This window comes from Larimichthys crocea, chromosome VIII, assembly GCF_000972845.2.
Source record: "Larimichthys crocea isolate SSNF chromosome VIII, L_crocea_2.0, whole genome shotgun sequence".
Lineage (NCBI taxonomy): Eukaryota > Metazoa > Chordata > Actinopteri > Sciaenidae > Larimichthys > Larimichthys crocea.
Genome location: NC_040018.1, coordinates 12,388,712 through 12,460,800, shown reverse-complemented (window position 1 = coordinate 12,460,800; position 72,089 = coordinate 12,388,712). Strand labels below are relative to the sequence as shown.

Sequence of the window (72,089 nt, the reverse complement as noted above, 5' to 3'; positions counted from 1 at the left end):
GTAGTAATCTGAAATCTAAAATTACACACACGCTCCTGTGCCATTTTTGACAAAATTACTGTCAAGAAAGTGGTGGTAATCAAATGGACAATTAGTTTTTAAGTGAGGTCGTAGTGCTCATTCCTCGTTTCCTAACGTCTACTGCCCGACCCTCATCAGTTCACTGCAGCCCCCCATACAAAGCCTCTTATGACCACATTAATGCAACTAATTACCATGTCAATCACAAGTAATGCTTATTAATTGCCCCTCAGAAAGGGGCTATTTCAAACAGTGAGTAGTGCCTTTAAAAGCCTGCTGAAAGGCTGACTGTAGGGTAGGTTATGAGAGAGAGAGCCACGTTTCAGCCCCACCGCTGGCATTAGTCAATCTGCTGTCCAGATGTCTTCCACAGGTGACAGCTGCAATAGCCTAACAAGCAAATTAATCACGGAGCTTTTGTGGCGCTTCATTTTAGGGAAACTCATTTCGTTTCATAAAAGGCTTCATCTCGTGTGAAAAATGACAAATTGCGACCATGGAGTGATGTGGAGGACCAAGCAGCCGGCTCTCATTTCTGTACCATGCCTGCGAGGTACTGAAGAATAGAGAGGCAGAGAGATAGAGCAAAGGGAGAACTGGGCCAGAACCAGCGACGCAGTAATGAAGCCCAGCTCTGCCCCTGTGGGCTCAAGTTCTGACGAGCCTCACAGGTGGCTTTGTCAGATTAAAACTCAGCTTGGTTATAAGGACTAGGCTTTGAATGAGGGGATACATTCTGTGGTCTGTCAGTCATTGTCATGAAACTGCAACATGGAGGACATTTTGAAAAGCTGGCCCAACAACGCTGTGGTGGAGTTTTCTTTGATTTAAACCCAGATGGCTTGTTGTACTTCAGTGTTGGTTTTTGGTTTAGATGTGATGCTTTATCTCACAGTTTAGAGGTGGATTTGGAATTTGGTGTGTGTTTTAACCAATAAAGAAGCAAACGTGTAGCGTGTGTTTACTTTACAGCACTGGTCATTTCAGAGCCAAAAGACGACATATACTTACGTGAAGTGAGAAAGTGGCTTTAGTAATAATGACTCTAGTATGTTTGAAATACTTACTTCATTACTTTATGTTAATCTGAGAGATTACTGCTTCCTTCCCATTTCTTACCAGTAATTAGTGTCAGTTTCTTTTAGTCATGACCACAATCATACCCTAACCTAAACAAAGCTGACAAATGATGCTGATAGGGGCATCAGTTAAGAAGCAAACCAGTAGGCTACGTGCTATTCTGGAGGACGTGGTTCACGGGAAGTAGGCTGTGGGTATGAGGCTGCATAGTCCGACTATTTCGCTTAGAATTCTTCTCCCCTCCTGCTTACCCTCTGACACTATTTTTCAAGGGCACCATTGCGGCATCCACAAAGATGATTGTGATTGGTTTTGAAGAAATACAAACAAGCCAGCCAGAAATACAACAACCCCCCCCAACACGGGAATGATAATGGATTCAGCCAGACCTTTCTCCAGCGCCGACAAGGTGTAGAGTCTGGCTATGCGAGACTAAGAGTGAGGTGGTGTTGAATTGAACCCATTTAGTTGCACAAACACACTGACCCCAGGTGCCAAGTATACTCCACGTTTTTGATCAAAAACTGAACATTGTGTCTATATACAGTATTTATGGACACAATACAGCAGCTGAACTGTGGAAATATTTTTCATGACAGAACATCAAGAAGAATGTCACATCACAACTTAAAGGTATTTCAAACAAAAGTATGGAAAATTGAAAACTTACAATGGCCACACAGAACCAGCAAATTAAACTTTTTGGATTTAAAAGCTTCAGAAAGCCATTAATACAAAAAGGAGATAAATCCTTGAAAGCCGTCCAACAAAAACGGTAATTATCATTGTCAGTAGAAAAGAAAAGAGCACAGGGAGGCAAGAGGATTACACTCCTTCACAGGAAGGAGAAATGTTCTGTTTATTTCTCTTCATTTGTTGAAAGAAATTCTGGGGTGACACATGTCAGCAACACTTTATAATTTAGCATAATTATCGTGTTCATTCTCTTCTACCGGTGCATCTTGTATTCCACCTTCTATTCTTCAAATTCTCACTACAACTCTGATTGCGTAGAAATTCATAGTTCTCCACTTGATTGTTTGACCATAGTACATAAAGGGAGTCATTTGCTTAATGGATTAACAAAAGCAGATTCCTTGACAATACAAAGAACGTGTTGCAGTGTAACTGAAAAGTTTTAATTTCATTTTTTTTTCTTTAACAAACTTTCTCAATCAATTTGTGCCTTGCTATTCAGAGACTTTTAACAACATTTCTTTTTCAGTGTAGTAGGGATGAGCATTTCAGGCAAAAATATTCACTAGGAACTAACATGCATGCACACACAAAGAGGGACAAACAGTGGAAGTGCTTCACCATTAAATGACTGCAGATTATAGACTTGAGATATGATAGCTTTAGCAGTGCCACACCTATCTCCACCCATTTTTCTTTTAGAAACGTTGGAGAACCCAGATCAAATTCTTTAGACTAATTTAGCCTGGGAAATTAGCTGCTGACTAGCATAGTAGTACACATTGCCCTGTTGATGAAGGATGGTAGAGAGAAGCTGTTGTGGCGTTCATAAACAGGAACTTTATTTCTTCACACACGATTTGTGACCATCTAATTTCCTACCAGGCTGCAACCTGAAAGTCTGTCCCATCTGCACTACTGCAGAAAGGTTTCACAAATGAGCCTGTTTGTAACCAGTACACTAGTCGCCCGCTAGAGCAATGGAGTAAGGACAAGATGAAAGATTAATTGACACGAGTGCACATAAACTAGGCAAAGAACATAAATGAAATTTCTACTTTTACCACAGACTTGTTATTAACAATGTAGCATCATCAGTGAAAAATATGTCATCTGGACATGTCGATAGAAAGTTTAATGCATCTTCTCAGATTTAAAGTGTCAAACAGCAGGACATGTACCATCGAGTAACATCACTTACTTACTTTAAAAAAGATGCCTGGACAACCTCAACAATGCAACTTGTGCTCAAAAAGGTTTAGTATGAAAGTGAACATTCAACCAGCAAGACAAATTTACTCAAAGCTAGAGCTTGTATATATTTCTAGGGTGATTCATTTTCAAGGTTGCCACTGTATGTTACATTTCACATGCAATTTAAGCTACTGAGTCACTCATACCTAATAGGGAAATGTACTGTACCAGGACAGAATAAATGTCAAACAAAATGGTGCTGTTTAAATAATGCTACTAAAGAAGTTCAATGAGGCATCAGTCAATCAGTAAATGATAGTTTGATCTTGCCTTACAGAGAAAGCCATTGGGACCCCAGACCCTGACGCTGAGATGCAACACATTTCCAGAGACTGAGATACGGCCAGCCTCTGACACTTCAATGTGGTCCCACTTGCAGATATGCTCTTATCAGGACAGGCTGTAGCATACGTCTTCCAACAGCTAAACAAAGATATAGAAAAGGGGCCTTAAATAGTGTGACAGGTGAAAATCTTAGCACAGGTGACATATGTGTGTTATATATGAAGCGCTGAAGGGCTTTCAAGACTAGACTACTGCAAAAAAAAAATGATAAAAGGAGGTATTTGGTGAGATAGTTAAAGGGATAGTTCGACATTTTTGCTCAGAGTTAGTATGTTTGTTCAATATGAGGCCAGTTAGTAGCTGATTAGCTTAACAGAAAGGCTGAAAACAGGCAGTCTGGTTCTGTAAACAAACCTAATTCCACACATAAAACCAGAATTTGACATTTTCACATTTTGGTTTTTGTACAGATTAAAAAAATACATATAACAGGTAAATTAGTGCACTTTTCAGACAGACTCAGGGTTGGTCTTTCCCCCTGTTTTCAGTCTAACCTAAGCTAATAGGCTGCTGGCAGCAGCCTCATATTGAACTGATATGAGTTTTCACAGCGATGTCAATGTCAAACTGTTCCTTTAATCCTACCTCATGCAAAGTATAAATTATCAATGATAATAATAAATCAGAGATGAACATGGATTTGGATTACATGAAGTTGAAAAATATTGAACTACTCTTTTAAGTTGAAATAGAAGCCAGATTTTCTTGTTGGTGTCTGTGCCTGTGTCTCTCCGTCATGAAGAGAGGATAATGACGTGCATTATCTTACAAAGTGATTTTCCCTGAATTATCTTTTCTTTGTGTTTAGCCGGTTTAATTCTTTCTTGCTCAGTGGCTCCATGGGTGTTGCTGTAGGGTAACTAAACATGGGAACAATCTGAAGTGAACATGTACGTGTGAATGAGGGGGTAAAGTGGGAACAGGAAGTGGACTAGTGTTGACTTGAAGATATGGCAATATACAGAAACACACATACTCACACACACACACACTCGGACACTCAACACCCCCCTCCCCTGAGGGCCTAGAAGCTAATTAGCTCCTAAAGCATTTATTTATCACAGATAAACTGTCCAGCAATCTCACTGGCACATCCCCAATGGAAATAAGAACTACTCATTAGTTTGTTCAATTAAGCTTTCTTTTCCCACTTCAGCCTGCCCTCCCCACAGCACCACAGACGAGAATACACTTTTTGGTTCTCCAAAAGTTGCTCCCGTTAAGCAGACTTTCCATGTACACACTGCAGTGAAGGTGGAAGCCTTTGACATCTCTATCAATTTGTAAATGACCCAAATTAGATTTAGAGCCAGTGTGTGGGAAGTCCTTGAAAGGAGAACTACGATTAGTAATCCTAAAACAAAACAACTAGGAGGGGATTAATTCTCACTTTCCATTTTACTGTAAGACACGGCCGTCTGCTGGTGCTGTTGAATAAACTCATGAGGTGAACTCACTTCACATAGCAAACTTTTCCACACGAAAGCCTATTTGGGATTATTTTGAGCTGAATGAACTGAATTCATATTGTTGACTCTGCTGCATTTCATTTATGCAGCATAACAACAAGCTGGGACCAAGTGGATCCAACTCAGTGTCAATAGCCAATTATTCAGTGTGCTGAAATAGTGCTTTTGAGCTTCCATCTGTACGTATTTGCAAAAACATGTTCTTATTTCAGGTTGGATGGGTTGTGTTTGATCATGAGGCTGAGATATGCAGCTTATACTTTCTGATGCAATATAATCTTTAAATACAACTGAGGAGGATGCCGGGCAGCGCACTTGTATTTAATGTTTAATATAATATTGAATGTATTGTACAGCAGTTTTGGCATTTAAAGTAATGTGCCGGTTTTGCATTTATTTCTCTGTTTCCAAGAACTGTCATCTTTCTTATGCAGCAGGGTTAATTATTCATTTATGTGATCTCACGTTTTGTCCTCCATCATTACAGGTTTTCCTATATTATAAAGTCATTGTGTGAGATACACAGAGAGATTTTATGAAGTACAGTACCTTTTCTTGTTCTGACTCATTTCATTAAATCATTAAAAGCAAATTGCATTTTAAGCACCATTGGTATTTGAATGTCAGAGGCATAATAGATTTGTGGAAGTAACACTGAAGTTGTTAGAGTCCTGTTCTTAAGGTCAAACCCTCATCACAGGTAAAGGTTATGGATATTCCCACCAAGTCCAGTTTTTCCTCATATACCAAAACACTCAGTAGCACAACAGTCATCAACATTGCATGGAGGCAAACTTCTTTTGGCCTGCTGATGAATGCACTGAACTTGGTGAGGGGTTTTTACTTTCCTCAGGCCTGAGTATCTATCCCCTCAAGACAGTATTGCCGAGACACCACAAAGGCAATATTTGGCCCATTCCATCACTCTAATTCACTCCCTGCACATCCATATTTCATTCGGCCTCGGCTTTAATGAAAGTCATGGCAACTTCACCACCACTGGAGTCTCTAAGCGCACACATTGAACAGAAAAAAATCATAAATAAGGACATTGGCCTTCATACAAAACAATATGAGAGGGAATGAGGCCCCAAAGTTGGGTGGGGAAAGGGAGGGTGGGAGGATTCAGCTGCGCTGTAGCTGGGGAGGCCATCTGCCTGGAAGAGCCTGGCTATCTCCCATCCCAAGTCCCCACTTTTCTTCCACCCAACCACCCCCCTCCCTCCCTCCCTCCACTGCACAGAGAAGTGCCTGTTTATCCCAATGCCCTTCAGAAGACATTTGCACAGGTCTCATGTGCAATCCTGTTATCTTCTACTGGCCTGAATATGCTCAGATTTTAAGTAGGGTTTGCTGTGTTAAGTTGGGCGTCTATATCCCCAGGAAGCAAACATGACATCCCCACTAAAAGGCTGCTGGGACACTGGGCCTGGCGCTTGGTGTAGATGTTACCTGCATATACATTGTGTTTACACAGCACCCCTCCTGCTGAATACAATACTAAATACAGTGTCATTTCTGAGTTAGCTCTTTTGGATGTTACTCAAAGATAGAAATAACTGCATACCGTAATCCAGGCATTTGTTTAATTCTTCTAACTTTGACTTGCAACTTCATATATTAATAAAAAAAAAGGAAAACATTCAACAAGATGGAAACATTCCACGTAATCAATGAAACATTTTTGCAAAAACAAAAATAACGAAATATAATACAGTGTCTGTGTACCATTAACACAATAGCTCTGTGAATTTCACATCATACTTTATGGCACTAAGCCTGATCAAGGACTCCATCTGTATTGTCGAATGAGTTCTTGCAATAATCTGCATGGGTACACCCACATGCCCCAGTGCAATACAGCCCTCTTCTGTTGGCTGTGGCATGGATGGTAGACCTGGTTGTCTAGTAATCAGGGGGTTGCTTGTTCCATTCCCAGCTCCCCCACTCCTGTCCAGTCCTGTGGCAAGATACGGAACCCCAAATTGTTCCTGATGGCTGTGCTATGAGCTTAGTATCATGTTATCCTTTGGATAGGAAGAGCTTTATTGCTCCTGATGAGCATTTGGCACATTGTGTAAGTTCACAGCAGCTTCTGCTATCAGTCTGTGTGAAGGCGATAGAGACAATGTTTCATTAAAAGCTGCAAATCATGACATCCCTTGTTCGTGGTAAAGTGTCAACATTGGCTTTCAGTTTTCTAAACAGGGCACTGTGAACTACCTGGATTGATTTACTGGTTTTTGATTTTGGGTCATGGATCAGTTTGCATACAAACTGTTCTGCCAAGGATGGAACATTTTCCATGCAGTCCTTTTTCCTATTGTGCCTGTGAACTGGCTGGTAGTGTCACATCCAGTGATAGCATGAAATACAGACAGATCACAGAGCACCCAATTTGGCATTTTGATATGAACTTTGATGCAGTGTGGTTTCTTGGCTGTTCGTGCTTTCATCACATCTTGGTTCAGTTGGTTTGTCAACCCAACAAATCTGCTCATGTAGATTAGTTGTCACTCTCTGTGTAAATTTAATCAGCGTAATCCCCAAAGGTGGATGCATTTAGAGGTTTTCCAATTGCTCTTATTCAGGCCATTCCATCAATTATAGTGCATGTTCTCTCACTGGATGGACTGATCTGTCTCCTTTGCACCAGCTTGGTAGCTAAGTCAGCTTTGTTGGTAGGTCCGAGCACTGAATCTGTTGTGGTGACAGGGTGACAAGTGACGGGGGACTGCACACAGCTCCTCTTGGAGAAACGTATCCACGTTGACCAAAGAAATATTAATCACCACTCTAGCCAGCACCAACTATGGTTAGCACTGGTTGATTTTTTAAGGCTCAGTATGTATCTATTGGCAGAATATGTCAGAAATGGAATATAATATTGCACAACTATATTTTATTAGTATATAATCACCTGAAAATAAGAATTGGGATTGTTATCTTAGAATGGCCCTTTTATATATACAGAGGGAGCGGAGAGGAGTCTGTCATGTTGACCCGCCCTGTTTTCTACAGTAGTCCAGAATGGATAAACCAAACACATGGGTGATTTGCATTCTTCCCCTCCCCAAGTTTCGCAGGCATTATAATTTCTGCTCCACCCTTGGAAGGAGAGAGGTGAGCAGTATTCAGTTGTTTGCAATCTGAAATTTCATCACTAAATGCCACTAGACCATACTATAGGTTGATAGGTTGTCTAATTATACCCAGGGGCATTACCTTAATTTGGAATATAAATTCAATTTTGGCCCACTGACTGTTGCCTTGATTGTCTCTTGCCCCTTTTTCATTTTATAAAATGATTTTTCTTTCTTCTACAGTAATCCAGCATTCTAAATAGCATGCAACTGCAACAGCACTGTTCAGACTGACAATCCATGAAACTTTTCGAAACTGCAACAACACTGACATTACATCATTTCTGTTTAAATATGATAATTATATAATAATTAAAGAACTTTGCTGAGAGATTAAACCCTCTATAGCCCTCTATCATGCACTCTTCTGACCAAAGTGTCAGTGTACTTTCCTCGTGGGAAACAGGATTGCTAGATAGTCCTTAGTCTACAAACTTAGCTAGATTAAAGGAATGTTTCGACTTTTTTCTTGGGGGGGGGTATGCTCTTGTTCTTCCTTGCAGCAGTTAGAAATAAAACATTTTATACTACACTCATCTTAGTGACTCCATTAAATATGAAGCCAGGAGATAGTTAGCTAAGCTTAGCATAAATACTGGAAGCAGGGGGAAACAGTTGGCCTGTCTCTTTCCAAAGATAACACAATCCACCTTCCAACACCTCTAGAACTCATTATTTTACATGTTTATTTAATTTCAACAACAACACAAAGTGTAAAAATCTCATGCTGTGGTTTACAGGGGTTCATGTCCCGAACTATTTCGTGGCCAGGGAGCAGATGCTAGGCAACCAGAGGAGACTCCAGGAAGTCAATGTTTCCAGCCAAGAAATAGTCCAGCACGTAACCCCCCGTAAAAACCAGAAATGATGAAACAAACGAGATATAATGTGTAAATTAATGAGCATTAGAGGTGCTGGTAGGCAGAGTTTGTTGGTTTCAGAGAGGGCCAGACCAGCTGTATCCCTTGTTTCCAGTCTTTCCAGTCCAACAAGAAAGCAATTAAGCATATTTCCCAAAATCTCAAACCATTCCCTCAATTTGGTTGAGCACAGAATATTTCTTTGACTTTTTAGATACCACCATAGACAGGAGCCCTAACAGTGCGGATATGCATAGAGAACTTTGTAGAGTAGAGAATACTTCTGGACTTACCACAGTAACCTACTACAGGAACAGGTTGAATTAAGTTGAATTAATGAAAGTATCTTAAAAGCACGCACACCTTGCTGGTGTCCACTTCCTGCTGTCTCACTTCTGCTTTCCTGCATGATACCGCTCATTGGATATGCACAATCCCAACTGTGGAGCTTAACTGATTAACACAGACACCAGATTAATGGAAGCTCTAAATTATGCCATCATTGCTTTGTTAATTTTTTTTCTAAATAATCACAGCAAACACACAGGATGGGACGGCAGCTGCTGTATTTTAGTCTTTGTCTCGATAGATAGATAGATAGATAGATAGATAGATAGATAGATAGATAGATAGATAGATAGATAGATAGATAGATAGATAGATAGATAGATAGATAGAGCTAATATGTCTATATAAGTATGTATGATGGAAATAAAGTGCAGCGGAAAGCATTAATGTATCAACAAGGTTTCAAGTCAATGGTCTAAAAACAAATACAGATGAGTCTATTATCCTATTACAGCCACTCAGTACGGTATGATGCAGAGAGAGATAAAGAACAGGCTCAGCCCATCAGAGGACATTAAACAGGGCCAGCTCTCACTCTCTCATCTCTGCTTTCACGGGGAACCGAGCAAAGCAGAGGCTGCTACAGTACAGCAGGCCAGTATCACACAAGGCCTGCAGAATTATACCAACAAACTGCTACCAACTTCATATACTGATGTGTACATAATGTAGTCTGTCTGAGCAAAGATGAATGATTTTCTGGAAATTGAAACGATTGACACATGAACAAAACTTGCCAACTTGTCATTTTTTGTGCATACCATATCACCCAAAGGAGAATTAAAATCATCATTGTTTGTTTTTGTTTAGGTTTGTTCCACATTTTCAAAGCGGTGTACTGTAAAATAGTTTAACAGTTTGATTTTATTATTACTATTGTTTTATTTTATATATATATATATATCATGTCATCCCAATATCCACAAACAGAAGTTGAGGCTGCTCTTTCCTGCAGGTGAAGACTGACATGTAATGACAGAGTGCTTTCATTTGAACTGACTGTGGATGTAAAGAGGATAGTCGCAAATGAAAATGAGGAGAGAAAAATGCACATTGCAAATATCCCCTGAAGCTGCCTCTTTAAAGAAGCAGGCTCAGCATAAGGTATTCACTTTGCAGATAAAGGCGTTCTTTCCACTCATAATCAACATATACAGTAATGCATCATTTTCTACCAGATAGGAAGAGAAGAATTAGCTCAAATTATTTTAAGTTTTTGTTAATTACTTTTGGAGCCTGAAGCTGTTCGCTGCAGCAGCTCAAGCCTCAGAACTGCCGGAAAGTTTACAGCTACTCGTTCACATTAGCTGACTTATAATTCAAGCACTTATCACCCAACTCTAAAGCAGTGCTTTATGAAGCATCCCGGTCTTTATCTGTATGTACACCTCCAATGCGATCACATGGCTAAATGATATTTCTGCTAACACTCATCCCTTAAATTAAAAAAAGCAGTGGGCGTGCATTTCTGTGGGCATAATCTTATACTCCTGATCTCAATGGGGCATTTATAGAGGGTTTTATAACTCTAATTATCTTAGCCCATTACAGTATATCAACTTTTAGTGGTCCATTGTATTCCCAATATGCATCAACTGGACAGATGCCTCTGTGGCATAGAATATTTATCTCAAATTATAAGGCATAGAGGCTAAACTTTAGATGGATGCCGTGCTTTACACCTATTTAATTATGGACAGGCAACGCTGATAGTTTAAGTGCAATAGTACAAATATGGTTGCTATGGAGCAAACTCTTTCTTTGTGCTCAAATCACAGTGAGTCAGAGCAGCATGAGGGTAGCATCGGTGTCAAAAAGTGAGGCCTGAGTTTTATCACTCATCTGTGACTCAGGCGTTACATTTGCATACTAACACAAAGTACAGCAGATTAATGACACTAATAATATTAGAATGGTAATATAAACCCAAAGGGTTTGGTCAAAATATAAGATTACAAGGCTTCAGCTTCCTGTATACTGGTAACACTTTATTTAACCCCTCCACATTTAATATTTATAAGCAGTATATAAACACTTAATTTATGTTTATAACACACTATAGTTATAAGTATATATAATGACAAAAACTGTATCTCCTTTCATAACTAGTGGGGAAAGAGCATGAAGTAACAAGGGGTGCAACTTTTTGTCCACTGGCCAAATGGCTAGTGAATGTTCAAATTTGACCAGCCACTCAGGAGTACACCATTGTTTTTTGGCTATTGAGTGAAGTAAATATACCAGTCACTTGCATAGTTTACCAGCATTAGGCTTCTGCTAAGTTTGTGCCATGGATGTAATAAAGCTGTAATCATGTATAATGAAACGTTTGTTCAGTTTTACACCTGCCTGTGTCCAAACTGCACATGTGTATAAACAGTTAACATGCTTAAAATCACACTTTAAGTAAGACCTGTTTCATGTGTGTAATCCTATATTATTACAGCTACGTTATACAGTGCTAAAAGTTATTCATCAGCAGTATTAGTTTCTTTATATGAGGAGCTGTTATTGTTTTCAAATACTTTATAAGTACCGCTTATGACTAAATTGGAGTGTGTTAATAAACCATTTCTTAAGTCTTTATACACTGCTTATAAATGTCAAATAGGAGTAAATAAAAAATTGCCCTGTATATTAAGGTGCTCATAGGATGGGAACTGATCAGAAATGCTCTTTTGGGGCAATTTTCTGTTGAGTATCCCTTCATACTCGGGCCCCATACCACAGCAGCCGGTAGCCCAGCCCCTGACAAAGCTGTTAATGTTCTGCAAAGAATGTGCAAATTGCAGAAACGAGTCCAAGTGTGGGCAGAAAACACTTCTGGTACTTAGAACCAGTGATGGAACAAATTTGGTCAAATTGGTAAAGTGCCCAAAGGGAGGAGGGAGATGTTCCACGGAAAACCAATTCCAAGCTTGGGTGAGCTCAGGATTGTTTGGAAACTCTCCAATCTGGGGGCCTGCATTGAATTGCGTGTCAGGCAGAGACTGTTAAATAAGATTAGAATAAGGACCAAGAGAGCAGCACAGGTACCTCACAGGATGGCTGTGTAATGTCAAACCACGGTTACTCTTTAACAGCCATACATCAGCTAAGGTAGTATTGGAAAAATGTTACATGAGGTGACATGTAAACTCACTGGACAGTCTCAGAAAACATTAGAGGTTTTCAGTCTATTATGAGCTCTGTTTGGAACAAGTCCCGTTTCCTGCTTTGATTTATTCCTTGTAGCGCCAATTAGGCTTGGCCCACTCCTGGAGTTGAAAAGCTGACGATGGATATGTCATGGGATGGTATGATCAAAGCAGAAAGCCAAAGCGAAACAGAGACAGAAAGGAATCTCATCCAGTTTCATATTTATTAGGCCTTCAAGAGACTTGTATTACAGCTTGTAAACGCAGCCACTTCCAAAAAACGCAGCTTAAATTGTAAAAAAGCAAAATGAATATGAAGACCTGAGGATGAAATGAACAGGCACATTAACATCTTTTGATGAGCACTCCAGCGAGATAATGTGACAGAGAGATCTTGAAGCCTCCAACGCTGACTGATCTTTGGCTCCTTTCCCTTTGGTTCAGTTCATCAAGGGCAGTGAATCATTATGCGAGAAACATTTTAAAGGGGTTATAATTCCTGTTAGTTTCTATGTTTTACACTGAATGGCTTTGGACATAGTAATCACTGGCATAATGGCAAAGTAGGGAGGATTTATCTTGGTCTTTAGCGGCCCAGGACTAGCCTGTCTAATTCGTTCATTTCATTCAGTTTCCCTGGAATTCCTCAAACTATTTGTTTTTCTAACAAAGTTCTGGTGTCAAAATGCCAAAATGAAAAAAGCATTGTTTTCCTAATGTTTTTCTCTAAAAACTTACTGGTCACTAGAGACCCAAGGTATATAGGACTGTTACATTTTTTATTCGCGGTACACCAGATGCAAGTAATAGTGGGTGATCTTGTGCTTTCCTGTTGATGGCACTGTTGCCTCATAGTTACTATGAATAAACACGGAGGTAATGATGAAAAAGTTTGTTTATATTTGTTTACTGTCACAGTAACATGATGCTGCAACACCATGGTATCAGGTATAAAGCGGAGCAGCATTTGAGAAGTTAAGACTGATAAGAGAACCTCATGTAGTACCTCAACTACCTTGACCATACTGCTATAAATGCACAGTTTTCCTGGGCAAATGTTCACCTTGGGAAGCCAGTCGATCTTACAAGCACACACTTTCCTGGTGGAAAACCTTGACCTTCAGTTGTTGTGCCCATGGCTGGAGAAAAAGAAAGAGGTGCTTTGACTTCCAAAAGCTGATGGACACTCTATTTTGTCCAGAAAGAGAGCTGCTTCAGCTTAGGAACTAAAACAAAACAAAAAAAACACTGGAGATGCCATGTCTGTCCATTCATGCTTGACTGCTCACAACCATATGAGTGACTGTGATTTGTAGTCACTGTTTTGACTAATTAAGAAGTTACAGTAGTGTTTATATATGACACAGTCCTCAGAATCTAAAAGCTATCATCTGATCATCTGATTGTCTGATCGTCTGGTGTAGCCAGCAAATATCCAAAAAACGGATAATAGATATCTATGCCAAGACTTTCTCTGCCGTTCTATTAGCAACTTCATATGCAAGAATGATGAAAAAGTCTGCTAATTTCTGAAATATGTATATATTCTATATATGCATATGAATGCATTGGGACTTGGGATAACTTGAGTTTTCCTTTCCAGTGCCAGAAGTTTGGTCCCTTGCCTATATTTTCTGCTTTTTTCTGAGATTATGTAAAGGCCCACTCACATCGAAGGCGTTGCGGCCGCGTTATGGCTGCGCCGCGGTCACCGTAGCAGATAGCCACCAGTCTAGTCAATGAGAGGACTCACACAGGGCACATCTCATAAGCGTCCCAGCAGTGCCTCTCCACGCCACAGCGCGAGCATTCCGTAGCATTTCTATTTTTGACGCAAGCCGCTGCTAAACCTCATAAATTTCAACAGAACACTGCGCACCAGACAGGAAATCCGACACAGAATCAATGTAATAAACTTCCGCCCCCTTTCAAAATAAAACACAATACGCAGGTTATGTCGCTTATCACAACTTCACATCAACGTTACGTCATGGCACCAGGTGATCAAAGATCGATCAAAGGGTCTCAACATGGACGATGAGAGACTAATTGTTGAAGTGGAACAACACACAATAATTTATGACACAACAGATGCTTTTTATAATCTCTCCACGTCGGAGAAGCGAAGTCAGCTGTTTGTTGTTGTTGTTTTCTTTATACACAGTTTATCGCGGGGTCTCGCATACGTCCAGGATTCGTGATCTCGCGTGAATACGGCCGGCTCCCTGCGCTGCCGTAACGCGGCCAACACGCGCCTGGTGTGAGTTTACACAGGGCAAAGGACGCAGCTAAAACGCGGCGCAGCCGTCACGCTGCTGTAACGCCTCCTGTGTGAGTCCCGTGTAAGGTAGAAACATGAAATTTACAAGATACACAGAAATTCTTTTTCCCCGAAATTATTGTAAAAAAAACAATTGGTCTGTTAGTTATTGTTAATATTAGGTTCCAAACAAATGGTTTGATCTGCATTATATAAAGACCTGAGGTCAATGGGAATGTTAAAAAAAACAACTATGCCGTTAATTGTTAAAGGATTAGCTTGGATTTATTGAAGTAGGGTTGTATAAGGAGCTTATACAGTCTAAGTAATACACTGTATATCAGTGTATAACCTACAGACGGTGGTCACCATGCCCCCCGTTTAGGGAAGCCAGCACGGAAGCTACGCTTAAAAAAGGCAAATCTAAAAAAAAAATTATGTCAATCTAAGTGGACACTGTTTTTTTAGAATATTTTCACCACTTCACCATGCTGTCAGGCAGCATTCATTTGGAGTAGTGTTTCTAGTCAACTGAGGAATAGAAGTCCAATGTTCTCCTTGTGGCTCTGTCTTTGGTCTCCACCAACCCCTGAGGGTAATATTTGGTCTGGCTCATGCTCCACTATGTTCATCAGCTAGTCGCTAAATTTGTCTGTCTGCAGTTAAGTGAGCCTAAAAATGTGAACAGATGAGCTTCAGTTAGGTGATAACTCTCTGTGGACCACAAGTGACCCATTTTACATTACACATTGCATTATTATTTATATATAAACATTGATTACTGCAGCTCTAAATTTACAATCCCAAAACATCCTACTGATCCGCTGTTAGTAGCTAATAGTAATAAAATATTAAAGATGCAAAATCACTCTACAGTCAAAGCTGCTGCATAAGCATTTCTGAAAATATGTATAGTGGTCACAGATTTCCTTTTCCTAAATATTTAAACTGTAATAGGTCTAAGCTGGACCTTGCAGTGGACTGTTTCATGGGTAAAGTGGGTAACTTTAGTAAGTGTTCACAGAGGAAATGCAGTTTTGGTTCATGTGAAGTGAATTCATTGTTAAATACAAGGGTGTTTAATTAACAGGCCACCTCGCTTGCTTTCATCCTCAACTTAGTGCTGTTTGACTGAGACAGATGGGGAAGGTAAATCAAGGCAGCTGAGTGGAGAACACTGCTGACAGCACATTAGAGCCTCTCTCAATGAACTGTCACAAGTGCACAGTGAAAGTAAAGTTTGATCATACGTGGCTGCTGTCCTGTCAGACATCCTTAAAAGCAAATGGGGCCTAAGTGCTGCGGAGCTCTGAATGAGCCTGAGATGACAGTTGTCGTCGGTGCAAAGAGAGGGCATCGGCACTCTGTCCTCCCTCCTGCAAAAGGACAATGAGGTGAGGAGGACTCTGGCAGCATTTCTCGCCCTGCGTCCTCACCCTCGCGGTAAAAGCATCTGACAAAGTGTCAGTCTCCCACATCATCATTCGCATCATTAAGAGCCAGGTCTAAACTTTTATGCTGCTTGTGCAAAAAGGTCATGAATCTGTGCAAAACTCTGGTCAAATTTTCTTCAAATTTCAAACTGTCTCCCCCAAATGAACAGCTGTATTAAGAAGCAATTTTACCATCATTTTTGGGAATGTCAACCTTTAACGTTTTACTCAGTTTTAGAGAACCATTAGTCTTGGCTGAGAGTTTTTTTCAGTTTATAATCCACTTTAGATGGCTTTCAACCATTCCTAATCAGAGTGGGAGCAATCACCACCCAAATACATACTGTGCTGCACAGACAGATTAGCCGGTATAAGAAAGAAAAAAAAAGAAAAAAAAACTTATCCAGAAATATAAAGATGTTGCAATAATTTCAATAATTTAGTAATTTAGCTGGTAAAATAGCTTTTTCATCTGCAGCCTCTGTGGCTTGCTAACACTGCCAATGTTAGCAAATAAGGTGAGGAGAGGTTGCTTGTGTTTAACTCGCAAATGGTTAATCATCGAACTGTTTCTGTTCTATGATGCACAGGTTTAATGTTACATAGCATGCATTGCATGTTCATTTGTGTGACTGAAAGTGGTGAACATTTCTTTGTGGCTGTGCATATGTAGATCTAAATGCGATTACTCGATACATCGAACATACTTGTGTCCAAACGTGCAGTTAGGTACTCGTGCTGTTGATTTATTTAAAAGTTAACAGTGTACAATTTGATGACATGAACTTCACAATTAATTTGTCACTTCAACCTTACACCTCACACCCAATCTTTTTTTTTCATCTTTCTGATAGTCATACTGACGACATTATGTCACAATTACTGTCATTGTCGATACTAGGTATGAGTAATGAGTATAATCGCAGTGTTGTATTATAACGATGCAAACTTTCTGCTCATTTGTTGTAATTGCCATATTTCCATGGCTCCTGTTGCAGCTGTCTAGGAAGAGGAGGATCTCCTCCAGTTTCTTCCAGTTTTTCCCTCATGTGTTTAAGTGTTTTTGTGGATTATTGTGCTCTGGTCTATATTGGGAACACTTGCTATTGTGGACTTTTTAAAGCTCATTGAGACATTGTATTGATATTAACACAACACTGATATTGAGTTTCACAAATAGCCATGAGATGACATGACATAGAGTAATGTACTATGTAATGATTTTCAGTAATTACCTTACAGGTACTGATCCGGTGAAAATTGTGTTACACGTAATGCAGTGAATTAAAAGTGAGACACCTGTTTGCAGGCATCAGGCAAATTATAATCAAGGTACCAATGACAGGTCAGGATATGTGTGACTTTTAGAAAGCAGTGGAAAAATAAAACAGTAATAAATAATATGACTGATTTCATCATTGACTAATGAGTCAAGTAATTATTGGCAGATTACTTTTAAGTAAATACCTCAACATTATTTTTAACATGAGCCAAAATGTTCTGATTTAAAACAACAAACCTAAAAGAACCATTCGACTAAATTTGATTTCTTCCCACCATTAGAAAGCCCAAGAGTCTGCCCCACTTTATCAAAATCACACTGTCCCACTTTGACTGGGCCAGAAAGAGTGGGGCAACTTAATATCATATCATACATCATATTGTAGTTGTTTTTAATATATGCGTAACCATTTTATGCACTTCAGTTTGGAGTTTCATTATTCTTGTATTGAACTGTTATCTACCCTTTCATGCAAAAATATACTGGACGAGCTTTTACATGTAACATGCTGGCAATCATGTCAAACTGCCCTGTGTCCAACAATGCAGAGTGGTTATGTTGCCAAAATTAATTGAATCAGATGAATCACTGCAGCCAGCATGTTTTTATTTTTACAGTTCTAATCAGATAGAAAGCTGAAGCTTAATTACGGACTGGTAATGCCTCTTCTCAGAATCAACTAGCAAAACACTACTTTTGCCAAAAAGCATACACACACAGAACTTTAAAAAAAAAAATTTTTTTGTGAATGTTATTATCACTTTGAATTTTCAAAGAGTAGATGAATTATAGATTAAGCTGATTAGATAAGGCTTGATTGCATCTTTTTTTTCATTTGTCTGATTGGAAAGCACCTTAAAGTACAAAAAAAAAAAAAAACTCAATGGGGGGGTCTGTGGGAATGGGTAGAGAAGCCTGTGCGGACATATCTTTAATAAATAACTTACAGCCTGTAAATGGACCTGCATTGTTTACCTCAGCCCAAAACCTGCACTCCAATACTGTGTGCTACTTCACTCTTCCATTAGGGTGTGTGTTGAGGCCTGTGCCCACTGTTTAGCCTGGCGCAGAGGTACTTCCAGCTGTAGGAATTTGGTCTCCCACATATTCTAAAACCCACTTACTTCCCAGTAGGCCAGCATACCTTATCTCTGATGCAGAAGAACACTTTCATAAGTGCCCCTCTGGAGATGGAGAACACACAAACAAAGAAATATTCAGACACAGATTGAAGTTTGTTGTTCTCAACCAGTTTGTTTGGTAGGTGGTAGTGGGCAAATGGGCTGTTTCTTTCCAAATGGAATGTTTTACACACTTAAAAAATTTACAAGGTGGCTGAACAAAACATGTACATTGAATGTAGGATTATCATTATGGCATTAAAAATGTAAACATTTCTAGAGGCCTTTTAGAGTCCCTGTGTGAGTGCATTTCTTCCACACTGAAGCTTTCAGTGTTGACCATTTAGCGCTGAAGTCGTAACTGTCCTCAAGGGAGTTTTTCTTTAACAAAGAGGATAACCTTGTTCAAAAACATCGAACAAATGACAATGGCAGAGCAGAAATGGTCCGTAAGTCCATCTCATTCTAGCTCAATGCTTTTAACGTCACTGTTCCTTAGACAGACATCACCCTGTGCCTAAAAGCGGGTCTGAACCAGGAGAAACAGCCATTAAGGGCAATTCAACTGCATGAAAGTAGTGTCTGACAGGTCCACTCTCAGTGACAGATGCCATTATAACCTGTAAAATGTGATACTGTCACTTTAAGGTTATATCATTTTCCCCTTCAACTCTGCCAGCCCATCTGTTCAATAATAAGGCCACGCTCCTTTGTTTTAGGTCATATATCCAATGTGTTCACCCAACATCCGTTACTTCACCACTGTTTATTATAAATACACACGTTCAATCCCTTTTGAAGTCAGATGTTAAGGAATATTTTTTGGCTGTGTTGGCGAGTATGTTGGCCACTACAAAATGACTCTCTGTGTTACATTATTTTTTCATTTACAGTATAATGTTATTATCCTCTAGCAGCAGAACACAATCTATTTGTTCCTGTTTCTGGGAGCAGCATACTTTCTAAAGCTTTGAATCAGGACTTGCTTTCTTGAGCTCCAACTCCAAACAAGAAGCTATGAAAAAAAAATATACTCAAATTTTCATCCTCACCACAGTTCAGATGACAATTATGACAGCCCAGGTTTAATCATAGAATCGGGTAGTTCATTTTCTCAATGTCAACATGAAACCTTGTCAAAAAATGAATTCTGTCTTTCTCTCGGGAGATAAGCAGGCTCCAGTGCACCGGGCTCATTCAAAGGAAAAAAACTTGCAGGTCACAAGGCAGCGACTTGCATGTTTTCTTATTTTTTTTCACCCTCTCACTCTATCCTCCCCCTCTCCTTTTTTCTGAAAACCACCCAAGAAGAGATTAATCATGAAGGGAAAACTCAACTTCACCCTCTAGCTGCAGGTCACAGTTCTTATTTCGTGTGGAATTGGCTTTCGGAAAGCAGAAGGCCTGCCCGGGGGGCAGGGACCTGATATGAGAGGAATTTGAGAATGAAGCAGAGGGGATTGATTAGCCCACTTCATATCCCACACTCCGTAAGCACAGTCCAGCTGCAATCTAACACACCGCTGAGCTGAATAGACAAGAGAAATTGGATTCCTTCCTAATATTTAACCTTCAAGTCAGCTCTAACAGCTGTTGATGGGTTGCTCTACCAGGTAGTTACAAGAGGACTTTTTACATGTTACATAGAGAGGGAATAGCAAAGTGGGAATATGATGAGTTTTCTGTAGGTTATTCAATTACAATGGTGCAAAGTGCAGCTAGGCCATTGAAGCACATCATCTGCATGCAACTGCACTGGGGGGTGTGTGAGTGTGTGTGGGCTCACACATATACAGCACTCACATACACATACACGTCAGCACATGTGCACACACAGACACACACGTGCACAAACAAGCGCGTGCGCGAATACACACGTAAAAAGCAATTAATGCCATGAAAGTGGGGTGTGCAGCTAATGGATGGATCATATACAGCCATAATGACTTACTTTGATGTTGGTTGTCAAAGTAGACCTATTTTAGACTCAGAGCAAAAGGCGCTCGAAAGTACCCTGTAATGCCTCCATTCTTTTTATCTCTTTTCACGAGCAGATGTTAGAACAAAGAGCGATGGCATCACTTCCTCACCCTTAGATCTCAAGAGTGACTACCATTTAGATTTCTGGTTTTCTTGCTCTCTCCTCGACTCCAGATCAATGTATAAAAATACGAAGGGTCGACTGAGAAATGGTGCATCTCGGTGACTCTGTGGCCATATTAGACACCAATGAATATTTAGTGGTTTCATTTATAGGCCAGTTTGATCATATCCACCCACCATCTCTTGTGCCAGCCTTTGGGAAGTGTTGATAAGAGAGCAGGATGTCATCAGGCTCTTTTCTCAAGTCATTAAGCCATGCAGTTTATTCCAAGCAAAGTGTTTCCCATTTGAATGAGCACATTAGCGAATGTCTTATGATAATTAAGAGCTTGAGTTGCAGAATTGCAGAATCAGATTCATTAGTAGAGTCACACATTTTTTATTAGCACCTTATTCTGTTCCAGGGCTGCAGCAGTGCCTGACGACATGCAGCTTTCCCCCTTCTCCACAATGAGGACTACAGATTTAAGTTGTGAACTTCCATGATTAGAGAGGGCATGTTGTAAAACTTCCCATCATGGATCTGAAATATGTATATTTCAAGTAAATTTAGCTGATTTTTATGTACCCCGTGAGAATTTAGGTCAGTTTGCTAAAGCATATTTCAGGCGCGGGAAAGCAATCCAATAAAGTAGTCTGGTACAAATCTATAGATAAATGATGCTTCACATTCAATTACAGTGAGGATTTTATCTTTACTTTTCAATGATTTTGTCAATTAGTCAACACAGTGTTTCTTAATTCATCAAGGACTCCGGCCTAGTATTAGTCAGTGTGTAAGCATTTATTAGATTAGCAAAGGCAAGGAGAGAGAAAGAGAAAACACATAAGACGACATGGATGTTTTTTCCCCGTTAAAATAAATCCAGTAGTAAATGAACGATCCACATTCTACTGAAGACAGTTTCTGTTATTTGGGAATCTTCTCTGCTCCTTCAAGCAGGTTCACAGCGGCAAACAAAACAAAAGCTTGTAACCGGTCCCTTATTCCTTGAGTTTTGACACATTGACTATCGAGCTCAGACACAGCGCACCAAACCAATCCACTGGGGAGCCCATGCAGGGACCATGAAACTATACTCACAACACAAATTAATTGGGGAAAAATATAACTAATTCTGACATTCCCTGAAGAGGGTCTTTCATCTTATAAATAGTGGCTGCAAACTTGAGTATTTTTGCTTAAGTAACACAACACTGCAGATGATAGGATTCGTTTGGCTCAACCCCAGGGGCCCAGCATGACAAAGAACACTTGTTTAGCAACTGCATAAACGGATCCCAACATGGGCCCGTGACTGTGCCCAACCTCACCTAGAAACCTGCTCCATTTGCATTCTGCCTCTCCAGACGCCAGGCCACAGAGTCTAAGGGGATGCAGTGTCCCAGAGATGGCTTTGGAAGCTCACACATAAATTAGTCTTTATTCCCCCATCTCCCCCACTCTTTTCCCATTGCTGCTCCTCCCCTCGCCCCCTTATTTGTCCCATGGCTTCATCACTTCACAGTTCATGCAAAGGAGAGAGTGAAAAATCCAACTTTAAAGTTTCTCCATCTAATTACAATCTGTATTTACTTTCCTGGGGGTGCTGTGTGAGCCAGCATATCGGCTTTTTAAGTCCTGAAACCAATGTTTAATTCAGCATTGAACAAGTCCTTTGGAATAATAAAACAACAGTGTAAAATAAAGTTCATGCCAAATCCAAACCCACAAAGCTCAATCCTATACTTTATGTTTGACCAAATGTATACATTGAACTATAAACTGTGGTTTCATCAACCCTTTAGATTTAATTAGTTTCACATCACATGCTGGCAGAGGTGCTGTTGTGCATACTTAAGTGCCCCAGACACAAGTATTGTTTTAATTTTCCATGTGAACCCTTTTGCCATTACGCATTTAGTATATACATGCCATAATCATAACACATGACATCAAATGAGAGAATATGTTTTGGTGTTCATCCTTTCTAAAATCATTCTGGTGACTCATAATGACACTTGACATGGGTTTGGTTTGTTTGTTTAATTTGCCCATCTGCAGTTGTATGCTCAACATGCTAAGCAAGCATCTTTTGCATTGGATGTATTCTTATATTAGCAGCAAGTAAGGCGTTAACAGTCCAGAGTCCACAGAGAAGAGAAACACTCCCTCCAATCTGTCCATCTGACAGAAAAAAAGGAAGACAGAAGACCGCTGTGGTGTTGACTCTTTCAAATGCCACCCCCACCCAATCCTGGCCTTTCCAGACAGTCACCATCTTCGTTGGCACACCATTTTCTATTGCTGCAAATGCAATCATTAATTTACCCTACCCAGTGAAACTTCATATACCCATGACACATTTTTTTTTTGTCTAATTAAATATAATTTTGAAGCTCTTTAAATCCAACTTCATCCAAATGCACAATCTAATTTTTCATTTGCTTTTGTACATGATATAAGACATCAAGTCAATAATTTATTAAATTACTTTTCCCATTCATTTTCTTCTATCTATAATTGATCTCTCCAGTTGAAATTCTGTTGTTCCTCTTACTCAGCCAGTCTGTGGAGAGGCTGCGTGACATCACTGTGAACAGGCCTTGTACCTCCCCATATCCTCACTGGAACACACACACACACACACACACACACACACACACACACACACGCTTGGGACATCTGTACATCCGTACAGTGCGTATATAATGCAGCATTTTCTAAACTCTATGAATGTTTACTATTAAAACCTCTTTCAAATGTTATTTTTGGATACTTTATTTTGACTATTATATTATATTATTATATTTTATTAAATTATTTTTTGATTTAGTTACTTATTTAAAACTGGTATCTGAAAACATTTTCATTAATTAAATTGGTAACAAATATGATGGAGTACTGGACACAAACACATTAGCCATGATTGAAGATGATCTGTTGAGAAACAATGGGCTTGTTGCCTTGTGCACCTGTTCTTGGCTTAACTTAGCTTGACTCTCTTATCTTAGTTTTACTGGTAATTGTTAACCTTAACCTGACAATAACAATTTTCATGATATACATAAATTAATCTGTCAGTGTTTTGTGACGCGACGCTACAGGCATGACAGATGAAGCACATCATTGCTACTCCCTCCAGTTTCAGTGGGTGGCAAGTTTTTTTTTATTGTTGTAAAGGAGTTTATCAAAATCAAATGAATGCTCTTCTCTGTAAAATGTAGGTTATTTCAACAGTTCCAATGAAGAACGGGCCAGACAGAGAAGACTGTAGTCTGGTTATTTCCTGGTTCCCCTGAAAACAGAACACCAGACCCATTCTTGATTTGCATCCGTTGAATGCTTGCAAAGCATGTATGCCTTTCTGCTCACTCACACTAAAAAGGTTACTAAAGCTGCCTCAGCCTAGTGGTCCACCACTATAGAGTTGAAAGATGTTTATTTTTATGTTGCAGTGGTGTCCTGAGATGAAGAGTTCCTCTGTGTAGCTTTCTATGGAGCGGCTTACAAATACAGCACGCTGCTTTTCAGCTACTTTCTGGGTGCCAAGGTTTCTGCCAAGGTAGTAGAGTCTTCTTATACATAAATGACCATAAGATTATTTTGGCCTGGTCTCCAGAGTCAGCTATGTTCCACACAGCGTAGTTGATGCTGCACCTCACCAGGTAAGAAAAAGGAGTGCCCATCAAGCAAGTGCTTTATCTGGAGTGGAACTGCTTTCTGCAACAATAAATACCAGATCCAGTCCAGATGCACAACAATGGCAGCTGTGACTCTCATGCATCTTTTACGTTTATTCACATCAGCTCATTCAGTGGTTCTCTTGGGTCTCCTGCCTATGAGGTGCATGCAGATATGTTTTCAGAATCTGGGGTTGAACCAAAAGTGTCACATGTATCACAGCCTGACCATTTCCCCAGCACTCAGCCAAGTCTGGGGTACTGGGAGAGTGTCCACCTATGCATCTGTGTTCACATATGCTCACACATGCTCCTGATGGAAATGGTTTGGATATGCACAACAATTCTTCCATTTAGCCTGAGTTCTTTGAACTCCCTGAAACCAAAGGCTAACTTATGGTACTGATCCAATGGAAGCTTTTACACAGCTTTGTGTTTTGATTCAGCGACAAACACCTTGGCTGGCAGGCACATACTGTGATGCATTAGTGGATTAGGAAAAATTGGAATAACACAAACGTTGCTGGGACAGAAATGTAGACTGCCTTGCAAATATCTGAAAGTCTAAGTCATGTCTGAATTATGAAGGCAAGGTGTGGTGGGTGTCGTGGACTGGACATGCACAAGATGTATATTATTTTTGTGACCCTACAGAAGTGAAGTCCTAACTTGCTAAACCGTGCACTCAGCAATAGCTTACAGCGTTATTCATTGTCTAATTTGTGCTTGCTAATTTTGGATGCTGGACTGTTTTTCTTCCTTTGTACTGCTTAGGGTATTAGGAGTTAGGAGCATTTGGCCTTCCAATCCTCCATGACAACAGGGGCTAGAAATGCACCTGTGTAATGAGTTCATGTTGATTTTATGTCACAGTAAGAGGTGCGAGTGTCATGTTTTACCCCCTTAAGACTATAGAGCGTCTGTTCACTGTGACCGGCAGAGTGCCTTTTTATAATGCCACTGCACAAGCTGCCAATAACATACAATCCCTAATAAAGGGTCAATAATGTGCAGGTCAATAATAAAGGTGGCAAAAAACTATGCTTGTCTTGATTTGGGAGTTAGAACGGTACATACATGCGTCAAGCAAAGCTCGGTGAAAGCACAGGAGAGGTCAGACTGCTCCTGCAGTTGGAAAAAGCTACAAGTAATGTCACTTTGTTGTGCTCATGTTTGACTCTACTTGCTTCCTAAATTTTCTCATCTTTAAAAATACGTTCACTGTCTGGTTGCCGGTGTGGTTTTGGAAGCTGGGTAAGAGAAAGTGGTTGGCTTGGGGTTATTATAGACAAACAAACCAATCAAAATGTAATCTCTATAAACAGATATCTGCATATGAACACAGAAATGGTCAGCAAGGGACCAAGATTTTGGCACTGTAAGTGTTCTGCTTTCAGTCCAAGTAATATTGACCAGTCACGTTTGAGCGGGCTTTGGTTTCAACAGTCCATGTGGAGAGCAAAAGGGGTGAAAGACATTGGCCAAAATGCAGTCTCTGAACCCATTGGCTATCGTATCAAGTTGCTAATTGCACTGCAAAGAAAGTTTAGTCATGATGTCCAATATCTGTTTTCCAGGTTTCCACTGGGTAGACCGGAAGCCCAGAAACATTGGCTGTTGCCCTCAGAGGCTAAATTGTTATCAGATGACAGCCAATGTGTTCCGGGATTGATCAATAAGGAACCATGTGCAACTGGCCACAGATCACAAATTTTAAAAAGGAACATGCTGGGTCCATGTGGCAGCCACAATTATGGAATTGCAAACTTTTCCTGGTCTGCATGAAGGGCTGTGAAGACCAGCAGAAGAACCACACAGAAATGACAAAACAAAACCCTTGTTTGTGATACACGATTAGCAATCTGCGTAATGGTACATTCCCATTTGCTCTACTACAAGTATTCATGGATTGCTTTATGAAAAATCTAAGTTTAATAGCATATTTAAACAGTTTTTCAGTGAATAGTCAAGTGTTCCTCAAGTCCAGAAATAGGCAGAGACAGATATATAAGATAATTATCCTGCGTGTGTTTTCCACCTGAACCCTTCAGTAGTGACGAGTAGAGAACAAGGGTCTGACAACAAGGACAGACAAGGAGCGGCCATGGAAAATTGGTCTATAATTAAATGTTTACATAATTCGATGGTTCATTTTGGTTCATTCTCAAATTCAAGTGCTTCACTGAAACAATTTCCTCTCCCTAATTACAATTTCCTTCCAGACTGACATTTACAATGCAATCTTCAGATCTTTGGAAATGTGTTTTTGATGTATTATTTCTGCCTTCATCACACTAGTTAGTGACAAGAAATTAGTTTATAAAATAAGAGCTCAAATTATCAGGGCCTTTGACCTGCACAGCTGACTCATTATAGCATGTCAAAGACAAGCTGAACATTTTTGACAACCATGTACAGGAGAAGAAGATCAGAGGGAGAAATAGGTTGTTTCAGTTTTCTCAAAATGCCTTTCTGCTGTTGAAATGAACTGCAGGGACATCAAACATTTGTGGCTGTGCAGCTTTCAGAGGGAAGACAGACAAAATTATTTGATGCCATCTGAGGCACACCAGTGCTGAGGATCACAATACAGCTAGTTGACACACTGGTGATTATTCATGGCACTCACGCTTATTATCCTAGAGAGACTGAACAATGGTTTTCTGTTGTGGGAAGTGAATAGTTAGAAGTTCTAACCTCTGCCAAAACAATCGCTCTATGCATTTCTCTCAGCAGTGAAACAACGGAGGGCTGGAGGGATGCAGACATCTCTGTCTCCCTTGGGTGTAATCTTACTTAGATAAATATTTGCCATGCAGTCTGAACATCACACAAAACCATTGTGATGCTCTTGTGAAGCTTGCTGTGATTGCTTTAGTCCACCGCAGGGATGGATTTTAGCCTTCAAGTGACTTTCACTTAAAATGGCTCTCCTTTGCTAAAATATCTACAACCAGACATGATATGCAGCTGAGAGTGGAATGAAAATCAACTTAGAAAATCTTTGAGAAAATAAAGGCAAACCGTCTACAACAATTTCACATACATATTACGATATACTGTAGATACTGTAATTACTCTTGAAAACATTCAAAAACCTTTAAGTCCAAAGCAATGTGAAAAGGATTTTACTTTGTATGTTAGACCTTTTTTTCCTTCAAAGAAACAAGGCAACAAACAGGTCGGTTGAGTATTGGCTGTGACACAAATGATATTGCTTTGTCTTTAAAGAGCTCCAGGAAAGCTGTTTTCTGAATTTCTGCTTACCCCACAGCACACGCTTGCCCATGTAGCTCGTGTTTTACCATCACACACATCCATCACTGAGTCAAGAATCATATCAATACTTGCCCATTTCCCCATTTGGGGAGAGCTGAGTAGATCAATTCATTTAAAAGGAACCACAGCCAGACATCCGTTTTAGAGATTAGAGCATATATTGGCTAGTCATCTGATGGAGGGTTTAAGGTTCATTAAGTCAATGGAATCCTTAATCAATAGGCAAACTTTAAGTCCAGGCTTTTATGGCAGAATTTCTACTGCATATCTGGTAAGGCAGAAAGCATTGAACAGCCTTGCCCTTATTTTCATAATGTTTATATTTTATTCCCTAACTTTTTTGTCCTTGGTTAAAAGCTAGTCTGACACAAGGCCCAAGTAGTTTGTAAAAGGATACTTCAAAAAAATGTATTTAGAAATTTGTGAACTGGAGTTTCCGGAGAAGAGGTTTTATAAATCTGTTCCTAAACCTGCCATGATGAGGCTACGAGACAATAAAAATGGGGGAAAAAAATTGGTTAGCAATAATTCATTGTTCCATTCTCAAAGTCAAACAACTGGTAATCTTAGAAAGTCAAAGACAAAGGACACAAATCAAACGCATGCTGTCATATCCTTACAGTATTGTCCGAATGACAATGGGGGGAAAGCTCACTAGAGTCCTCAATCAGTGGGTTTATGTAAATCCCACGACTCGAGTTTCTGTCTACAGTCCAGCATATCCTTCTCCAGCTAAATCATGGGGCTTACTCTGGCTGTGATTCTTGAGTGTCACTTGTGTCCACCTGAATTATTGTTTGTGTGTAATGCAGAGGAAGAACCAGCATGCAATGAGAAGTGGTTGTGCTCTCTGATTGATTGTTAAGTGTTGTCCAGGAGCCCATTCCCAGACTCCACTTAACGGCCTGTACAGCAGAAAGCAATCAGTGGCTGTTACTAAGGGTCTTGTGGGGACGGGTCCGGTCATGATTGATCTTCAGTGGATCTCTGAAGATGTCTGCGAGAACTCTGGTTTCACCAGAGTTGTGTTCAGGTCAGAGAGAGTGCCCTCGGACTTGAATGTGTGGCATTGCATCAACTGAAAACTTTAGTTGGATCAACAAAAGCTGAAAATGCAGAAAAACCTTTTTACTGTTTTAACTTCATGTGTCTTGGTGTGTCTAATCATGAATATTACTGCCCTGTGAGGCGTCTTAACTGGCATGACAAATGTGTGTATTTGCATGCATCATTCATATGGTATGTTAACTGCAAATTGCTGCATGAAGCAGTGTATTACAGCCAAACAGTAAATCCCAGCGGATATATTGCATGTCTCCTGACACTAGTACCTACGGACACACAAGCACACACATACACACACTCACACACACACCCCCACACACACACAGCCGCCTCTAGTATCAAGCCGTAGAGCTGTCGGGCTCTCCAGTGGTGTGTCAATGTGTTCAGTGACCACAACGCCTGGTGTTAGTCTCATTACAGGGGGATCAAAGGGACATGAGCTTCATAGCAGCGGGGACTCTCTTCAGCCCCCTGAGAAGCAACTCCTCCTCTAATCTCAAAGGTCACATTTAGTCATTCAAATATAAAACAGCATCACGTCCACTGCACCCATGTGACCTGCTGGAGTCTTCTCCAGAGCCGAGGTGCAGAGGCAACAGACAAAAACAAAAAGAGCTCCTTGAAGAGTAGAAAACCGAGTGTATGCATGGAATAGTTTATCCATTAGTGATAATTAGCCTCTAAGGTGCCCAGAATTTTTGTGATGACCCTGTTGATATTTAATCTAGACTAATAGGTAATGTTATTTAAATATTCAATTAAAATTCTGAGGCCCTGTACCACACACAGACAATAATCCTCATTAAGAAGCTGGATGGGGGTTTGTCCTTGCGCGTTGTTGTAATGACTGAAAATAACGGCTATGAATTGTGCAAACAGTTTGGCAACTTTATATTCTGTGTGATCGCTGTTTCAACAATGCTCCAATGTCAGGGGTTGGAGTGAGGTGAGGGAATTTAAGTTTGAGAGAAAACCTAACAACTACATGTCCGTGAGTATCTTTCTATTAAACTGTTCATTTTATCTTCTCATACGTTGTCTTACTTGTGCACCATGGTGTTTTTACGCTCACCTCAGTATAACATGTTATGCGTGTAGATAAATCAATTTTACATGTGTTGTGCTGCTGCAGTCAGAAGGCACAAACACTGCTGCAAACACACAGTGTTCCCAATTAAAATCACACCAGTGATTTTTGTCATGGAATTTAGTTTTCATTCTTTAAATGACACAGTGAGTGGACAATGATGGTGGCAGCTAATAACATTGCAGTGCCAACAGCAGTTCCTCGGGATCTGAGCAGCTGTTCCGCAGTCTATATTGGCCTGTTCTTCAAGTGGAGAAAAAAAAGAGCAACCTAGATGAGAATTTTGTGCTTCAGTGGCTATTGAAAGATGAGGCAATAAACTGCTAAACTTGAGTAATCACACACTCCCTGAGGAATTTCTCAAATGGGGATGGTCAAAAACCTTGAAATTTGAGCCCCTTGCACACGGCCCAGGCTTTAACATTTGATGAGATTCATTATTGTAGGGAGCTGAATACAAGTGTCTTCTGATTACAGGGCCCACCATTAAAAGTTCCCACCAGTGTGAATTTCCATGGTAGAACGTCAATGGGATTAAAATCTCAATTCACTCCAGTCAATTCTCCAGTAACAAGATTTCATTAAAAGCAGGCAAGGAGGAAAATGGACTCGAAAGCACTGAAACAGCTGGACTATAAATTATAAAAATGTGCTTTCTGCTAACTGAACACACCTTCAGCTTGCAGATGCATTATTATTTAATGTTCAGAGGAGCTGGTTTTATGTAAATTGGAGTCTTCTATTCTCTTCAGTCCCCTTCTCAATGCCAGGTATTTCCAAACCAAGCAAAGGGGGAGATTATGCAAACCAATTAACATATGAAAATAACGTATTAATATACTGTCTCTGAACTGTATCCAATCAGTTCCTTTTCACTGGCGTGTGTACAAAACAATTAAAATTAAATTTATACTGCTCTTCCTTAACATATTCTGCAGCAAATGGAGTCAGTGAGCAAATGCTGACAAAAGTTTTACAGGCCTGTGTTCTTCCTTAAAGGCACACTGACTTTAAGAATATTTATAAGAAGCCACGCTAATAAATTCCAGTCTTTGTTTCTCCCTAATGATGTGTGCATCTGAGACAAAGCAGTGAAATCCATAGCGGTGGCCAGGTGCTAATGAATGGCTTACATTATGCTGTCCGCTAATTACTACTGCACCATAAATAAAACACAAGACAATCAATTAGCAGTTGACGTGTGTTTGTTAGTCATGGGCAGCAAGTTCCTCCAGGCCAAGGCTTTGCACAGACCTGCCTCTTCAGGGTGTAATTTTAAAAACGGACAGAATGAGTTCAGATAAATCACATTTTGAATGCACTTGAGGAAACCTTTTTCTACACAGATACACAGATTATAAGCAAATTAATATCCACGCAGTTTCCACCGAGAGGTGAGTAAAGCGTTAAAGTGCACATGAAGCAGAAAGTCCTTTCCACTGAATTAGACAAAAGAAATCCAACAGGCGGCTATCATCTCTGTGCCTTTTAATGGAGCTTTGCAAAAAGGCTTTCTCCTCCACTTCATACAAAGCTCCTCCAGTTTCCCAGACACCAACTGGCTGACGTATCACACTTGATTTGAACCAGAGCAGGGGAAATCAGAGTGCATTAACACTGCATGTAGAAGGCACTAACTGAATGATCCTAGCATTATGCGGCCTCTGGCCTGGCCTATCTGCGTAGTTTGATGCATAATTTGAACATTAATGTAATTTACATTTTAACGCAGTCCCAAAAGTAAACTGATTAGTTGATAGTTATCTACTAATGTGCCAAGAGGACCCACATGTCACTTGCATGCAGGCAGAAGGACGGGATTACACATGACAAGGTTGGCCTTGCAGGAACACAGACAAAGAGACAATGCCTGCCAGAAGGATAGACACCAGAGAGAGAGAGAGAGAGACACACACACACACACACACACACATAATGTAGGCAAACACACACAAAGTCTAACATAGAATCTGGTGAGGTAAATGGTTGCCATTCAGGTTTGCTAGTGTAGCATTTCTGTCCAACAGGATCTATCTTTCTTCTTTATTTTCAAGGACCTTTAAACTGATCACACCAATAAGGAGGAGAGCGTAACTGTAAATCTGGAAGTTAGAGCACCAAATTCTCAGCTGTGTTTGCAGTCCTGAAACCGGTGGGTTACATCTTCAAATTGTGTGTTTTTGCAAAGTTTTGAGAGAAGTTCACTTGCCAGACGACATATTAATCAATCTAAAATTCAAATTTTTTAAAACTTATTAAAAGTATTTCTGGGCCATCAAATGTCTTTTATCTCTGTCCCGGCAGAGTTCCGTCTTTTTCATGGGACAAATTAGTGCCCCTGTAGATGACAGAAGAGCTTTAAAGAAAGTGCAATGGAGTTGCAGTCCCATGATGCAACGCTCCCAGTGGTTACATCTGCTCCATTCTTTCATCTTTCTCCATTGTTAGGTGGGAGCTGTCACATTAGGAGGAGAATCGTGGCTCCTTCCCACCCCCAAGTACCCCTTTTTTCCCATTCCAGCAGTTGGCAGGGTGGCAGGCCCATACAAAGGAGCGTGCACCAGGAGCACAGAGGGGAGCACCGTTAGAGGAAAAACAGTTTGGGAATTAAGGTCATTAATTTTCCACTTTCAAGGGCTGCCACACAGACGGAGATAAAGTCAGCATAAATATTCCGCCGAAGTTTCTCCTGTTTTTCTCCTCTCCCCATTTTCATCGGCAGCCCATTTATCTCCATGCTGTCAATTAGAGGCAAAAGCAAAGAACTAATTAGGAACTGTGCAATTTTAATTAGCTGTTTTGATAATTAAACTAATTGGTTCCCTTGTGTTTCTGCAATGTGTGCTGAGAACTTTTTTGATATCTGGGCAGCAGATTTCCCATCCGCTGGTTAATTAGTCACTTTTGCATTAAAAAGGAGCCTTCCTTAATAGCCTTAATTTGCAGTTGAAAAGAGAATCTACCATCAATAATTTGTGTAATTGGTAACCGTTTGATTGTAATTTAGAGGCACGGCCGGACAGCTCGGCATGTCTAATTCCTAATGACTAGGATTAAAGCTGGATTAACTGTTTGGGAAAGGGATTCACTCTCTCCTCTTCCCTATCCACCAAATGACACCTTGTCTACATTTGATTGGTCATGAAATTCAAATTGACTAGGTGAACAGCAGGGCTTATGCCATTCCTATTACTTTCTATATATGCTGAGCCTGTCAGGTTACATCAAAAACATTCCAATAATTCCCATTTTCCACCCACCGTCTCAGGAGCTCCGCAAGGAAGAGAATAAAAAGTGGTTGCAATTTATTATGTGATGTGTTAAACCTCTGCTATCAAACCCATTTGTGTACAAGTCTGGGGGGAAAACATGGCCGAGATCAGCCACTAGGAGGAGCAGAGCCTTAAATCTCAGAGCAACAAAGTAAACTAGGTCTCACTGTTCAATGAAACTCCACTCGAGTAGCAGGCAATGCTTCACTCTCTGAACATTAAACAAGGTGTAAATCCAGAAGCTGTAACTAAATGTCTGCCTATAATTTACATGTCTACATGACATTACTGTACATTATTTTGCACAACAACAACTTGTGTTTGCTACAGTCGCAGAAGCACCAGGGGAAATCACACTGATACAGGTGACAAGCTCAATGCTAGAGTGCATTTGGATATTGGTAGAAGCCGGGGAACCTGAACTAAAAGCATATCATTCAGCATCTTAACTATCAGCCACCATCTCTATACTTTTACAACACAGAGCCCCGTCAGTAGTCTGATTAAAAAGCACCATTCATCCCACTTAGCCAGAATACAATTAAGGGACATGGCTTTAAAAGCCCAGCCCTGAAGCCTCTCCCCATCCCACATAAAAGGAGCACTCTCCACTGAGCCTTGCCTGTAAATATCATGTTTGATATGAGGTTTTAATCTGCTTAGCCATTCTGAACTATAGAATGGGCTCATCCTCTCTGTGAAACCCCTGTCCAATGGCTGTGTGCCTGAGGACGAATAGGAACACAACACTAGTGTGCTATCTGATTAGGTGGGGTTAATTACAGAGCCCTGTTTTGTAGTGGCTGCATTTGAGAGCCGCCCATAAATAGATGGGCATGGCTAATGCATGCTCAGAAATGAATTTTAATTAACTGTGTATCAGAGAAGCCCACTCAGGGGCTTGTTTCTAGTATGTACTGACCCCGCTGTTGGATGTGGAGAGGGAAAGGGTCTGCACCCAAGACGCTGTGAGAGGGTACATTGTGGCCTACATGAACCATGTATCATAGACACACTAAATGTTGAGTCTGCCTTGATTGAGAGCCGCTGTGCAACCTGTCCATATCTTCACATAATTAATGCAGTTAAAACAGGAGTTGGACTGCTTGTCACTTCAAATGAAGACCAAATATCAGCAACACTTTGCTGAAACATTATTTTGTATAACATGTAGACTCCAAAGCCTGGTGTACGAGTGAGGTTATTGTAGTAACTCCATCCATTACACGTCGCACACCTCTCTGAAGGGTCTTTATATATAGTGTTTTTTTCCTCACATTCAAATGTCAAACAGCGATTTGAAGTCAAGCCTCGATGATACCGAACCATTCTTTCCCCCTTTCCTTTACCAGTTTTCTGTGTGATTGGATTAATTATGTGTCACTCACTTTGCTAGAGGTCAGCAAACATACATTCTCGGTCATAAGTCATCAATCTATGTGACCGTGGAGATGAAAAGTCAAGCATGTCAGCCAGGAAGCTGGACAGAGAGGGATCAGCCCATTGATTTCAGGGCCAACCCAATCTCACCACAGCACGCTACCCTGAGAACTGAAATTACCCCTATGGGCTATGTACAGTGAGCTTTATACCTTAGATTTGTGGTGCATGATCACATTAGCAGGGCCTATAAAAGATATTTCAAATGCAGCATAATTATCAAACAGGAAAGCATGTGTAGTCCATGTACTGTACTGTAAAAACAGAATAGATAAAACCAGCCCAGTGTGGTTTATCATAAAATAAATGCACTTCCATGTTGGATGTGATGATTTTTACTCATTATAACTTGCATATTCTACACAAAGTTTTAACCTCCAGCTCAAAATACAGATATAATTCTTTGCAGAAGAAGTCTAACACAGATATCAAAGAACCCTTGATCTGGAATAGTCATTTTTACAATGATTTATTATTGCACTTTTTTGACTATAGAGCAGCTAATGATAATGATGTGCTTAGAGTAGGGTTATCATATCTGGTGCAAAATGTAACAGAAGGCAAGGACAGACTGAGCAGGCTCACACCACAGACAGCCTGCTGGCTGCTGACGAACCAGCATTATTGTAGCTATACTCCACTCCACTCTCCTAAATGGCTAATCTTTGTTGGATCTCACACTTAATTGGTTAACAGTCTCCGCAGGGCAAGTGAAAGTGGTGCTATTTAAGGCTCCACCATGAAACAGCAACACTTTCATCTTGGCAATAACAGGCAACAATTATATTACCAGATTCGAAACTGAACCTTCTATCTACCCACTAATCAAAAACGCAGCCCATCTGTTGTGCCGTCTCTTTTGAAACGACTGTTTATCTGCAGCCTGTATGATAACTGTGTCTGGACACTAATTAAGTGCTAAATAGAGCACAATTAGATGTTATTTCTATTAAATTCTGCAGGAGAAGAGAAAAAAAAAGTACGCAGAAGAAAAACAATAAGCGCGTTTTATGTTTACTCCAACTGTACCGGGCACCGATGGAGCACCATCACTCTCTCTCAATGTCTCTCTTTCTCTCTCTCTCTCTCTCTCTCTCTCTCTCTGACACACGCGCACCCGCGTCCGTGCGCACGTGCATCAATACAACCTTAGGTGCATGCGCGCGCTCTCTCCTGCTCTCTCTCTTACGCACATTCAGACTGGCAGGCAGACCACTCACACACACACACACACTCACACACACACACACTACACACACACGCGCGCGCGCACACACACACTTTCCCTTAGCTGTGCTTTTGTGTTTTGTCAGAATTAATGAGAAAAGTTCCCTTGCCCTAGGGGTAATTAGTGTCCTTGGAGTTAAATAAGCTAATACTTAGACACCTCTGGCACAAGCAATTATGTTTGTGTATTGAATAATTGATTCAAAGAGGGGGGAAGGGCTGCTAATCAGATCTGAGCATAATGAATTGATTTAATTAACAAGGGAATCCGAGGGTCTCTGGAAACTGCGCGCATTTATTCAGTAGCAGCCGAGGCGAGCGCGGCACACAAACTGGGAGAGAGGCGGCGTGAGTTTGCTTTTAGCAGTTGTCAGATTTGCAATTGGATTTGTTTGAATATAGTTGCTGTTTCGGAGCAAATGAGAACGAGAAAGAGAGAATATTAAGAGCGAGGAAGAGCTCAGCCGTTCAGTCTGAGCGCCTGATCCGTCCGCGTGTGCACACTTACAGATAGGCGACACTAGATTTATATCGCTTTTCATTGTTTTGCCTGTTTTTTTCTGATTATTCGCATGGAATTTATCAAGAGCAACCAACGCTGTTTGATCGCGATTTATTTGCATTACAGTTCAGTCCGGATAGGGGGATCTCGCCGCGTATATCACCGTATTTCGTGTATGAATTATTATTGATAGGAGGGAGAAGAGGGAGGAAGGGGAAGAGAAAAAAAAACGTGCAGACGGCAATTCATCTTTCCAGGGTTTTGATTTATCGAGGCGTAGTCTAGTCAACCGCGCGTTTCAAAGCCATTTCCAGGAGAAGCTCTGAGCGGACCGAGCGGTGCAGCCTGCTGGAGCCGAGGACGGATCGCCCGGGGAAGGACTCCTCGTTCCTCAGGACGATGGTGTTGGACAAGGAAGAGGGTGAGTAGCCTAACATCTTGCTCTCACCCGTAGGATGCTATAAAAAAAAAAAAAAAAAAAAAAACTACTGACATTTTACACGTTAAGTGTTTCCCGTCGACCCCCCCGGACCCTGCGCGCCCGCATCCTCCGCTTTTTTCTTTTTTTTCCCCTACAACCCCATTTAGTCGCGACAGGGTCCGTGTTTTTTCCGCGGAGAAAACCTGAATACTGTGTCTGCTTTTCTTGTATCGTGAAGTTGACGTGCCACTTTTACCACAAAATCGCCCCTCAAAGTGCAGTTTAGTGTGGCATGTTTTTATTTTGGAACCGGGTTCGTCTGTGGCGTTTTATTTATTTTTTATTTTTTTTCATGCGTAACCCGGAGTTTGAGGATACTCCACAGACGCTGCAGTGCATGTGGCTCCTCTTTTCTTTCCTTCCTCCTCTAAGTGCTTTTTTGCGTCTGTGAAGTTAGCGAGGCAGCCTTTGACATCACCACGGGATGGGAGATGACAGCAGAGTGCTTTTAACTTGATTGCAAATTATGGATAGCGCCGTGCGCCGTTCACTCACTTTCCATCCAAATAGGCCTACTTGCATTACTTATCTATTTCACTGTATTTAGGTTAATGGGTGAGGCAATCTAATTAATTTTAATTTAAATCAAACTCGCCTCTAATGACGTCCCATTTTGGATTAAACTGATGTAGAGATATGCAGTGCATCTATCACTTTCAGCTCTAAATGGTTGCTCAGTGTGTGTGTGTGTGTGTGTGCATTTTAATACATTTATACAGCATGACAATAATATTCAAATCATATACTAAAGCACTGAAGGCTCTGTGTGGTCTGAAATCAAGTTTCTCCCGAGTGTTTCTGTTTTCTGACACTTCTTTATGAGTATTTTTTTTTTCTTGAAAATATATATACCACCTGCTGACGTGCACGGTGACAACCTCCTTTAATCTAACACACATTTGTGTGTGTGTGTGAGTGTGTGTACAGTATGTAGTAGTTTGCAAATTGCACCCGGGTTCCACCTCCTCCAAAAGTAATGGATGCATTTGTAACCCATTATTTATGTTTGAAAATGGATATTTCATATCTCTTAGCAGAGCATCCTTTCACTTACACGTCTAAAAACCAATAAAAGGATTGCGGCAGAGACATAAATTGGTCTGTCTGGCTGAATCCATGTTGTGCTGCAAATGTACCTAAATTAACTCAACTGTAAATTGTCTCCTTTGGATGTCTGTCTAGCTAAAAGTTCCCTATATGATTCATGATTCAGATTGCTTTTAACAGTTATTGGCTAAGCAATATGGTAAATGTACAAGGTGATGCAAATGGCATTAGTGGGAAAGGATGCACAGGAGCATGTAATGCAGTCAATACTACATTAACTACTGATGCCCAATTACAGAACCAGGGAGAGTGGCTTTTAGGAGCATTAGGACTTGCAGAAAAGCTGAGATCACCTGCTGCTCATTGCCTAAAAGCTTCACCCTTTATTTGCTGGTCCCAACCAGCAGCTACAGCATTTTGGCCAGGTTGTCAACCGAGCTGCTTGGATCTGGTCTCTTTCATTGTGGTGCCTCTTAGCGTTTATTGGCTCTCAAGTTATAGGCTTGTCAATTCAAACCTTCTTGTCTAATGTATCCACTTAGTGCCTGCACAAATACATGTGTGTTTATGCAGAGAGAGGGGAGGTATGGGCCTGTGTTTTGGGTGGCCACATGGGTGTGTGTGTGTGTGAATGCTGTCTGTTTCTCTTGATGGATTCACTATTATGTCTGTGTGTGTCTGTGTGTGTGTGTGTGTGTGTGCGCGCTCCTTAAGTGTTCATATTTCAGTCCTTATGTGGCCTATAAAACAGATCATCAGTGTGTCTGGTCTCCTGTTCAAAGCCTGCGATCCCAGTTGGCAGCACAATAATGCTGCTGCTTGTTTGGCAGACTGTTTTTGAACTTTGACTTCTCTTTGAAAAGTCTGCAACAATTTGTGCAACAAAAGCAATAACCAGAAATGAATCTCCGTGTACCCCTCCGCAACCGCCCACCCCCTTATCTTAGCTCCATTGAGAAAATCTGCCTGTTACAAATCAGTTCCCACTGTATCAGTCTATTAAAGGTCCAAAATACAGCGTAACATTTCTGCTGTCAGTTGTCACTTTCATCAAGATCAAACCTGAAATATTTCTTTGGCTTCACGCATGTAGCCACCTACCCATGTTGTGTGTCTTCACAAGTGCTCTCACACGATGCACTTATAATATACGTAAAAGACTGTAAAAGGAATACAGGCAGAAATGACCTAATATGCAGGTCATAGTTGGTAATGAATAGCAACAACATGCACCAATTCTGTGTCAACATTTTATTCCACCCTGTGATATGAAGGTTCCAATTTGCGTCTAATTTGAGAGTTAAAAAAAAGCAACTCAGCCATTTTCTCTCCTTCTTCATACCAAGTGCAGGAGAAGAAAGTGGGTCCACACACACAATTACAGTATACTCTTCACAGACCTCAGCAGAAGAGAAATCTTCCAGCTACTGATAAATTTCTGGTTACCTTTGCTTGTTAATTTATGACCCTGTTATCATCCTGTCCAGTGAAATTTGTACATTCATAAAGCATGTGATTGAAAAGCAATGCTTCAGATGAATGCAGACTGGTGATCTGTCTACTGCTGTAATAAAACTTGGGCTTCAGGCTCCGGTTTTTATTTTGAAATAATAAGAATTGCTTCATTCTTTACCAGTGTTACCATGGTAATACTGTCTTGTAGCAATGTTATATTGATTTAGAAAGTGGACAGTAATATTTCTTTTCTGTTATTTGGTTTCTGAGGGTTGATTTCTAATTTCCAGTTGGAGATTACTTTTATATGTTCTTTAAGTCTTTTCACTTTCCAAAGGAATGCAATTTGCTCCCCTGTATTTGCTATTTTCTCAGCTTATTGGTTTGCTCTTACTTCAAAATTAAACTTGCCCATTTCAAATATTGAAATTACGTCTGGTTTTTGTGCTCTGGGCCCTGAACAATATTACAAACATTGCTTTCGTTTGATAAGTCACTACCGTTTTCTTTCTTTTCTTTTTTTTTCTTTTTTTTTTAAAGAAAAAGCTTTATTACAGGCACCTGCATCACCTTTATAGCTCTTTTCCAATTTTGTCTTAATCATAGATCGTCAAAGGAGTTACGAGTGTAACCCCGTGCACAAACGTATGCAGGAATGGCATGCACATATGCGCAAAATAGTACCTAAACACTACAGTGTGAATGTTACTCGACACAGATGTAGTAATAACGATCTCCTCTTCATTGACATGTAGCATTTGTCAGAGCTTTAAACATTTATATTATATTCAAGCTGTTCTCCTTATTCAGTTTAGCTAAAAAAAGAAATTAACACAAAATCTCATATATACCATTTGAGCTGTGAGTGTTTCATTCTGTCTAATCTGTTTCTGATCTTACAAACGCAGAATTCCCACCGGAGACAATTTCGTCTGTCACCACTAAACCTCTAGATCCCTATCAGTCCTGATTGTTTCACATGTACGAGTGCTCGAGATGCGTATCATTCTCCATAATTTTAGCGGAATTCAAAGGGAGTGAATTGAGACTTAAGAGACACGTGTTAGCGAGCGCATCCACCTGCCTTCGATGTAAATGGCTGCACTCATCAGTGAGTCACACAAACTCAATTACGCACTCTTGAGCTGTAAGAGCATCCCTTTCATAATTGCCAGAGGCCACATGCTAGACATGTTATCATACAAATTCTCACAAGGTCTGGCTACCACATGCATCAGATGGAACGGACAGTCCCTGTTGTGCTGTCAAAAGTCTGACCCTCTGTTTTTGTTCACTTCAATTTCCCCCCACCCCAATGACAAGAAGAATTTCTGGTATGTTTTTGAATTGTTGTGCAAGAATAGTGAAGGTTGCAGAGATAGAGGGCCCGAATTGACAATATAACAAAAGCTGCAAGGGCATATAGACAATCAGTCCAAATGTTACAATGAAACCTTTTACAAAATCCACAAATATGCTGAGGAGTTGAGCTGAATGGTTATTTTAAACCACCTTGGAGAAACCTAAGGTCTTAATTGCAAGCTCTGAGACAAATGCAGACACGCACAGAAGTAATGTCGACACATGGTAACCTATTGTCGCCTGCAGAAAATAAAACCCATCCCATAACCTCATGTATCGTTTAACCGGTGTAAAAAATACCACTGTATTTATCATCAACATGTAATCCAGCTTGAATGACCATATAGGCATATGCAGTATACTGTGAGTTATTCATCAGTGTGAACCTTTTGGAAGCAGGTCTCGCTGCCACTTGCCCCTGCAAAGCTGACTCTCTCAAGATGCTGTTAATATATGATGTCGACGTGGGGGAAAAAAAAGGCATTCATAGATCGACGCCTCTACAAACTTCACCTCCTGCAACACCTGTAACATGAAGTTATTTATTCACCTGTTTACCTATTGTGCGCTCGCTGTTCTGATTTGTTTGGCACGCTCTGTAAAGCTTATTCTTTGCTCTCTGGAAAATCATTTCTCCTTTATTCTGTCATCATAGGTTTAGTAAAGAAGAAAGGAAAGATGGGAAAGAGGCATGACATGCAGCACAGATCTTGAGATGAGCAGATGTCAAGGCTACAGTGTCAACTATGGTTTCTGTGGCATCTGTGCAGTGTGAAAAATGTTAGCAAAGAAAAACTTTAATATTCCACCTGCAGTAATAAAATGTCACCTGTTACACTCCGAAGGCAACGTGAGCACTTTGTGTAGTTACGTCTCAGTGGAAATCAAAACCAACACTGCCAGAGTTGATGTCATGCTTTACATATTTAAATGCACATCATTACACCATTTTATGTGTCATAATGTATATTTAATGACATTATGAGGAAATTGCCTCACACATTCAGCCATATACTTTGATACACAAAACCCTCGCTCTTTTTTTTATTGTAATGTAACAATGGAATAAATTAGATATTTGAAAGGAGTTCAGACCCAGAAGGAACATGAATGTTTATATGTTTATTTGATGACTACAGTGCATTATTCATGTGTAAACTGAGACTCAAATCATAATTGCACTGATGTCTCTTAATGCTTACTTGTGCTTAAAGCAAGAAGATGTACTATTATTCATTCAGTGCTAAACAGGTCTTGTTTAATCCCTTTTGAAATACTCCCTTGATGCATATTTATTTAAATGAAAGACACGGTTCTGCTGTATATATGCATGTTTGTGTATATCGTGGTTTGATAAGATTTTTTTTTTACAATATATTAATATTAGTTGACAGTTATTGACAATTTTCACATACATCCATGTCCTTGTAAGTTGTCTATGCCAAACATGGGGAAGTGAACACCTGCAGAAATACAACACTGTATTATCAGAATAATGTAATTCAGCTGTATGAACCGGCACGCTATATTCTCTCTATAGTGCACAGTGCCAGCAGGGATTATTGCCGACGATATTTCCCATTTGCCAAAACCCTGATCATTGTTGCTGAGTACTTGTTTTTGGCCCTGGTCGTGTGAGTATGTGGCAGTGTTGGCAGTGTTGATTGGTCAGTGAAAGACACTTTGTTCTTGTTTGTGTAGGGAGCAGCACGGCCTCTAGGGGCTGCTAGTGAGGCTTTGAGACTTTCAGTCTCGTTTCACTGGAATTGTCTTCCAAACGCAGCTCTCTATTGTTTTGTGTTTGCAGTATTTTCTTCAGGTTGAGTGTTAAAAGGTGGCTTTGGGCTTAAGTGTGACAGTTTACTGATTTTTGTTCATCTCAGACAGAGATATACTGTTGACAGTAATGAAATCTCTCATTTCTGATCTGCATTCACAGGATGAACATACTGTTCAGTATAATGAGACGTGCACTTTACAACACTTAAATCACAAGTTGCTTTAATGTTACTGGACAACTGGTATTTTGCAGACCTATAAATTGTAGTTGTTGTGTTTTTCACGCACATTCACATACAATGTTACGTTCTAATCCAACTTAAAATGACCTTTACTTTGCTATTTCCTGGCAAAGAGAAATGTCAAATGCATTTGTTTAAGTCAAACACAACAAAATTAAAAGACTCTAAGAGCTTCTTTTTAGTACCAAAGTCTGGAGAAAAAGAGGAGGATGGAGGCTTCACACTTTAAGATATTACAGTTATCTTGTTGGTAAATAGAAAAGCCTGGGGCACCCTCTCTTAAATAACAGCTAACTTGCAGAGGACTAATCTCTTATTGGATGACCTTCAGTAAATCATATCTTAAATAGTTAATTAAAGTCTGTGATTAAAGGGGGTACTTCTTTTCCTCTTAAAGCTAGTAGATTAGGTTTTGGATATTCAGGTTCGTGATTTAATCAGTGCTTAACTATGATGTTTGCAACTACACATTCAGGGGCAAATGACAGGCGCCATCCGCACACATCTACACTGAACTCGACATTAGCTGAAACTTGTTTCTGAGACCGTACACCCCTCCTCTTTCCAATCACACCTCTTTCATTTCATTTTATTTGACCAGTCGCCTGTAGTTGAATTGGCATTTGATTTTAGCTGATAACTCCAATTACTCCCTGAAGAAAAAGGGCCAGTCTTTATATTATGAGGTAATATAAAAGTGTTAAAAGGAATTCATTAAAAGCAAGCCATCTTCTTAATGAAACATCAGACGTCATCTACAATATTCCCCTCGTGTGAGATTTAGGATAGTAGCTGCACTACACGAGACGTTTTAGTTTAGCATCCCAGATGACATCACACCCAATCTTCATGAAGACCTCTTCCCCAACTGCACCCAGCCAACCTCCCTCATTATTTACCCCATCAGGTGTGGGAGTTGAATGACATTAGAGGCCCGCGCTGCCAAATAACTGCCCCCTGTGGGGAATTTGCATTATTCAAGATTAAAGAGCCTCACACAGTGCGCCACAGTATGCTGTTCCTTCTTCTCCTCCATTTTCCACACACCGAGGACCCTGAATGGCACACCTGTCTCCTGGCATATCCTTTGAAATAATAAGTGTGCAGTAATTGCTGGGGAGCGGGGAGGATTTTGAACATCACTTACTGACCTCATGAGTGACACAAACTTTAGAGGGCTACATTTATTCTTCTCCAAATGCATTTTTAATGTGGACTAAAAGTGTTTGTGCATTATTCTGTTCCAGATGGCGGAAGGTGGCTGTGACAGGCCTAATGGTTTGATTTTTTATTGTATTTTTATTTTTTTGCCAGCAGGAATCATGAAGTGGCAAATGAGATTGCCTCGTCCATCAAAGTTTAAAAGTATAGCGTTTGAGCATAGATGGATTTTCAGCGGTTGGTCTCGCACCTACTGTAGATGAAGATGCATGCTCCTTCTCTGTTATTGACAGTTTGCACTTACATGAAAAATTGTAAAATGGCAGGTTTTAAGAACTAAACACCTCAGACCTGCAGCTGACAAAGCACAACATTACCCTCACATATGATTGGCTGGAAAATCTTCCCCTTGCTCTGTCAACACACTGACAGTCCTCCCTCTTTAAGAGCTCTCTTGGGTATATTTGGGGTTACCCTGCATGATAAAACCACAAATGTCTGTGTCTCTTCTCCTCCTCCTCCTTCATTCATCTTATTCCCTCACTCTCATTTTCTTGCCCCATCTCTCGCTCTCTCACACTCTCTTTCTGCTGTTGACAGCTTACCTTGCAGAGCTCTAATCTCACCCTGCTACTGAGCAACCAAGTGTTGGAACAAGTCGCCTTCTGTAATAATTTGGAAACTCTGCCAGTTCCGTGTCTTTAAAAAAAAAAAAAAAAGCAGCAATGAATTTAATTAGAAAGCTGTTGCATATCTCTGTGATACATTTCTTTTAATTAACCCCATGTGAATAAATTAAAAATAATAGGGGGCTGAAAAGTGTGGAAAAACACCCTAATGAAGTTTTCCGTTAATTGGGATGGAGACTGCTGCCAAACCACAGTGAGTAGTGAGCACCAGGAGCTAACAATGCCTTCTGTAAGCCTCAGAAAAGGGCCCAGGGCCTTCGTGCTGACTTCAAGTGTAAGAAATGCACCTCTGACGTGATGGAAATGACCGTGGGCTGGGAGAAAAGGCAGTCCTGTTCCAGGCTGCTCTGCTGAGACTCCCCATGCCGCGCTTGAAGCTGGGCCAGTGTTATTGCAGCCCTAATGCGGCTGACTCATTTGGAGCGGATCAGGAGTAATTATGGTAGGGAAAGTGGCTGCCGACCGTGGGGGTCAGGACACTTGTAACATGTGAAAAGAGCAATTATTCCAGGAGACAAAACCCTCCCTTATCCTGGGCAGTGCCAGGGTCAATGCAAGGGACGGCTGGGCTCCGTTTCACCGGGGCTTATTAGCCACAGCAAGCTGCAAAGTTTGAGAGAGTGCATCTTGTTAATGAACAGTCCCCTCCTCATCCGCACCAGCCCTGTCTGCGCTCTCTCCCACTTACTGTGGGTGTTAATTATGTCATAATCATAGCATGCATACAGTCCCAGAAATCACCTCACAGACCCCAGCATTCATACACAACCATCTGGAAATGTTGCACGCCGTACAGTAACATAGAAGGCTCTTACAGCAAACTATAAAAAAAAAAAAGTCAGTATGAAATGTAATATTGACTTGGGCCTTGTAAGAAAACTAGAGAGAGAGTGTGTGTCTCTGTGTGTTTCTCTGTGTGTGTGTGTGTGTGTGTGTGTGTGTGTTCATGCATATCTTTTCTTTTACTACTTGCATATGCTCCGGGTAAGGACAGGAACATGAATCACACAGTGAATCAGTGGTCTTTATTTTGCTTATCTTTCAGAATACACTCATCAGTCTGCTTTCATTTGGCATGTGTATTCCAGCTGATATTATTACCAGATGTCTTGTATTTTGTCTTGGCAATAGAGAAACGTGTCTATGGGCTCAATTACAGCGATGACGGAAGCTGAATGAAAGGGGCTGATTCATGCACACAATGGCAAGACATCTGCATGAGATCCCTATTAACCTTAGTGGCAGACACCCTGGCCTGAGGACAAATTTTATTTGGGATTGCCATGGCCACGGCATTTACAGTGATGGCTGAAAAATAAAAGAGCGGAGCGTAATTCAGCCACTGTACTGTTGAAACTGTAGACTTACTAAGAGTTTTGGTAATATGTTACCAACAATTCTATATTGTTTTAACTCTTTCCATCTATAGGAGGGATAATATAATATAATATAATATAATATAATATAATATAATATAAATAGAATTAATGTAATGTAATGTAATAGAATTAATTCATGATGATTCATCCAGTCATACAGTAGTTTATAGATCATAGGTTATTAGAATGTTATTTTACTGACTTGTGATGATGATGGTGACGATGACAGATACACTTCAGCTAAATGCAATCATTTGGTAGCGTTGTATATAATATCCCTGAGCATACCCGCCCTATGTGTTCACCACGCTGGTGGCTAACACTCTTATTTGCTGCAGCTGGGAGTTGGAATTATAGGGGCCCCTGAGAGGAGGCCCACCCAGGCCCAGCTTCCACCTCATTGAAAGCCCTTCCCTTCCCCATGTGTCAGGAAGGCTGAGCGATTCTCATCAAGATCCTTTACCTCCCCGTGAACCAGCAAAGTCTGCATCGCCCCATGGCGTCAATGCTTTTAATTGATCAAAAGAAGAAAAAAAAACACAGAATCAGTTGTAACTATCCCCTCTGCCATTAAGGCTGAGTGCCTGTGAGAGCAGATGTTCAACTGCGATCATGCGTGTGTTAGCATAGTAAAGGATGCCATGAATTTGCTGTGGGTACATGACACTAGTACCAAAATGATCAGTCGAATAATATGCTATTCGATTAATATTAAAATTATTTGGCAACTATTTTGAAAATTGAATTCAGTCGTTTATCAAGCAAACATTTGCTGGCTGCAATTTTTCGAATGTTAGTTGAACAAAACAAGCAATTTGAAGACGACACTTTAGACTATTTTGAAACTCAATTAGATACAAAAGTATTAAATATTCCGCCTCTCATATATCAGGATTTGAGTCTTTTCTTTGTCATATATAACAATAAACTGAATATCTTTGGGTTTTGGAGTGTTGGTCGAATAAAACAAGCTAGCTAAATACATCATAGTGGGCTGTGTGAAATGAAACTTATGATGTTTATGGTAGCCCTATGTAAGAATAGAGAGAGCAGAAATATACAGAGAGTAACGGTGGCAGATGAATTACTGTTATGATTCACCTACAGCAGCTAATGCCAAGGCAATAACCAATCTTCCTTTAGTCCGCATGACGTGACGCCGAATGGCTGACGGCTCAGGGACTCATAGGAAACCTGTATGTATGCATTAAAGTATGCAGCGTAATATCCAAGCACCTGTTTCAAAAATAGCAACATATTAGCGATGACGATGGGGGGGAAAGGTGTGTGGTGCGGGGCAAATCATCTTTCTTGTTTAGTCTGAGGAAATGTTAGTTTATGTGATAATTGTATTTCTCCAATATCAAACATCAAGTGCTCCAAACAGCACATTTTCTTTTAAAACCTTAAATATATATATATTAAAAAAAAAAAAGGTTAGCAGACTGATGTGATTTTTTGATAGCTGTAAAGACGGAAGTCTAAATGGGGTAACATAGAAATCGGATGCTATCTCTATAATGGAAAATACATGCTCTGACAGACTGCTTTGGCTGAGAAAAAGTAACTGTACATATTCTTGAAAGATACAATCTTAAGAAAGTGGATGGATGGAAGAGGGGAAAGATGACAGGCCTTTACACACAGTACTAATGGCAAATTAAATTCCTTCTCAGGAAGGATATTTGGCAGGGCAAGTGCTGTCTCTCCACTTTGAGGGGCAAAATGCATCCTTGTTGAAGAATGAATCGTGATGTGGAGAGGCATGCTTTTGGTGACATCAAATGACACTGGAAGGTCAGTGGCACTTGTATCTGTTAAATGGATTGGATTAAGTGGAGGCTGCCTCCTAGTCTGCTACTTCCTTTCATAATGCAGCTTTTCTTTCTGGGAGGTGGCACGCATTGGAGGTTCTGTTCTACTCCACAGTTTCACATAGCGCCGGGAGTGGTGACAGGTGCAAGAAAATGTCTCATGGCATTAAGGGAATTGAAAAGACATTTACTTTACACACTCAATTTTTTTTTCTGTCACTGCTCTTTGTTTAGTAGGTTTGAGCTAGTGCTTGCTACACTGCTGCTTAAAGCAGTTTTCCAGAGGCTGCTTTAGTAGAAAACATCAAATCCATGTTTGTTCCCTGCTTCAAGATAGAGGCATCAGTTGAATGTTCATACTGGGTTTCTGGCAGACATTAAGGCATTTCCCCATTGAGACGTCTCTATTACAGTCAGGCCTGAAGGACCAGGACGTATGCATGAAGACATGCACGTCAAGACGAAAACAAGACTGCGAACACAGAACCTGAGTCGCACTAGGACACAGAGAGTGTTGTCACTTTGATGATGCTGAGCAGGGTTTTAAAACAAAGTGTGCATCCAACAGAGAGGGTAAGCAGCATACAACAATTCCAGGATGGGTTAAGCTTTGGCCTTTTCAAACGTGATGTAAAACACACACGTGATATGTTTAAGGAGTGTGTTGTGGGTGGTGGTCTCAACCAATTAGGACTAGTTCTCTGGAGGTGGAGGAACGACCTTTTTGTATAATTAGTTCTCTTATTTAAAGCAAAGATTTTGAGTAGAATAACTAATTAGGTGTCATAAAACGCAAATTAAAGATTTTTGTGATCCCCGAGGGAATTGCAGCAACTGCTTTTTTTTTTCCCTCTTTGCACAAGCTCTGACGCACACACACACTCATACACATGTACACAGGCGCACGGGCACACACACACAACACACACACACAGTCATTTTCCCCCTCTCATTAAGACTGTTTTTAGTTCTGTAGAAGTCTGTCAGGCGAGCACTGTTGGCATACAGTACCTGCAGAGAGCTCCCCTAACAAGCCATGAAATGCAGGTAGAAGAGTCCACCCTTAGCCGGTGTGGCTTAAGTTTGAAGCTTTTTAGCTTCATTTACACTGAACATTGGTATTTATAGCAGGTTTTGTGATCCTAATGTGCCAGCTTCAAGGGGCCTGTTTTGGGGAGGGAGGGAGGTGAGGGAGCTGGAGGGCAGGCAGAACACTAATTGATGGCTCCCATCGCCAGCACTGAACCAATAAGCCTCTCCTTTCCACTTCTGATAAAGAAATAAGATGGCTCAACACCACCGGAGCACTTACTGACATATAAACCAAAGCCATAAATTTGACTAACAAGCTCTCCTATTTCTTTCACCTCTTTTTTAAAAGGGGAAATGCTAATTACATTACATTCATAGCATTATTGATGTGTGGATGGCCAAAAATTGCTGAGCAAATCTGGATCCAATAAGATACTTTAGGAGTCAGTTTAGGTGCACAGATACATGTGTGTGTGTGTGTATGTGTGAATGATAGAGAGACAGGAAGGGAGAGAGAGAGAATATGCTTTTCCATTCCAAAGAATCCTTTGAAAAGTGGTAGAAGGTTTTTGTGAAAGAGAACGAACTTGACAGGCTTAGCGGAGAAAAACAGTGCACAGAGTGAAGCAGTCCCTTGTTACCAGCTGAGGTTGTGTTTATCACTGAGACAGCCACAGAAGTTACTGTAAAATGGCAGCTCTAACTACACAATGACCCCATTCACACTTAACATTACAGTGCTGCAATTCTGCATACTTTGCTGCTAAAGAATTGGAAATAAAAACTTTATCTGGTCCGGACAAAATGTACCTGACTGTGTCCTTAAAGTGCAAGCAACAACTGTGACATTTTGTATTAAAGTCGGTATAACGTGCCTTTAAAATTGCTCTTTATAGATACCCGCACATACAAAATGCAGACCTAACCCCCTGCGATGCAGAGTGTCCAGTCTTTCTCTTTTTTTGTGGGAGAGAGAGAGAAATGTGTTTTGAAAGTAGAGTGGCAAGTGGCGTCCACTGTGTGTTCTTTTAGACGGATCAATAGCTCAGTGTGTGAGAGAGTGTCTTAAGAGCTGTTGTCTTGTGCTTTCAGCTGTGGCAGACCTGTTAGTGCTACAGAGGGGAGCTGCGCGCCCCTGCCTCTGTACCACCAGTGGCCTGAGGGGGGCTTTTAGTCCAAACACAAATGTCAACCACACATAGACTATTAGTGTTTAGTGCAGTTATTAAATGGACTTTATTTGTCCTTTAGGAGGCTAAAAGGCGTGCTTAAAGGGGACCTGCGTGACAGCAGGGCAATTTGTGAGTTTGGTAACTTAGTCTCTCTTGTTGCAGACACATGAGTACAGATAGTGTAAAAGGAGGAAAGGCTGTAATGCTCTGAGTAAAGAACACTGTGTGTGTGTTTGTGGTTTGTGTACGCAAATGCATGTGTGTGTGTCTGTCCCTGTGTGTGTGTGTGTGTGTACGTAACACACAGAGTGAGTGTATGCTAAAAGGCACTTAGGCCATAACATATCTCACTGGGGTCTGGTAGCAACGTTTTTGTGGTCAGAGGCTTTTTAAAAGGTTAATGTTAATCTATACCAAACAAAGCCCATGAGGAGCTTTTACAGCTGTGGACAGTTGAGTGAAATGGGCTCTGATGAAATGGTAGGTAAATAATGCACTACACAGCTAGCTGTAAATACCACAGTAAGCAAAATAAACATTGTGTCCCTTCAGAAATACACAAGACATGCCCCTTCTTGTGAAACCTGCTGCAAGTCATCATGTAACTTTTGTATTACAGCATGTTCTTAGTGGAACAAGGAAGTCAGGGCTTTGTAGTCCAATGTGACCTGTGTGCCTATCTACATGGAAGAATGTTTTCTTTAATGCATATGAAGCAGGTAGGCAGTGTGCTGTGGCCGTGCGCGAGGCCAGGCTTAGACGCCTCGAGAAGCAGCGGGCTTATCAAAAAGAGAACATGAAAAGTCACTCGTGTTCCCGGGCCGTAAATCACGCATGGCTGTTTGTCTCCTTATCACTACAGGTGTGCCGATGCTCTCCGTCCAGCCCAAAGGGAAACAGAAGGGGTGTGCTGGCTGCAATCGCAAGATTAAAGACCGCTACCTGCTCAAGGCCCTGGACAAATACTGGCATGAGGACTGTCTCAAATGTGCCTGCTGTGACTGCCGCCTGGGGGAGGTGGGCTCCACCCTCTATACGAAAGCCAACCTCATCCTCTGTCGCAGGGACTACCTGAGGCAAGAACAGACACACAATCACCTCTCTCCACAAACACAAACACAAACACAAAAGCCATGCCATTCCAAGAGCTGTGTGACATGAAAGGATCTTCCTAACCTCATGGTACAGTTTGCTTTGGTTTGTCAGTGTGTGTTTGCTGTGTGGCTCGAATTCACAGAAACACAGCTGAAATCAATAGAAATCATGCACAAGATTCCTCTGTGTTTAACTTCATCGCGGCTAAACCTAATACGTTGAGAGTTTGTTGTTGTCATATTCTCTTACGGTATGCAGATAGCAGAAAGTTATGTTATTTTGGGAAGCTTCAACACAAGGAGAGCACACAGGCAGAAAGAAAGAGAACATTTGGGGCATTTTAGGAGCAGTGTGCTCCTTATTTTTCACTCTAAATACTGTAAAACTTCCTCCTGAATACAAAATGCAAAGTCACGGCATATTTAAAAATGTCATCTGGTAATGTCGACATCCGAAAAGTATATAATCGCACCCTGTTTGTGGCTTTGATGCTAGTGATTTCTACCTATTATCAACTATTTTTACCTCATTTTAAGGCATTAAATTCAATATAATTCACAATTGCACTATACGTTAAAAGATCTAGTCAAACAGTGTCACTGCGGCTGCCACCAAAATAGTTGTTTGGTCTTATTAAAGGTATCTGTATGTTACAGGCACTGCTGTTACCGTGTTTGAAGTTATTTGTTCTCAGTCTTGTTTTGGTAGATATTTTTTTTTACTCTACTATGTTTGTTTTTGCGGAGTTGATTTTTCATATTTTCATCTTTTTCTCTGTGTTTACACGAACACAGAGGACTCGTGTCATGGAGTAGACTGGCGCTCAGTTGCAGCAGAGCTGTAGGCTGCGAGAAACCTCCAGGCAGGCTTGTTGCTTCATCATCAGTGTGTTTGGCTCTGTGTGTACCCCCCCTTCAGATGCCCCTGCCATCTGCTTGTTAAATTAAACATGACCATTTCCTGGGCGTTAAGTCACATTCCCAATGAGGGCCTACCATTTATCTGAGAGGGAATCCCCCCGGGGCCGACTTAGGGATGCCAGTGCCCTAGGCCCCCCCTCCTTAAACTCCCTGTCCTGTGCTGTCCTCCCCCATTCCCTTTCCCTTGTCCCTTTACTGCCTCACTGATGCTTCCAGTTTTTATTGCTACCCGCTAGGTTTGTATCAGTTCGTTATTCTAATTTTAAAGAAGAAATATAAAACATCATGTGTCCTTTTGTATCATTTTCAAAAAGTCCAAAGCAAAGCGAAGAACCTTAATCTTCCTACCTCACTCATGGATCTCCATGACATCTCCCTTATATCTCAGCTCTCCCTCTGACCTGCAAGAAGCTCGCAGCCCACTTGAGAGCTGCTTAGGGACGTTACGTTGAGATAGGCCATTACCATCCATCAGTTCCCACCCACAGTTAATGCTTTTAAGATGCAGTGAGAGGTCCACGAAGACCTGATGTTGCCCCCAAAAGGGGCAGATGGTGCAGATGAGGTAATAATAAATGGGCAAATGACCAAGAGAAGGCAAAAATGATGAAGCTCAGAGTTTCACTTGGTAAAATACATCTGCTGAAAGGACAGCAACCCCAACCCCCAAGCCTTAAGTGCCTAACTGGCACTGGATGGGAGAAGGAAAAGCTTTCTCGCACATTAGACCAGTAAGATGTAGAGGTCATAGCAGGGATGAAAAACTGAGAATGACACATGAAATCAAGAGTTAGGAATACTAAACTAAGAATAAAAAGGAAAGAGGAGGAGGAGAGAAATCTGTGCTCCTCTTTTGCCCCGGATTGCTTAATGAAATCCATCCCACTCGCCTGCTCTTCAGCCTGCGACAAATGCAGAACACTTAATGGCTAGAGATGCTTGAGATGAATTCTATTATGGAACAAATTAAAAACCTTGCCTTGCGTATAGAGGGGAGGCAGTTTTCAGAGTATTTGAAAGTGGGTGACGCAGTCTCCATCCGGCACCGGTTTCCTTTTCATTCCTTCTTTTCTGTGGAGTAAGATGACGGCTTCCCTCACCTGCAGTAATGAAGTTAAATCTGTGCACTGAATTAGCCTCCTGCACTTCATTAAAGACAAACGGGCGGATCAAACACACTTTGGTTATTTCCCAGGGTTTGGAACCCTGCCATGCTCACATTAATTATTATAGGAGCTCCATCTGTGATTGTCCTTCAGTGGCATTAGCAACTTATTGAATGCACTCACGCTTTGCTGAATCTTACACTTCAACACACACAAACACTAAAACACACACATACCTTAAACAGCGTCCTCCCCTGCCCTCCAAACTACCACAGCAACAAAACGTTCATTTTCTGATGTCCCTGACATTCACGTCTTTTTTTTTTTAGGGAACCTGCCCACAGTCTTTTGTTATAAATGAGAATAATAGATTAATTAGGCGTTTCCTTTATGTCTAGGGCCCAGGATCGTACGACTTCATCAGAGAGTTGACAATCTAGTCATGGTGTGATCATCAGTACTTGAAGCCTGAAATCATTTAAATCTTCTATTTCATATATTAGAGAGGACATAATAGTCATCCACTTATCAAAATGGGCTATAATTAACTGTAAGAGGAAAACGTTTTCAAGATAATGAACATTATAAGTTATCCACAAGCCGGTGAAATAGCAGTGGGAATATGATAGCTCCATCTGGATGTGACTCGTTTTCAAATCTGTCCTCTCTTTACTACTTTAGGAAGTAAAACAGTCGCTCTCCTCACGTAACAGTTGCTCTTCCTTTCTGGGCAAGATAGATCTGAACAGAACAGTTTAAACTTTCAAAAAGACACAACTGCTGGGGAGGGTCAGAACATGCGATGCATGCATTAACAGCTTTCCCTTTTATGAAATCTGACAAACCCCCGTGCAAGCTGGGAAGTCTCAAAGAGCTCAGTGAACAGGTAGAAAACTTCAAGAGCCACGGCCCAATCTGAGGGAAGCAAAACAGAGAGGCAGATGATGCACTGTAGGAGCTTTAAGGGTTTGAAGTTAGCAAAGCAGCAAGTTGAAAGAACTAAAGAAGGCCCTATTTTCTCTAAAGACCCATTGTAATAACTCAATAACGGAGGAAGGAGAGCCGAGCTTCTTTGCATTCCTGCCATCCAACTCTGCTCCCAAACAACCCACATCAGCAAAGTCAAAATTTTACCTGCTAAATAAGAGCTCTTTAGAGCAGTACGCAGTATGACAGTGCTCCTGCTTTAAGGACTCTGGGCAGCAAGTAGTATCCTTGCTGCCTATAGTCCATAAGGCATATTGATTATTTCCAGCAACTAAAAATATATGATTTATACTTTGCTGGAACTTTACATAAAAATACATGTCATACTAATCAACATTTAGAGTATAGACCAGAGTAACTACTACTACTACTACTACTACTACTACTACTACTAACTCTTAGAGCTGAATGAGTTTGCTAATTAATTAAAAGAACACAAACTTAAACAGCTGTTATTATGATGAAATTGTTTTAGAACATTCTTTGATTTTATTTTCTCAAATAAAGGAACTTGCTGCTTTACTTTGTTATACATTATAATGAACTAAATACGATGGACTGTTGTCAGGAAACAAGATATTAGAAGTCACCTTTAGCTCTGTGAAATTATAATTGACATTTTTTACTTCAAAACTATAGCAGCAACTGTAGTTGCAGGCCTACAAGCTACTACCTATAACTAACTCTGTAAAAGAGGTCATATAATATTTGAACACAGATGATAAAATTCCTAAACTCCAATCCAATAAACAGCCTGTTTTTCTTCATATGGCACTACCCTGTTCAGAAATCCATGCCAGAATGTCTCACAGGTTGTGGGGAACAATCCAAATCAACCCTCCAATCCGTTTAAATAAACCACAGCAGCATCTATTTTAAAAGAGCACTTTTTGTGCCCTTACAATGTTGATGATTGATCGACAAAACGTATTAAGAACGGCTCATATTTTTCCAGAAACTCACCCCCATCACCCTCTGTTCGAGTAGAAAGGCTGAAAATGTTGATGTTGAATTTTCCCCCACTTTCCTTTTGAGAATATTGATTTATTTAATCCAAATGACCAGGGAAATTGAAGTGCATGAGCCACTGCACTCCTACAATACAGGACATGTGTCAGAACAATACGTGGGAATTTTGCAGAAAATAGTCTATTCAAACAAAAAGTCTATTATAAATGAAATGAATTAATATTTTTCAAAGCTAATCCACGGTGCATGTTCTTTCAAAGCAATGTTTCAGGGCTGTGAGGCATATTAACGTAGATTTCTTGTGTGTATATATACAACATACTGTGCATACTATGAATGGGTACTTCCCAGAATCTTTAAATATTCCATGTAACACTGCAGTCTTCATTGGTTACTTTGCTTGGTTGGACCTTTTTGTGCCTGATCTTTGGTGCCTTCTCTCGGCTGACATCAAATCTTTTCACCTTTGCATTTGCCTCTTGATTATGTTCCGGGGTGCTGTGCGTAGCTCCACTTCAGCTGTTACTCATGAGACTGCTGCAGTGGTGGTTCAACTCCTGTTGCTTTTAGTTCCAGAGGAGCAGAAAGAGAAGAGCGTAATGTGTTTGAACAGTTCTCTCATGCCGTAATCTCATTTTAGCACGAGGAGCCCTAATTAAGCCGTATGTTGATGCCACATTATAACCCAGACACATCAACTGTTGGCGGAAGAACTGTGCAAATGGGATGCAGCCATATTCAGTGCACTCTCTTACACCCCAACTCTTCATGTTATGGTGAAGATATGCCAAATTTCTGTCTGTTATAGTAAGTCACAAAGCAGATAGATTAGCATAAAGGAAGTGGATGAGTTAAGAGAATTTACCACGCTGTGCTGGTACTTTATTTTTCAGTGCTCGTAGCAAAATACTTTTATCTTCTTTTTGGCTGGCTAATCAAAGAAATTAACCAACTATTTTCTAAAGACAACAGTCTCAGCACACATTAAGGCTCAGATTTACCAAGAAAATGGTGTTCATTGTTCAAAATGTTCATTTTGAGTTTGCAAGTCTGTGTGAATTCAGCATCTGATTTACTAAAACAACAGCTCATTAAGAAGAAGTGTAAATGCACCCAAACGCACACTTAATGTGTAACTAAACCAGGAAAAGTTTAGTTGCAGCCTGTAGTGACTTTACAGTTCATCAAGGCTTAACTTTAAATTCAAGTTTAATGAACACAAAACACTATTTCTTTGTGTTACACTATTTTAAGAAGAAAATGTGTTTAGTAGTCTCATTGCTTAACTTTTGTTCCTATTAATTGGGATAGTCACAAATATTGTGACCTTAGTAAATCCAGCGGAATATGCAATCGTCCTCTGTTAACATCTCTCCCCCTGTTATTTGGATGACGGAGGGAGAGGCAAACCTAGCACTAACACTCACACAAATGACACACAAACCAGCCTAGTGCATCTGCTTGATATACAGCACGTGTCTGAGGTAGAATGCGTCACATCTACACTTGAAAAACAGGCACAAACGCCTGAGTAAATCTGGCCTCATGTGTATTACCTTGGTGGCATTGTCTACTGCATAGTTCCTAAAGATCCGCAAAAATCCAATTTTACACACAGAGGTCAGTTTATTCCTTATAGGAAATTTTTGCAGGCTGAGTTGTACCTGAGTAACTGTGAGTAAATCTGTTAGACTGACCATTAGGACAGTTAAAACTGTTTTTTTATTTTTTTATTTTAATAGTCAAGTTCTTATTCTCTTATTGTTTTTATTTGAAGTATAAATGCAGCATTCCTTGAGTAGCTGGGGTTGCATCTGTAAACAGCTTGGCATAGGTGAGAGCCTCAAAAGTGATCCATTGCATAATAAATGGTTAAAAAGGTTATATCCACAGTATTTTGGTGTTGTTTGTAAAAATATATATATATTTATTATGTTATATTTATTAGGTAAAAAGCTCTAAACTAGCCACAGGTGTCACACACTGCTTTGACTGAAGGTAGAACTTCGTGTAGGCAGCAAGTGGAGCTCCCCTGCCAAGCGTTTTCACAACCTGTATGTATCAAGTGAGCACCATGTCTGCAGCCCAGCGGGGTGTAATGGAGATGGGTTAGAATAATCCTACTAGCTGTTCCAGGTATGTGCATGTCAGGCTCTGTAAGTGGCCGAGGCTTTCTGGGCTCTTTTATAGCCTCGTTTCCCTGAGGGAGAGAAAAAGACATCATTGTGTGACCCTTCAGTCCAGTATAGAGACTGTCATGGCGACACAGGAGGTGCAAGGCAATCCAATAGGGACTTTTTGGTGAATAGTAAAAAAAAAGAAGATATATATCAGAGTTACCAGTATGTGTTGTCTGGGAATCCTATATACAGTGCTGCAAAGGAAACAAGGCCAATTTCTGGAGAACTGATGTGTGGTCAATTTTTGGATCAATACTGAATGTGTGAGAATTTTTTAGATGTTTGGAAAAGGGAAAACTGTTTTTTAAAAAGGTCTCTATGGGGGGAAAAAAACAACTTATTTGTGTTATAGAGTGCCCCGTGGGTGGCAGATGTCTACTGTATGAGAACATGTAGTATTTACTGAAACAGTAACCAGTTGTAACAATGTCTCTGTTTAACACCGCATGAATCCCTCTCATTGAACATAACAACCTTTTTCCCTCAGTTTCTGTCTCTCCCGCTCCTGTGGGGCAGTGGCCCCTTATTAGAAGCAGGCCTGCTGGATAGACGTTTTCTTTAACAAGGTGAAAGCAACTGAATAGGACTAGCATAAACGAGGCAGAATATCAACACTGTGGCTCCTCTGTCTGAGCCCTACAACTTTGGGAGAAAAAGTGTTTAACATACTGTTGGATTGGCAATCTGCTGTTGCCTTATCCCTTCTTGCAAAGCTGTGAAACGGCCCTTCTCCTCCTGCAGAATATATAAATCTATCTGTGCTCCAGAATCTCCAAATTAAACATAGGGGCAGGCGCTTGGAAAATGAAAATGTAAATCTGACTAGGGGGGGAAAAAAAGCATTTGAGGTTCCTTTGCTTTGAGCAGAAAAGAGATCTACTCCAGTGCCTCCTTGCTCTGTTTGTGACCTTTATCATCTGGCTCCTATCTAATAAGTCTAAACAAGCAGCGGCGAGGTTTGAGCAGCGAGTCTGCTCACTGCAAAACATTTAGTTAACTGTTCAAGGTTACATCTCCCATTACATCGTTGTCTCAGGCTCGTCTCTGAATGGAAGCAGAAGACGAGTGAGAAGTAGAGAGAAGGGATTGAGCCAGAATCCTCGCAACAGAAAATCTTTTGAACTCACGACTACATTACAGAACGTATCCTCTTGTGTGTAACAATCCAGCTGGCTTTGGTTGGAGATAGGCTCATTAGGTATTTTAGTTATGAAAGAAGAAAAGTTTCAACAATTCAAATGCTTTGTTTAAGATCTGTTTTTATTGCTTTTGTAATGTGCAAGTGGGTGGGGGCAAAATTCTTTGAAGAAGGAGATTAAAACCATGTGATCATTTTAATTAGATCATTAGCCAAGAATTAAGATCTATGTTTGTGACTCATTAACAAAAAAACAAACTGGGTGCCAAGAAAGATTTGCACATTGCATCCAACGTATTTCAATTTTGCCCTCTTTTCCCTTCCCATTGCAGCATTTTATTTCTGCTATTGTTCTCGCTGTCATTACGTTTTTGTTTGCTCTTTTACTGCATCAAGGTAAAGGGAAGGTGGGTTAATCTCTGTCTGTGCTCCTCTGTCTTTCAGGCTCTTTGGTACAACGGGGAACTGTGCAGCCTGCAGTAAACTGATCCCAGCCTTTGAAATGGTGATGAGAGCCAGAGATAATGTTTACCATTTGGACTGTTTTGCCTGCCAGCTTTGTAACCAGAGGTAAGAATGGGGATCATAACGGCACAACAACATCGCCTTTAAAAAAAACAAAACATGAATGGGGTGTTAAAATGGCCAATAGCTTAAATATTAGAAGCTGTCGAGGTACAGCAGAGGTTTTTAGTCTTATTATGTTATTACAGACCGCTGAACAAGTCGGTAAAAAAAAGCTATGGATTGTCGTGTTTTATAAGAATAAAGGTTGCTGTGTTGCATTTATAATACTCTGCTAATTATTTTCTGTTGTTGACACACTACCAGCAGTTTGTCCTTATTTGTGGCTAGCTCTGGAAGCCTTAAAGGCACAGGGATGTAAAATGAGTTGTTGTATTTATGTGTGCAAGCTACAAAAATAAAGGAGTGTTGCTGCATCAGGGAGAACACACCTATACAGGTGTGCAACAGTGTTTCCTTAATGATAGGACCTTTTATGAAATTGGAATGAGCACAAAACCTATGGTATGATCCACATAGAATATGACATACCCAAATATTGCTTTTTCCCATTAATATACTGTCAGTAATGGCACCACTCTGGGAGCAGAACGTCCTTTGCATGCTTGTCAGGGGTGCTGTGACCCTGTTCTTCCACACAGCACAAGCCCATTAACCTTCTGCAGGCCAGATTCAGTTACCATAGTGAACACCTGCTGTAAGGGAATTATGACTGCAGTCTCTCTTCTCAGCTGGCAGACATGAAGCCAGGTCTCATCTGGCACACTATTGCCATGGCTGTTTAACCAGCCTGGCTCATTACTAAAGCCAAGCCATGCTCGGTTATATTCTTATCTTCACTCCCCTTCAGTCACGTTACGGAGCGGTCTCCAGTGTGTCACACAAACAAACATCAGTATAGAGGAGAACATCAGCAGGGCAAGCTGCTATGTGTTATTTTCCCTCTTCAATTTACTTAAGAGGAAAAAACATTCTCGAGCACTGGAACCAAACTGGTGTGTTAAAAGCTAACCCCGTGGCAGAGTTTCCTTGGAAACTCTTGTGGTGCCAGCGCCTTTTTGCCAGGCCGCAGAGAGTTGACCCGTCTTTCATTGGGTGCCAGCGCTCATGTCTGCTTGCTTTGAAATGATAGGGTTTTTAATCTACTTTTATTTGAAGCCGCACACTTTATGATCAAAACCGAATCTGACGAGGCACAGTGTAAGCGAGCGTCAGGTAAAACACTTCCAACCGAAATGTGTGCAATCAAACAGAATCGTCATCGCCTGCTGATCTTGAATGCAGCATTTTCACAGCCAGAGCAGAGTAGAGCCAGTCAACACACACACACATGCACACACACAACACACTACACTTTCTTATAATGCCAACAATATTTGTCTTTGTGCTTTTAACAACAGTTTTGCCTTCTGTTTGTCTTTCAGGTTTTGCGTGGGGGACAAGTTTTTCCTAAAAAACAACATGATTTTGTGTCAAATGGACTATGAGGAGGGCCAGCTGAATGGGAGCTTTGAGACACAGGTTCAATAGTTGGAACCTCGTGGCAGCAACAATCGGCTCCACACTTTACACACGAGATGGATGTTCTGCTGCACTTGGAAAAAGACAAGCGTCTGTCTGCTTGCCTGCAATACTTTTTAAGACCCCTTTATCAGTCCCTAAGGACTTTATTGTAAATGTTCAACTTTTTGCCCCTCCCACACCCCCAACACTGAGCAGTTACAAATTTTGATGTACAGTTGTGCCTGCTTAGCTGAGCACTGTATTGCTTGTATGTTTTGTGAAATTTGTTTCCGGTTTGTTTTATTTTCCTTTTAGAAATGGTTCATTGGAGGGTATGTACAGTCTGTTTTCTCTGTATATATAAACTGGAACATTTATTTTATGAAATGTAATGCAATTTTATTACTAGTGTGAATTAAAGATTCTTAAATGTTCATAGTGAGTTTTTTCTCTTGTACCAAAACCAAAGTTGTTGGAGGAGCTTGGCCCACGTGTTGATATGTAATCATGACTCCAGAAACTGCAGTTCTAGAAAAAAGCCTTGCAAGAGAAAGAAAATATCTGAAGTCTTTCTTCAAAACATGATGCAACAAAACAAGTTTTATTACATTTTGCAGAGTTCTGATGGAATTAGAAATGCTGTTTAAAATGAACTAAATAAGATTTTATTTGGAATAAAAGATTGCTTCTCCAAACTGTGTTGTTGTGAACGTGCAGGTGTCATGAAAGGAAGTGAGTTAAGATGAGCTGTACGCTCATGCTTCACTAATTGCCATCTGATTATGAAGGCGAATTGGCCTGGAAATAAAATGCAACAGCAAATAAATTAGCGAGAAAATAAATGCTCATTGAGTTCGAGCTCATTCAAACTCATCAGCAACAGAGGTGCAGAGCTGTATTAAAAAGTACTTTTCCCAAAAGACTTTGTTAATGGAGCTCTGTGACACTGTTATTTGATTATAAGAGGAAAAAATATACCCAGTGTGGTTGAGCTGTGAAATATACAGCAGATCCTCACGTGATGATTAATGTCAATGACCTCACTTGTTACATGTAGTTGTAGAAATTTATCAAGTAATCATTTTATTTTGACACTGGCTACTTAATTAATTATACCGTATTTGAATACTTTGAAGAGTATTTGGCGTAAATAACACGATCCAGGTAATAAGCACCCGTATCTATTAATTAGGCAGCACAATGATTACCTGTCATCATATTCCACAGATCTGATTGACTTCTTTATAAAACCACAATAACAATATTCAAATTATTATTCTGCTGGTAATTTATAGTTTATTTGGCTTTGGGCCACAAGAAGCTGAGCAATTTGCAACAATTAGTTTATTATAAGACATTTTATTTATTAATCTTCTGATTCCTGATTCATTAGTGCGCAAAAGGCAAAAAAAGAGAAAATGTCCGTCACAGTTTATCAGAGCAGAAGCTGGTGCCCTGATTTATCTAAACACAAAGGTATTCAGTTTACAGTGATCAAGAGTGGGAACTGGTGAAAGTCACTTTATCCCAATTAATTCAATTATAATCGATTATCTGATTCATTTTCTGTCAATCAACTTCATGATTAATTGGCTAATTATTTCAGCTTTAGTTTTTCTTTAGCGTTTCAGAGCCACTAATTCATTCTGCCATGTTGAAATCTCAATACTGTTATCATGTCACTAAAACCTGACACAGTGACGTTATTTATTGTGGAAAAAAGAAGAAGAAAAAGAAATGTCATTCTTTTAACAGGCAGGGCTGAGGAAAATGAGCAGCTTTTAGATCATATCGTTCAACTTCAGTAAGAGGTAATACTGCATGTCGTACATCAGTCTGGACAGCAGCCTTTAATTTCACTCTAGTACAATGACATCACATATTACAAGACCTCATAAGTGACACGTTAGGCCAAGAACCAAGAAGACGCGCAATTGGACATCTTACATCACTAGTTTTGATTTAATATGACGTTGTAAATTGTCTGGTAAACTGTATGATACCCTTCTCTCAGCAATGTGAAAGTGTGTGTAATGCAGGCCTCAAAGGTCAAACCAGTGCTGGAGGAATAGATCAAACCTGTGCTAAAAAAGAAAAGAAAAAACACAAGCTGCACACCATGACTACATGTGTTAATCCTCTATAAATGTGACATACTTTGCAGTTAGTGCATGTGTGATGCAAGTGCACATAATATAGTGGTACAATCATAATAGAAGAGGCCAGGTAGGGGAGTTTGTCACAGTTTATACAGGCATAACTTGGAATATAGAGCATGCTGAATGATGGTATGGAGAAGGCCTACAAAAATGACCGAATAGTTGTAATTTAATGATTCATAACTAACACCATATTCTTCTTTTTTTTTTTAGTTAGAGGTGTCACGATACCAAAATAAGTAACCACGATACTATACCAGACAAAGTATCACGGTTCTGGGTATTATCGCGATATGCAGCCTTTTTTTATTATTATTATTTTTATGAACTGCAATGTATTTGTACAAGTTATAAATACTTATTATTTACTTATCATGTTGTTTGGTGCAAGATAAACATAATACTGGTGAATTAAGAATTAGACTGAAACAAGTTTGAAACAACAAGTTTGTTTTTTTAGCAAAGTTAGTGTTGCCACTGACGACGACGACGCGGCGGCAGACTCTCCGCTCAGGCCCGGTGGTTCTGCCATGGTGAGTGTGTTGTCTCGTGTTTGTGACTGTAAGCCATGCGTGTGTATAGGCGAGACAGAACTTTAGCTTGTTGTTTGTTTTGAGGCGAATTTCTATGGAAGCAGAGCTGTCTTCATGGAGTTCGTTCTTGCCGGCGGAAACAACGAACAGTCAATCAGCTAACAGACGGGCGGACCCAGCATGTGAAAACAGCCTATCATATCCCTGGGCGTCACCAGTAACAGGCAAACAGCCAATCATCCAGCAGCTGTGTAGCTCGGTTGCAGTAGTTGCCATGTTGGTTTGTTTACAAGGGAGTAGCATGCAGTGAAGCTGGGAGGAGCGTAGAGGTAGTATAGTAATCCACTGTAGTACCGTCGTGCAGAATTTCTAGTATAGTAGGAACCGTTATGATTTGGCACCGTGGGGTACCGTGGGTATCGTGCAACTCTATTTTTAGTGAAAGCAGACAAACTTCAGATTTCAACCCATGTGTCACGTTATGTAGGCACTTTTCCACAGGCAGGACACAAACCAGCAACATAATTTGCTAACACATAAATCCAATGTACAAAGAGCATTAATTAGAAATTCATTAAAAATGGAGACTCACCAGCAGGTGCGCAAATAAAGGATTAGGTAGACATCAATTATACCACATAAGAGAACATTTTAATTGCAATTCCTGGATTGATTTACAGAGGGAAACAATCAGGCTCCATGCAATATGGCTGATTGCTCATTTTCCGGAAAAATAATGAGGAAAACACCTCACCAGGTAACACTGTTCCCAGCTGTAAATCCACACACACAAACACATACAGATTCAGAGCGTTGTGTGTGTTCTATCATGCACTCACATGCACAGGCTCATATACATGAGTGTACGCGCCCACAGACACATTTTAAATACTAACCATATAATAAAACACATGCACATGAACAACACAGATACTACTGAGACACACGCACACTCACCCTAAATTACAAAACATGACACACACACAAAGGCATGCTCACACACATAAATACACATGCACTGCAGCTTGGCATTCCCATCTGCTTGTGGTGGTGGAGAAGTTCTTAAGCACCAAATGTTGTGCTGTTATGACTCAAGTTTGTGAATTCTCCAACCTCCTCTGTGTTCCTGATTACTGCATTATGGCATCTGCTTAATTAGCTTGGCTTGTGTCATATGTTGCACACGGGGGGGTGTTAAAAGTGCCCTTCCCTCTTGCTCATTATCTGCCTCGATTCATGTGATGTATAATCTCTCCTGACAGACATTCATATTGACATAGGGACAGCTGTCAGCAGAGCATGGTCATAAAGGGCGCACATAGAATAAAAAGGAAGTGAGATAAGTGAAACTAGTGATTCAGTGTTTTATTCTGGATCCATCTGCACTGCAACACTTCTAATTATAGTGAATTTAATTATATGGATGAGAGTTTTTTGGGAGAAGAAACTGATAGTTGGCCATGCATTTTGATTACTTCAGGTAATATTCAAAGTAACCTCCTGCCAGTGTATTTTCTAAATTGGTACGGTGTCCAACTCTTGGCGAGGAATCAACCTCATAATTGCCATGTGGGAAATTGTAATCATTATCTGAATAACAGCTCTAGACGATCATTTCTGTTCCACAATACACTAATCTTCTTTTTCAATGTGACAGTGAGTTTGTAGATTAGAAATGTCCCTTCTTTACAAGTCAAAGGATCACACTCTGGTGCAGACGACAAACAATAAGACATTTAGATTCTGCGATTTTTGAAGTTCTCTGTTTCCGTTACACTGTACACCATGTTAAAACGGACATTCTGGTTAGAATGTGCGCCACCCTGCAGCCCATGTGGTCCTCTCTCTCTCTCTATCCTACATTTCCTGTCTTGTTTAAGATGTTTCTGTCAAATATATATATATATATATAGATCTGCAAAAAAAGGACAACGATAACATTACAATCATACAATCATATATCCCAACAGTCGAGATTTCATTGCCATGACACATCCAATTTCAAGTCATCCTAAATATTAGGAAAATTTCATGGCTATGGCTGACAGACTATGATTAAGTTGTGGTTACGGTTAGGCAACTAAACCGCTTGTTTAAAGTTATGGAAAGAGGCTGTACATTTCCGGCGCCCATCAACACCAACACACCCTTACTTTCCGTTTTGCTGAAAGGACACGCTACTTCCCACGCCCTTGCACTGAAAGTTGGCACTATAAAAAAATACATGACCTGCTAGTTTGTCCAATATGAGCATAGTTCCTCAGTTACTGGGCTGCATCACAAGATTTAAGAATCAGACCGGTTTATTTTCAGCAAATAAGAATCAGAGCTGTTGTCCACTCTACAGCAATGCTAGAAGCTCTGTGAGGTTTGTATTACTACATACTCACATCAGCATGCTAACATTCAATGACAATGCTTACATGTTTATGAGGTAGAATATAGTTACTGTGTCTACCCTGTTGGTTTAGTATGTTAGCATGACAGTGCTAGAATGTTTATGATGTATAATGTTTACCATATTTACCCAAGCAGCAGCTTCCGTGTCTGGGAAATGAATCCAATGCAGAAGTGCCAAAAACTGTAATTCCTGGAGCAGCAACTTGAGGCTGGCTACAGAATATTTCAACCTCTATAAGCGCCTATATTAAAATGAACAGTCTGATTTTTTATTTTTTTTTAACTCACCTGTTCAAGTTATATTAGGGCTTAAAGTTAGGCGTTATTAACAGCGTTGCTGGTTTTATTGACCGTTGGGTGCCATTACAGATGGCTTGTTTGAGCAGGTACAGGTGTCACAATCAGCCCGCTTTCGGTCCACTAATGATGCACGTCTCTGCTGTTTTTTAGATTAGCTGGAAGGCGGAAGAACCCCAAATAGACAACCGACATGGTGGTGGCCAGCGCCGCACATTTTGAGCTTTAAAATGGTGCTTCGGAAACCTATGGGTGACACCACACATATGCTGTGCATTCCTTATACTGTCATTGTATTTACCACGTTGGTTTAGTGTGTAAGCATGACAATGCTAGCATGTTCATGAGGTAAAATGTTTACCGTGTTCACTGTGTTGGTTTAGCAGGTTACCACATACATCTGCTAATTAACACATTACAGTACAGTACAGCTGAGTCTGGTGGGAATGTCCTTAGTTTTGTAGGTATTTCGTCAAACACGTAAGTTAAGTATTGGACAAATACAATTTTGACGAGATGATTGTGCTATAAAAGAAAAGTCAGGAGATCAAAGTTATTACAATTCATCCTATGGGGGACGGTGAATGTGTGCACTAAAATTCACAGCAAACCATCCAACCAACAGTTGTTGAGACATTTCAGTAAAGGACTAAAATGTCAAACTAATGGTGACATCAGAGGATCACTCCAGTAGGCCGGATACCTTCTCTGGGAAACATTTATGTACCAAATTGTGTCTATTTATTGAGTAGATGTAGAAATATATCACAGGACAGTGCATAAGAGAAAGTCAGCCTTCACCACAGTCAGTCATCCTGTGGGGACCATGCATGTCTACAAATTTTAAAGCAATCCATGAATATCCATGATAGTTGCTTAGATATTTTCATCTGTGGACAGACGGTTAATCCAGGACAACACTGAATATGTTGCCATCATTAAGTGGCATTATGTGGGATTTCATCCCTTACTGTTCAGCTGATCATCTAAAAAATAAGTGTTGTTGATTTTCTATTTCTGCATGAATAGTGTTTATTGCATAGCAATCTGAATGAATAATCTATGCTCTCTACTCATGAGCCATTATGCTGTCCTTCAAACAGACAACTGTGGCCTTACAGCCTCAGAGACAGAGCTACAGCATTTGTTTTAAAATGTTGTGAATGCAAATGTCTTAAGTAAATCAAAATATGAGCAGAGATGCCAACTGTGGTCAAGTGACTATTATTCCCCTTGAAAATAAACTGAATTTCGCACCCACTCAAAAACTCCAACATATGTTCCATTGATGCCTAATGGGCTTTGCTTGTGCTATTCGCAAGAGACTGGAGAGGGCAATTAGTTGCATGTGGCTTTGATTAGCACTGATTCCACAACAGTGCTTGAAGGAATATAGAAAACAAAATACTAAATTACTGTTGAAGCTCTTTTTGACAGAATGCAATGAAATGAAAGAAGCTATTAGGCTTCATGGTAATAACAGGTAAATGTGAAGATGTTAACTATAGCATGGTGCCCATGGCTAAGATTATGTATATTCTACCTACAAACAGCCTGTGCCAAGCAATGCATATAAAACTGAAATAAATGGCTACAGATGCATGAACTTGCCCTGAAAGAGGTTTGCTTACTCTGTGATCTCATTCTTAAATGAAACCAATTTGCCTAGAAATTGGTTCTAAGGCCTAATGCTGAACTCTGTACATCAGCTCCACTGCGCACACACACCAACACACGCAAACACACACAGTTTGCTTTTACAAACGCACTTTCACAGTCACACTGCTTCCACCCCTTCCCTCGCTGCAAATCATGTTTGACTTTGAAGTGCTAATTTTGGAAGTTTAGCCAATTTTTATTTGCTGCTTTGAAATGTATCCCCTAAGCTGCTGCACCAGCAATGAAATATACAGACCTTTACAATGAGGGATAAGTGACCAAAATGAGAAGCGCCTGGTTTTCTTCCGAACATTATATAACTGTGAATAATCCCCACATAGCATTTTCTCCTGTGCCGTCACTGCCTCAATTTATATTCAAAAATATTATGCAGACTTTTTACTTTTTGCTCATTCCTCAATCCCTACCTACTAAGTTTGAGCTAATTTGCGAAATCTACAATACAATGTTGCAGGCAAAAACCCTAAAACATCCTTCACATTATCAGTGTTGTGTGTGAAGAAAAACAGCACAATGGAAATGAGGAGTGTAAAACACTAATTGGAGTGGATGGTTTCACTTTGGCTATCTGGCAAGACACCTGGTTCATGTTTGGTAACAGGAACATGGTATCATGAGCATATTCCTCTGCAGGAGAAGACAGGCGTTCACTATATTGTAGTGATCCAGTTCAGTGACCTAAACCCTGACAATCAACCAAGGCTCACATGGTCCCTTGTATTGCTTGAAACACTAACCTAAACACTGAAAAAAAAAGGCCTTGGTAATATACGTAGCAGTATTGTGATGGATGCAAGGATGACCTCAATCACAATCCTTTCATAACTGCTTTCAGTGGGAGCTGGAGCATTATATAGTAAAATAAGTTGATCAGATTGGCTCCTCACCAAGCAGCCCAGCTAATAACATGGAAAGCAAAGAGCTTGAGGGAGAGAAGATTTGGTATGTGGGGTCCCTCCACTTTCCAGGGCTGTTCTGCTTTAACACAGTCCTAGACTTGGCAATAAATTGCTTTGGTAATCAGCTTTTTGAAAAGCTTATTTACTGCTTGTTTTGTGTTTATTGTAGTTCTCAGAATGAAATACAAAATTGGATTTTATTACATGTGCAATTTTCTCTTCTCGTAAAGAATAGAGAGAGAGAGAAGGCGCATCACCGTGTTGAGTATGGATGATCCAGAGAGGATGTATATACTATATTATTTTTGATTATCTCTCTGTTTTGATGCAGTCTCCTTACACTCCTAAGGATACACACTATGGGATTGGGTGGAAACATTTCATGTATAAAATGTCAAAAAATAAAAAGCTGAGAGATGAAAACGTAGCTACACTGGGGTGTATATCTGTATGTATGAGTCTGTGAATGTAAGTGACAGAGAGTGAGAGATGGTCAAAGAAAGTGTGGAGTAGTTTGTACTGTATGTACGCAGTGAATGTTTGAGTTTTGTATTCTCTACAAATGCACAAACCATGTGCTCATATTTGAAGAATGACAGCCTTATTGGTACTTCTCACAGTTCAATCATTATGTACAATGCAGTACAATGTGTTTTTGTAGATCATGTACTATAAAACAACATAAAGCTAACATAATGTAGTCCAACTGGTTCTTTCAGTCTTTGTTGTTAGTGTTGTCTTTTGGTTTTCACTTCATCTAAGAGCTTGCAAATTTTTCTAATCCTCACAATATTGGCTTACCTTGCGGGGCAGCTGGCTTCGCGAGATCATGAAATAATGAGATCACGTGACAATCCATCTTGCCAGGCTTCAAGCTAAGCCCTTGTTCGGACCAATCAGTGTCCTACGATGAAGTACTGGCAGCTATGGGCATGGTTTAACGCTAGGTGTGACGCAGCGAGAAGCCATCGTTCATTCGGCAACAAGAGGTTAGATGCTGCTATAGTGTGAGAACTGAGAGTGTTTCTTCGAAGCAAATTACAGCACTGAAAGCTTTCCTGGTCAGAAGATATTTTCGTTCCTTTCCTAACTGACATTCTTACTTACTATTTCTAATATGTGGTTGAAGTTTACCTGTAACCCTACCCTTTTCCAAACAGATTCCTAGGATGACTTTTGGCACCACAACATTTTTTCCCTACAAACACCACCATTTTAATCCATCTTAAACACTCAATAAATCTTCAATTCTTCAAAGTTTCTCATGGCGTGTCTACACAGAAAGCATGTAAGCCATAACCATCAGTCTGTCTCCCGCGTGTGCAACAGAATGGATACACTTTGAGATTCTCTTTGAAACAATCCACTTCAAGTCTATTTTCTTCTCCTTTATGCGTGTCGCTACAGTGACAAAAGGTGACCTACTGTTCCTGAATGCATCCTATATAGGGACAGATGGACTGTAATGTATTGCTCACACTACGCCTTCTGTGTAGACAAGATGTCACAACGACTGAATGTGTCACATCCTGACCTATGAAAAATTCTCTCACACCAGTTATATTCACCCACCAAGTAAAACCTTTTGCACAAAAGTTGAAGATAACATTTTACTGCAACTTTCTTTAGCCCATACACCCCAACAGCAATATTACCAATCATTAAGCGTCAAGCCATCAAGAAAATCCTCTTAATATTCTTATGGGAGATTGGAGAATGTACAGTGCTAGTGAAAAGTTATTTTCTACAATGAAGGACATCAAAACTATGAAATTACACATATGCAATTATGTAGCAAACAAAAAAAGTACAAGTAAAGCAAAATGTTTTTGTTTTTTTATTTGAGATTCTTCAAAGAAGCCACTTTTTGCAAACTCTTGGCACTTTGGCAATAACTGACCTTTAACCTGCTATGATCAAACAGTAGTAAAACATACAAAGAGAGAACAGTAGTTCATATTCATACATTATGTCCAGCATTACTTCCAAAGCTAGTCCTATTCATATTCAGCAATTATTCTGGTGGCACATAGTTACAATGAAATCCAAATGAGATCTCTGTAGCACTGACATACTTTCTGCTAGCAGGTACAGGATGCCTCATATATGATTAATTAATTGCGGCAGCCTGCCATCTGTGTTTTAACTGATTAAATAGCTCACAAAGTGGGATGCACCTTTTGATGTGAACCTTTGGGGAACTGGCTCTGTCTTTGTATTTCTACCTTGATTAAGCACAATACTCCAGCACTTCCTCCAGCCCTTTATTTCAAAGTCTCTTTAATTTGGAAGGAAAGGACACAAAGGCATTTGGGGTGCTTTAAAATGTTGCCCATTTCCAGTAGTCAGGGGCCTCTCTCTCTCTCTCTCTCTCTCTCTCTCTCTCTCTCTCTCTCTTTCCCTCCTGTTTTTGTTTTTTGATAAAGTGAATGTTTCACACAGGGCTGGGCCGGTGAGCAAGCATCGAGCTTTCAGATAAAAATTGATTCCAGTAAATTCTCACCTGAGATCCATCACGGTGAAAGGCTTTAAAAGGTCACACATGTAATAAGTTCCTATGGTCTCAGTCCCTCCAATAATAGGCCTTTAGTCTGCCATGGAAGGCTGGTATATAAAAATAATTGAGTAATCTGTGGACCATTCAATTCAATTGTGGGACTCAGTGACAGTGCAAGGCCTGCTGGGCTGCGAAGAGGTTGTTCTGGAGAGTCTTTCTGCTGGCAGGAAAATGGTTTGTCCCCTAAAGCTATGCACCTCCATCTTTGCAACGGCACAGTGGATCACTGACATTTCAGAGGCTCTTCCAGGCCTGAACCGTACAGGATTGTGTCAGCATTTCCACTCAGAAAGAGGAAAGAATATGACACGACAGACATGTATGCCTGAGAGCACTAATTAAAATTAAAAGCTCACTTGGTATCCTAAATCCGCCTGTATGCCCAACATATGGTAAAATTATTGAATGATTGTTTCAGGAAACATTTAAGGAAATCATTGACCAGACCACAGCCATCTTTAAAGTCGGCCTCAGGTTCACACCTGTAAAATTTTATGGCTGAATCTTGCATGATTGTGACGCTATCATGCTAAGAAATCTGTCCACACACGGACAAACACCTAAAGTACTGAAAATCGCCTCAGTGGTAGTTTCCTCTACAATAGGTTCCTCCAGGAGCACATTTTGTCATGATGACAAACAGACACACTCTCAAGGTGAAAACAATACCAGCCGTTGCTGTCGAGGCTTGTAACCATGGACTTTTATTTTTGTTTTTGCTAATACACGACATAAGTACAAGACTTATAACTCACACTTCGCTGCACCCCTTGCTGCTTCTACTCCTGTCATGCTTTTGGTTCTGGCATGGCACAAATGCAATTTACAATGATAACAGAGACAGATTCACCACTGCAAGTCCATAGTAAGCTTTGAAACAAATGGTTTCTTGATTTGAGACGGAGGCCAGCAGAACTGGCAACAGTAGATAGTAGATTTTATCAGCTGTAGCTAGCGAATGAGGCTAACATTAGCTCCATAAGTTGGTTGAAAACACAATCTATGGCTGAATTTTTAAGGTACTCTTGCTAAAAGAGCAGGCTAAAGCTGCATGTCTCAAACAAAGAGTCAGCATCGGTCTATGATCCATGTGGGCGATGTAGAGATAAAAAAATATATTAGGCATGTATTGCTGTACAGTAAGTTGAGCTATAGTGTCTAGTGTGAGTTTGATAGGGAAAAATAAAACATCAATTATATTTCATATATTCACATTTCATTCAGAAACGGTTTTAGGATGAGGACTCTGCTGATCTCTGTTGATAAAAGTTGTTTGGGTGTAAACAGAGTCACCAAAGGAAAGTCACGCCTACACTTGGATGGCATTGGAATTTTTTTTTTTTCAACATAACCTGTAACCTCACAAACTGTTCAGAAATTATTTGGAACCTTGGCAGTAATGTTAGCTCAGGTTGGAGCAGAAAAACACTACACTTACTGT

At 40.3% G+C, this 72,089-nt stretch overlaps 1 protein-coding gene across 1 annotated transcript; it reads left to right on the top strand.

The window, feature by feature from the left end:
• Positions 1–35,475: 35,475 nt before the first annotated feature.
• lmo1 (LIM domain only 1) lies at positions 35,476–60,709 on the top strand. The gene is made up of 4 exons (XM_019276390.2): positions 35,476–36,508; positions 50,563–50,776; positions 58,540–58,665; positions 60,045–60,709. Exons 1-4 carry the CDS (start codon positions 36,487–36,489, stop codon positions 60,148–60,150), a joined length of 468 nt encoding a protein of 155 aa, XP_019131935.1. The 5' UTR covers positions 35,476–36,486; the 3' UTR covers positions 60,151–60,709.
• The last annotated feature ends 11,380 nt before the right edge of the window (positions 60,710–72,089 follow it).

Bases quoted from the DNA above. Each gene is read 5' to 3' on its own strand.
- lmo1 (XM_019276390.2), top strand. From the start codon at position 36,487: ATGGTGTTGGACAAGGAAGAGG. The intron at 36,509-50,562 runs GTGAGTAGCCTA...TTATCACTACAG, and splicing joins GGTGTTGGACAAGGAAGAGG to GTGTGCCGATGCTCTCCGTC. The intron at 50,777-58,539 runs GCAAGAACAGAC...TCTGTCTTTCAG, and splicing joins TGTCGCAGGGACTACCTGAG to GCTCTTTGGTACAACGGGGA.